The sequence below is a fragment of the Vitis riparia genome, chromosome 18 (assembly GCF_004353265.1).
Source record: "Vitis riparia cultivar Riparia Gloire de Montpellier isolate 1030 chromosome 18, EGFV_Vit.rip_1.0, whole genome shotgun sequence".
Classification (NCBI taxonomy): Eukaryota; Viridiplantae; Streptophyta; class Magnoliopsida; order Vitales; family Vitaceae; genus Vitis; species Vitis riparia.
The window spans coordinates 33,470,144-33,542,232 of record NC_048448.1 but is presented as its reverse complement, the minus strand read 5'-3'; the positions used below and the strand labels follow the sequence as shown (position 1 = coordinate 33,542,232).

At 31.6% G+C, this 72,089-nt stretch overlaps 4 protein-coding genes, 1 long non-coding RNA gene and 2 pseudogenes across 5 annotated transcripts in view; 4 read left to right on the top strand and 3 right to left on the bottom strand.

Annotated features, from left to right (window-relative positions):
• The window catches only part of LOC117906954 (putative 12-oxophytodienoate reductase 11), a 3,182-nt gene extending 770 nt beyond the window's left edge, over positions 1-2,412 (bottom strand). Inside the window, exons 1-5 of the mRNA XM_034820250.1 lie at positions 2,240-2,412; positions 1,168-1,308; positions 878-1,008; positions 463-639; positions 1-81 (exon numbers count right to left, since the gene is read on the bottom strand). The exon at positions 1-81 is cut by the window's left edge and continues 770 nt beyond it. Coding sequence (XP_034676141.1) covers positions 1-81; positions 463-639; positions 878-1,008; positions 1,168-1,308; positions 2,240-2,337 — 628 coding nt within the window. The 5' untranslated portion in view covers positions 2,338-2,412. The remainder of the gene's footprint in view (positions 82-462; positions 640-877; positions 1,009-1,167; positions 1,309-2,239) is intronic.
• Positions 2,413-14,645: 12,233 nt separating this feature from the next.
• Positions 14,646-24,843, top strand: LOC117906959 (putative 12-oxophytodienoate reductase 11). Its single transcript, XM_034820255.1, has 5 exons — positions 14,646-14,810; positions 23,364-23,504; positions 23,622-23,752; positions 23,903-24,079; positions 24,170-24,843. The coding sequence occupies exons 1-5, from the start codon at positions 14,737-14,739 to the stop codon at positions 24,763-24,765; spliced, it is 1,119 nt and encodes a 372-aa protein (XP_034676146.1). The 5' UTR covers positions 14,646-14,736; the 3' UTR covers positions 24,766-24,843.
• A 2,570-nt stretch (positions 24,844-27,413) lies between these two features.
• Positions 27,414-37,562, bottom strand: LOC117905750 (annotated as a pseudogene).
• Positions 37,563-38,150: 588 nt separating this feature from the next.
• On the top strand, positions 38,151-39,082 carry LOC117906961 (annotated as a pseudogene).
• A 435-nt stretch (positions 39,083-39,517) lies between these two features.
• LOC117906962 lies at positions 39,518-42,191 on the bottom strand. The gene is made up of 6 exons (XR_004649931.1): positions 42,052-42,191; positions 40,648-40,894; positions 40,404-40,510; positions 40,016-40,109; positions 39,646-39,707; positions 39,518-39,554 (listed from the first exon to the last, which is right to left on the bottom strand). It is a non-coding gene; the product is annotated as an uncharacterized LOC117906962 (long non-coding RNA).
• A 10,306-nt stretch (positions 42,192-52,497) lies between these two features.
• On the top strand, positions 52,498-54,630 carry LOC117906957 (putative 12-oxophytodienoate reductase 11). The gene is made up of 5 exons (XM_034820253.1): positions 52,498-52,662; positions 53,089-53,229; positions 53,352-53,482; positions 53,631-53,807; positions 53,901-54,630. Exons 1-5 carry the CDS (start codon positions 52,589-52,591, stop codon positions 54,494-54,496), a joined length of 1,119 nt encoding a protein of 372 aa, XP_034676144.1. The 5' UTR covers positions 52,498-52,588; the 3' UTR covers positions 54,497-54,630.
• A 6,830-nt stretch (positions 54,631-61,460) lies between these two features.
• Positions 61,461-63,557, top strand: LOC117906958 (putative 12-oxophytodienoate reductase 11). The gene is made up of 5 exons (XM_034820254.1): positions 61,461-61,575; positions 61,967-62,107; positions 62,187-62,317; positions 62,466-62,642; positions 62,736-63,557. The coding sequence occupies exons 1-5, from the start codon at positions 61,502-61,504 to the stop codon at positions 63,329-63,331; spliced, it is 1,119 nt and encodes a 372-aa protein (XP_034676145.1). The 5' UTR covers positions 61,461-61,501; the 3' UTR covers positions 63,332-63,557.
• Positions 63,558-72,089: the final 8,532 nt, after the last annotated feature.

Here is a 72,089-nt window from a genome sequence, read left to right as displayed (position 1 = left end):
CAGTTCGATCGTTGACCTGGTCTTTCATGAACTGGTCAAGTAGGTAGCCATGAGCCCCATGGATCTCAACTCCATCAAATCCTACATATTGAACAAGTAATGTTATTGTATCAAAGATATTGAAAGGCAAATCAAGTGCGGTTTAGTATTTGGGAATTACATCCACGAAATGGTTCAATAGCATCACTACAATCGTTTTGCAGAAGAAGAAGTTCAAATATTTGTTAATCATAGGCACTAAATAATTCTCAGGGCAAACAGTTCCAACAGAGGTAACAAAACTGAAGTGGCTTCATTCATGAAATCCTAAGACTAAAATCCAATAATTCAATGGTGGGATGGCTGCCATTTTCTGAACTGACCATTCATGATAATGGGTTTGTACCTTCAAATGCTATGATTTGGCTAATCAAATGTTGTTCGCCATCACCAAAATTTATTTTAATTGAAAATATCACATACCAGCTTCAATAGCATTCCTTGCAGCAAGTCTAAAATCATTTACAACTTGTGGGATTTCATCTGTTGTTAGCCGCCTTGGAGTTGAGAACTGGGCAACATCAATGCCATTGCTTCGGATTTGGGGTGTCAATGGCTTGTCTGTACAAGAGATTGGAGCTTGCCCGTTTGGCTGGAAATCTGAAAAAGTTAATAGGATGGATAAATCAGAGGAGCTAGAACCAAACAGAAAATAAACCTTATTTCTCAATAAAATCCGTTCATTCCATCATATAAGCTTGAGAAAAAAAAAAAGGAAACTAAAAGATTCCATGTCGGCTGCATCCCAACAATTCAAGAACTCTTCAATATTCATTTGCATGCTGTAAGCTAAGGAATGCCTTTCAAATCTACAGCAAATGGTAAGTTAAAAACATACCCGTGTTTGAAACCCTCCCCACATGCCAAATCTGACAAAAAAAGATACCGCCTTTAGCATGTACAGCATCTACAATAGGTTTCCATGCTTCGACTTGTTCTTTTGTCCATATGCCCGGTGTATGGGGATACCTAAAAATATGGAAAATTCCAAAAAAAAAAAAAAAACAAAAACGACAGGGCCAACATCAATATCAAAACACTGGAAAGTATGTGCTCGAGAACATTTTGTTTTTTTTTTTCATTTAGAAAATGAATGGAACTTCACAAAATGACTTCTTCTACAATTACCCTTGAGCAGTGTCGGAAACTCCCGTTGCTTCAGCTATGAGAAGACCCCCTTTGCTGGTTCTTTGAGAGTAATATAAGATAGCATGTGGTTGAGGAACATTGTTCCAAGATCTCTGCCTGGTTAATGGTGCTAGAACAACCCTGAAAAATATGGAGCACAAAACAAGATGATTAATTAGATCACTTTAATTTCGCTGGCTGGATTTCTCAGAAACTGAAAACCCAAATAAAGCATTATTGAATCTCCAAATTTAGAAGCAATGGATTCGATCCTAGTTCAAACCAAATCCCAGAATCCCAATTTCTTTTTCTGCCTAAAACCAGGCACAGAACATCAATCATACACACCCTGTATCCACTTTTAAACAACAGAGTTCTCTCAAAAAACAAAATTAAAATCAGAAATCCAGCATATGCTTTTAAAGAACAAATCATGAAAAAAAAAAAACAAGTAAGGAATTTATTCTCATCCAGAGATCTGAAGAAAGCCAACAAGCTTCAGATTTTGTAGTGGAAAGAGGGCTTATTCCCCATTTATGCCATGGAAAACACCAAATCATTCGAAACTTCCTACATTTGACCATTAGTTATAATAAAGAGACGATCACTCTGCCCAGGAGACAGAGTTCAAAAAAAAATTCCATTCTGTGTAAAATGGAAGAGACCAAGTTTGGCCATGATTGAAACCAAGCCCAGCTAGGCTTGATTGGCAGCAGATAGACTGGCGTACAAGGGAAAAAGACAACCCATATACCACTCTCAACAACTTGATTGAAGCATTCGGCCTGGAATTCAAAGGCAATGCAACAGTCTCCCACATTTCACTAATTTCTGGCTTCATAAATTCATGAACAATCTCCATGTGATACATTGAAAATAAGGGCTCAACGATAAAGTAATGAAAACTCCGAATCTTAAAAATTTTCCATTACCCATGACCGAAACGACATAAACTTCCCCTCAAATTCCATCTTTCTCGCAAAATACCCAAAATCCAGCAACACCCAACAAGCAGAAACAGAAAATATGAAAGAAAATGGGAGAAAATCAAGCGAGGAAGTAGAGATTGCACCTGTGAGAGAGCTGGAACTTGCCCAACTTGTATGGAGTGATAAGAGGGATGAGGGTTTCAGCAGAAACGCCATTTCGTCCTTGTACTTTCCCGTCCATCAGTGTTTGGTTTCTCTGTCTCTTTTCTTTTCCTAGAAAATAACCGATGAAGGAATCTATGAAACAATGAAAACATCCGCTTATGGTTGGAACCCATTTATAGAGAGAAGATCCACGGGCGTGGGTGCCCGTGCCTCCATAATTAAGGTGGGACCCTCCAAGTTTTTTCGCCAGATTTTGAGCCTCCCAATATCAGTTGCGTGTGGCCTTCTTTCAGCTTCAAAAACAAAAAAATAAAAACAAAAAAAATAAAAACCTATAGTGCTTTAATTTGCAATTTAAGTTTGAAATAAATTTTTTATATAATCTTGTTTTATTATTTTATTTTTAGATTTTTAATTAAATTTTTGTCATTATTAGATAATTTTTAAATAATATATTTATGATTAAATGATTAAAATTAGGTATCTGTTCACTGTCAGTGTTGAGATCATCCCATATGTCAGTCAATTTGACGTACACAAAATTAATTATTAATGAACTTTTTTCATCACCAATGAGGTCATCATGTTGGTGGGTGACAATAAGAAAAGAAACAATTTCATTCAACATTTCGTAAAATAATACTAAAACACAAAATCAAATTTATAGAAAAAGACAATTCCATCTCTTTAAAAAAAAAATTACTAACTTTCTTTTACGTCTGTTAAATCATTGAGAATTTATAATTTATTTTAATTTGACTTCTCTAACGGTTTGATGAATTTGGTTCGATTCATAAAATTCATAGTACAAGTATATATATATATATATATGATATATAATTTTAGAATTATAATAATTATGTTTGTAGTGTAATCGTTTGTATTATAATTTAATGTATAGTTTTAAGGTTACGATAATTATATTTGTATTGTAATTACTCGCAATTTTTTTTTTATATAAATCTTTCAATTTAGTGAGTTTTTTTCTTTTTTATTCGTGATTTTTCTCGTTTAAGATTTTTCATATAAATCTGTTTGTGTGTTTTTTTTTTAATTATCTATTTTTGTTATTGTGTAATATGCTCCATTTTAAAATCCAGTGTTTTATGAAGCTAAATTCCACATACAATATAAATATTAGCCTTAAATAATGATAATATAAATTATAAGCAAAATATTTAATAATGTAAATAAAGTCAAAGAAAAAAATTTCATACATTTTTTAAACTAACTTTTAAAATGAATTTTCAAAAAAAACATTTTATATGAAACTTATTTAAATATTTTAAATCATTTAATTATTTATTTAAAATGCAATAAAACATTTCAATAAAATTAATAATATTAATGGAAAATTTAAATTTTTTGTAAATGGAGTAAAATGAATTTAAGATAATTTTATTAGAAAGTTAGGATGTTGTGATGTGATGCATGTGACGACAAAACTAAATTGGATTAAATTTTAGTGGGACCCATTTATGAAAACCCAACAATTTTCCATTTTTAGATACATTTATATTTATAAATTTATCAAAATAATAGTAAAGATGTTTTTAATTTTTTTTTTTTTAAGGATAAACCTTTAAGGGAGACTAGTAAGAGTCTACATTGAATGCACATCAGCTATTTTCCATATACAAATAGAAAATAGTTATCATAAAATGATGGAGACCAGAAGTGTCTATATGCAGTGCACCTTACCATATACAAATAGAAAATAGTTGTATATAAAATAAGGTAAGCATTAGAAATGTCCACCACCTCTATTGCTAAAGGAATAAACACTTTCATTTACTCATTTTAAAGATGAGTATTAAATGAAAGCATTTTGTAAGCATATAAACAATCTTTTGGAATGGAAAAGAAAGTTCTCTCATTTTCTCATTCTCTCATTCTCTCATTCTATTTGTCTTTCATTCTTTCAATTCGCTTAAATATCTTATTTGATTTCTTCATCTCATTATATATTATTATCAAAGTAACATATATTTCTCTCTACTTCTATTTGCATTTATCCTTATTTTACAGCACATTATCGGGTAATTCTCTATCATAAATTTGAGGTTGTTTATATAGAATAAAATTTTATATATCTATATTACTATTGATTTATTCATTTAATTTGTGTTATATATTGTTAAAGTTATAAGCAAATTATTTGGTTTTGATTATAATAAAAAGTTATATCAATGCTATCAATTTATTGTAATTAATTCTAATAATATTGTTTTGTTATATATCTGAAGTTATTTGACAATGTCGAGTATCATAAAACTTGAATCATTTAACATTTCAGGAAAGAACTATCTATTTTAGATCATTGATGCTAAAATACATCTTAATGCAATGAATCTTGGAGTTACGATCAAAGAAGGAAATCAAGCATCCTTGCAAGATTGCGCAAAAACACTGATTTTCCTTCATCATCATCTTCACGAAGGTTTAAAAAATGAGTATATTATGGTAAATGAGTCTTTTACTCTATAGAGTAGTTTGAAGGAAAGATATGACAACCAAAAAACCGTGATTCTCCCAAAATCTTGATATGACTAAATGCACTTAAGGTTGTAAGATTTTAAAACTGTTAGTGAATATAACTTCGTATTGTTTAAAATCAGCTCTCAATTAAAGTTATGTGGAAAGAAAAAAATCATAGAAGAAGACATGTTACAAAAAACTTTTACTACATTTCATGCCTCAAATATGCTCTTACAGTAGCAATAATGAGAGCATAGATTTACAAAATACTTCGAATTAATATCATGTCTTCTTATGGCTAAACAAAATAATGAGTTTTCGATGAGAAATCACTAATCTCGTCTAATTAGATATGAACCATTCCTTGAAGTGAATGCAATATCGTCCTAAACTCTTGGACATGGATAATGATGAGGATAAGGACGTGGTTGTGGTCGTGGTCGTGGTCGTGGTCGTAGTCGTAGTCGTGGCTATGGAAGGAATCCTCGATATCATGGTTTTTATGGTAATAATTCCTCAAATTCTCAAAAAAAAAAAAAAAAAGTCTCATGACACTACCAGAAGTGTAGTAATACTGAGATAAAACAAGAAAAAATGAGAAGTGTATACAAGATAAATCTTCTAAAAACCATGAGAATAATTGTTATACATATGGTATGAAAGGACATTGGTTATGTACATGTTGTATATCCAAACATTTGGTCGACCTTTACCAAAACATCAATAAAAGCAAAAGGAAAAGAGATATAGATGAACTTTACCGATGTTATGGATTGGACCTAACCTACTATAACATTGATTTCTTTGAAGGTTTTAGTGAAAAAATTGACCATTTAATAAATAATGAGAATAAAAACATTGATTGATGTTACTTTATATATCAAAAATATATTACTATGCCTTATATTTACATTTGATTTTCTTTTATTATTTACATTATACCTTGTTTTTTTTTTTTTTTAAATATTAGATATATCCAAAATCCATGTGTTATTTGGTCTCAAGATGAATAAGGATGATGTATGTTTCTCAAACTATGCAACCATGTACACAATTCTTCAACATAAAAGATATTTTCTCAAATTGACATTGATAAAAGCTAATGTAATACCATATTTGATACTACAAACTTAGTTGAAGGTTCTGAAAGAGTAAACATAATGCTACCAAATGAAACTAGATTCTATATAAATGATGTTTTATATTCTAGTAAATCCAGAAGAAATTTGCTCAATTTTAAAGATATCTGTAGAAATGGATATCATATTTAAACTATAAATGAAGATAATATAAAATATCTTTATATTACTTCCATTATATCTTGTCAAAAACTTATAATGGAAAAACTTCTGACTTTCTCCATTGGGTTATATCATACAACTATAAAACTATAAAACCTATTGAATCATATATTGTTGTGAACGAGAAGTTCAACGACCCAAAAGCTTTTGTCCTTTGGCATGACAAGTTAGGTCACCTAGGGTCTTCAATGATGAATATCATATTTAAACTATGAATGAAGATAATGTAGAATATCTTTATGTTACTTCCATTATATATGGTCAAAAACTTATAATGGAAAAACTTCTGACTTTCTCCATTAGGTTATATCATACAACTATAAAACCTATTGAATCATATATTGTTGTGAACAAGAAGTTCAACGACCCAAAAGCTTTTATCCTTTGGCATGACAGGTTAGGTCACCTAGGGTCTTCAATGATGCGTTGAATAATTGAACATTCACCTGAGCATCCACTAAAGAACCAAAAGATTTTTTTACCTAATGAATACTCATGTGTTACGTGCTCACAAGGTAAATTGATAGTTAGACCATTTTTTACTAAAGTCATATCCAAATCACCAATCTTTTTAGAAAGAATATATGGAGGCGTATGTGGGCCTATCCATCCACCATGTGGACCATTTCGTTGTTTTATGATCTTAATAAATACATCTATTAGGTGGTCACATATTTGTCTCCTTTCTACATGTAATGTTGTCTTTGCTAGGCTCCTTACACAAATGATCAAATTATGAGCATAATTTCCAAATTATCCAATTAAGACCATGCATCTTGATAATGCTGGCAAATTTACTTCTCAAACACTTATTGATTACTACATGTCAGTAGGATAAATATTGAGTATCCTATTACTCATACCCATACCCAAAATGGTTTAGCGAAGTCCTTTATCAAACGTCTTTAATTAATAGCTCGACTATTGCTAATGAAAATCAAATTACATACTTTTGCCTAGAGACATGCATTATACATGTTGCAGCTTTAGTTCGTATTCAATCTACAACTTACTATGAATACTCCTCTTCACAACTTGTGATTGGAAAACAACTCAATATTTCTCACTTACAAATCTTTGGTTGTGCAATATATATACCAATTGTACCTACACAATGCACTAAAGTGGGTCCCCAACGAAAACTTGGGATTTATGTAGGTCTTGATTATCGATTTATCATAAGTTATCTTGAACCTTTGATAGACAATATTTTTACAGTTCGCTTTGCAAATTGTCATTTTAATGAAAGTGTTTTCTCATCATTAGAGAGAGAAAAGTTGATTCTTGAAGAACGACTATGAATTACTTAGAACACATCTATTATGTCTCATCTTGATCATTGTACAAATCAATGTGATCTAGAAGTTCAAATGATCATCTATTTGCAAAATCTTGCAAATCAATTATCAGATGCATTCATTGATATAAAGAAAGTGACAAAGTCACATATTCTAACTACAAATACTCTAGCATGGATTGATGTCCCTATAGGACAGTTAACCAATGAATCTAATATACACTTAAAGCGTGGTAGACCTATTGGTTCAAATGATGTAACTCTCTAGAAAAGGAAAATAAAAGAAAAACTTGACACTCTAGAAGAAACCATCAAAATGACTGATTAGTGTAAAATTGATAAATATATAACCCCATAAGAGGCACAAATAATACAGAAAGCCCCTAAAGAAGCATATATTGAACGAAAAGTCCCTGAAAAGGAACATATTGAACAAGTAGCCCCTAAAAAGGTATAAGTACCTGAAATTTGTGAAATCTCAATAAGTTATGTACACACGGGAGAAAAATTGGATCAAAATAATATTGTTATTAAAAATATTTTTGTTTTCCAAGTGGCCTTTGATATCGTAAGAAATGATGAAGATCACAAACCACAAAATTTGGAAGAATGTCGACATAGAAATGATTGACTAAAATGGAAAGAAGCTATGCAAGTAGAGTTAAACTCATTAACAAAATGAGAAGTTTTTTTACTTGCAATCCAAACACCTGAAGATGTAAAGCTTAATGGGTACAAATGGGTATTTATATGAAAACACAATGAGAATAATGAGATCATAAAATATAAAGGCAATTAGTAGTACAAGGTTTCTCACAAAGACCTAGTATTGACTACAAGGAAACATACTCTCCCGTCATTAACGCAATCACATTTTGTTTCTTAATTAGCTCGACATTCTTAGAATGACTGAATATGCATCTCATGGATGTTATTACAACATATTTATATGTTTTATGGATATACATGAAAACCCTTGAAGGATTTAAATTGCCTGAAGCAAATAGTATAAAACCTCATAGCATGTACTCAATCAAGTTACAACGATCTCTAAATGGATTAAAGTAATTCAGACGCATGTGGTACAATTACCTTAGTGGATACTTGCTAAAAAAAAGGTATGTGAATAACCCTACATGTCCATGCATCTTCATTAAAAAATTAGAAACCTAATTTGCAATTATTATAGTATATGTTAATGACGTAAATCTTGATAGAACTCCTGAAAAGCTCACAAGAACAACAAATCATTTGAAAAATGAATTTGAGATGAAGGATTTTGGAAAAACAAAATTTTGTCTCGGCTTGCAGATCAAGCATATTCCAAATGGAGTTTTTGTATATCAATCAACATACATTAAAAAAAAAATAATTGAAGTGTTTTTATATGGATAAAGCACATTCTTTAAGTTCTCCAATGATTGTTCAATCACTTGATGTGAAAAATGACTCATTTCGTTATTGCGAAAAATGTGAAAAATTAAGCAAAAAATATGAAAAATTACTTGGTCTTGAAGTACCATATCTTAGTGTTATTGGTGCAATTATGTATCTTGCCAATTGTACATGCCCAAACATTATTTTTTTTGTCAATTTATTAGTAAGATACAATTTCGCCATAACTCAAAGACATTGGAATGGTATCAAACATATATTGTGTTATATTCACAGAACTACTGATATAGGTCAATTTTACTCAAGGGAATCAAAACAACAATTGTCTGAATATGCAAATGCAGAATACCTTTCAAATCCACATAAAGCTAAGTTAAAACAATGTATGTGTTTAATTGCAATGGTATTGCTATTTCATGGAGATCTATCAAACAAACAATGATGATCATATCATCAAATCATTAAAAAATACTTGCAATTCATAAAATAAGTCGTGAATGTATATGACTAAGATGTATGATCTAATACATTTGAGGAATCATGTGGACTCTCCTCTATCAAAGGTAACTTGATAATATTATTTGAAGATAATGTTGCATGCATTGCATAAATAAAATGGGGTTATATTAAAGGAGATAAAACTAAACACATTTCATCAAAATTATTTTATACACATGAACTCCAGAAGAGTGGTGAAATTGATGTTCAACAAATACGCTCAAATAATAATCTAACATATTTATTCACAAAGTTATTTCCTACCTCAACATTCAATAAATTAATACACAAGATTGGAATGCGTTAACTCAAGGATATCGACATGAGATAGAGTATGCTTGTAAAATGGTGTTAGTGTATTGTAGATTTTTTCTTTTTGTCCAGGTTTTGTCCTACTGGGTTTTACTGACAAGGTTTTTAAAGAGACAATCATAACATACCAAGAACAACTTAAAGAATTATAAGAATATTGTACTTTTTTCCTTCATTAAGGTTTTCCCATAGGATTTTTTACTAGCAAGGTTTTAATGAGGCATATTCTTTTAATATGGTAACCATCCAAAGGGGAGTGTTGTAAATGCTTAATAAATATGGTGAGGTGAATGTCCACCACTTGTATTATTAAAGGAATAAACACTTTCATTTACTCATAAAGGGCTCTTTGGAATGGAAAAGAAAGCATCTCGAGAAAAATAGTCTTCTCTCATTTTCTCATTCTCTCTATTTTTCATTCTTTCAACTCTCTTAATTCTCTTATCTGATTTCTTCATCCCCATTATATATTATTATCAGAGTAATATATATTTATCTCTACTTTTATTTGAATTGCATTTATCCTTGTTTTATAACAGTAAACATGATATTTTTTGTAGCCTTACCCTCAAATAGGTGTGAAAACATTAACGATAGTGTAGCTTGTGAATAAAATAATATGTAGAGAATCAAAAAATATTGTTGGATAAAAACATAAGTATATGCTAAAATAAAGAAAGTTTAACTATTTGTAAGAAAATGTATGCATCAAGAAGAGCACAAATTGGCTTTTTGCTCTTTATTAGTTCCATAAAGTAGTCCTCACCAATTGCCTAACAAAACAAGGGCTCATCATAGTACAAAGACATTACTATTTTCGGTAGAATATTTAATTATGTACGAACTATTTTAGCTTTTTAACCCCTAAATAGAGATGGGTGAGTGTTCTTGTGAAAGATATGTGTACTCCTCTTATAGAATTAAGTGATAAAATGAGTATTCCTAGATTGCTTTCAAGGACCAAAAAAAAAAAGTTACGGTGTTTGATATGTTAACATTTGAAGTGTTGAAATGAGAAGTAAAGTGATCTATTTCTAATCGTGTAGATATTGTTTGCACTAATTGTAATGGATTTTTACTTCTTTAAAATATATTTTAATGTTATGATTACTCATTGGACCTAAAACGGATAATATCTACATAAGAGGAAGTAAGTTATAAATGGTATCAAAGTTGATTCTTAACCTTGATGTAAGCCTTCATTTGTTTGACCTTATAATTTTGTAGGGACATAATGAGAACATCATGTTTGTATGAAAAAAAAAAGGGTAATTATAATATCTCATTAGATGAATGATAATGTTTTTTTTTACATTATATATGAATGAACTCCTCTAAATCATATGGATGTATTTTAAAGTTGTAAAGGTTCATTGACCTAAAACAGTTAACATCTATATTGAAGGGAACGAGACTTTACAAATGATATCAAAGTTGATCTTTGACCCAGTGTGGGAGTTTGTTTAGCCCCATAAGAGGTATTTGTCTATCTCAATGTCTTGCAATCCTGCGAAATATAATGAAGATATTATGCTTGTATAAGTGGTAATGATATTCTACAATACAATATAAGCAATATACTTCTTTTAACCATGTAAACATGTTTCAAAGTCGTGAAGGTCCATTTTACCCAAAACAACTACATGGTTAAAAGCAAGCCATTACAAATAGTATGACAGAGGATCCTCGACCTTGAATCAAGTCTTTGCTTGTGTAACCCTATAAGGAGTAACTATCTGTTTGGCCTTGTAATCTATGGGGCATGATAGGGACGAGTCTCCATGTAGGAGTAGGGAGACTGGATTGTGATATCTCAAATTAGATGTCGGGTATATATGCATAGCCCATTGACCCATAATAGATCATATCTACATGGGAAGGAATAACAAGTTACAAATTTTCAAAGAAGTCTATCCATTGAAAAAAAAAAAGAGAAAAATCTAGGAGGCCCCAAAAACACATATCCTCAAATTTTAGAAAAACTATTGTATTAAGAAAATCATGCTTCTAGTCAAGCCTAGTTTCAAACAATTATGGTTTTTATTCTTGAGTTACAAATATGCAAATATTCATCAACATTTAAATTGGCACAAATCGCATTGTTGCCTACCAAATATAAAACAAAACTTAAAATATATCATACTAACTAAAAGACTTGCTATCAGATTATAAAATTCATATTCACCAAATTCAAAAAAAATAAATAAATAAACAAAACATAATTTGAAGCATAATTTGAAATATCTAATCCAACCTATACCCTTTTCAATTCTAATTTACCTTTATTTAGGCCTATCCAGACTTACCAGGGAGGTCTCGATTAATCAAGTAGTAATTTTGAGTTTTCAATGGAAAGCAAGTCATCATCTAAAAATATCCTATGTTAGAATAAAAAAAACAAAATTATCAATACACAAACAACAATGTATAATGCACTAACACTCCCAACTGTGTAGATATTATTCACTTTGTATCTAATAGACTCTCATAACTTTAAAACATGTCTACAATATTAAGAGGAATCCACAAACTAAGAAGAGCCTACACATATACAAAATTAAAAACTTTTTCTCTTATCTAATGTAAGATATTACAATCACTCATTGTGTAAATGTAAAATCTTTATTATAAACACATTTTAAAGTGTTGAACTCGGAGTTGACAATATTTAAATGAAAGAAAATGGGTCATTACAAAAATGAGTTTTACCATTTTTCATTTTTTAAAGCAATGAACTTTTTAACCGAGACTTATCAATAAATATCCTAAAGGAAAAAAGAAAATTAGAGGATTTTTCTTAAAGGAAAAGGAAAATACTCTTATAAGATAATAATTATGGTAAGAAGAATGGACTTTTTCTAAAATAATATCTAATTCTCTCCATTATAATAGAGGAAAATATTCTTATAAATTTGTAAAACAAGGAAAGATGAATGAGTTTTCTATATCAAGTTTTCTCAGTCAGGCTAAAAGCTATATTTTCCTAATCTAATCAATAATCAAGCTAAAATTTTTGAATATTAGATGATGTAAGAGAGGACTTTGACTTCTATATATCTCTTTCCATATGTTCGTAATATCTTTTTAATTGAGTTGATAAGATTTTTGAGGCATGGTAGAAGCCAAAGAACATTTGATGTTTACCGATCAATAATCAACCCCACAAATTTGAATATGAGTCGTTGTATGAGAGGTGCCTTTGACATTGTTAATGAAAGTATATCCACCAATCAAAAGGTCAATTTGAAAATGAGTGGTTGCATGAGAGGCGGTTGTTGATGAAACTTTATCCACCAATGGAAAGATGTCTAGGCAACCGCAATGAGAGACGTGAGATTTTGGGATGACAATGAATGATTTTTTTTTTTTTCTATATATCTATTTATAATCCACCTTGAAAAGATTATATATAGAATTAAATTTTAGTTGAATTTTTTTTCCCTATTTTAACACATGTAAAATAATATAAAAAATTTACTTCTCAAAAGAATAAGTTATAAAAAGTTATAATATTTATTTATTTATAAACTATATTTATTTTTAATGTAATTAACAATTTTGAAAAAAAAAAAAATTTATACTAATCCTACCTTATGTTTAAACTTTTTATTAAGACGAAAATGAGAATAACTTTGTACGCACGACCCAAACCCATCCATTACCATGGCTAGGTAGGTTGTGATTACTCTAAAAAGATGGAAAGATGATTGATATATTCAAGGTGTATTTCCACCCATGAGTTCTAGTTTTGGGTATATCATATATGACTTAGGTTTCTCTTAACCCCCATTCTAAACGTCTTCATCCAAAATATTCAATTTATGGGATACACATCAATATTTAAGGAATATTTTTAGTGGATTCTTAATTTTTAGATCTTATTTATTTTATTTATTAAAAAAAAAATTAATGTGTGTGCCTGCATTTCCAAGTATGAAAAAAATTCTAATAAATTTATGAAACATGAGAAAAATGAATTTGATATTTTTTTTTCCAAATAACCAACTTCTAATTTATCCTATCTATGCCAAAATAAAAAATAAAAAATTAAGATCTTAAGTTAATTGTATATCAATTTTTTATTGGTCATTACTTTTCTATACTAATATCATAAAAGAACTTAAAAGAAATAAGATGAAAAATGAAGGTTGGGTGATGCAGTGATGTAAGGGAGGAGGTCAGCCAATGAAGACTTCTGGATTGGACATGGATGCACCATGGTCAATGAAGGTGGCTGCGATACACATCACATTATTGCCTTTTCATCTTTTGTGGTCTCGTCAAATGGACCTTTACACCATAGATAAATTATTATTCAACTTTATAATGGGGCCTCGTGTTTTTCAATACTTTCTCGATCCATTATTTTTAGCCAATGTGGATTAAATTTTCCTTTTTTATTATTTTTTGCTGCAGTGTAAAAAATTATTTTTAGTCAATGTGGGTTAATTTTCTTTTATTATTTATTACTTCAATAAAAGACATTCGGATAGGAAAATAAATGAAATAATTGAAAATAATTATAATATGTTATCTAAAAATGTCATTTTTAGTGTTTTTTAGTTGTTAAATATAAATTTTTTAAATAATTTTGTTAAAAAGGTTTATGATAAAAGAAAATTGATTCTGATTTTATTTATAGTATACATTAAATTATTTCATATTTAATAAATATTAATATTATATTTAAAAATTTTTGTTTTAATTTTTAGAAGATAAAAAGGTTTCAGAAACACAAATCATTGGAAAATATGTATCAAAAATAATTTTGACGTATTCATTTTGGTATGTTAAAAAAAAAAAACCATATTTAAAGGAATGTAATAAGAAATTAATATTTATATAAAATTTTAATGGTTATTTAACAGCTCATTAGTCCTTTATTTTTAATGATTATTTAGTGGTTCATGCTGAAAATGAGAGTTGATATGACAAAGGATTTGGACAGCAGAAAAAGCATTCAACTTTGATCACCGTGGGTGTCCCACTCTTATGACTGTAGCAGCAGCCGCCGCCAAATATATAGATATAAGCGGCCCCTCTCTTCTTCTTCTTCTCTATAAATGGGCTTCAACACATTGGACTTTCAAGTCTCAACACACTTTGGATATTGTTTTTCATACTTCATTCTCTGTAGTTTGATTCTTTCGTTCATTGAGTTTTTTTGAGAAAAAAAAGAGAGAAACCGAAAGAAATGGAAGGAAAAGTACAAGGAGAGCAGCCCCTTCTCATACCATATAAGATGGGCAAGTTTCAGCTCTCTCATAGGTATGTTTCTCCACTTTCTTTCTTCATTTTCTTGCATTTTCTTTCGTAACTTCTGTTTCCACTTGTTGGGTGTTGTTAGAGTTTCTGTGTTTGTGCTTGATTCATAAAATGAGAAAGCAGACAAGAAAAGAAAGGAAAATAAAGTTTTTGAGAGTGGCTTCTGGGAAAGAAAGAGGGAGGCTGTATACTTGTATTTTGTCACGCCCCAAGACCCACTCCAAGGGCGTGACGGTCATTTCACACCTCAAACCCGAAGGCTTAAAGTATAATCTGACCCAAACAATCATATTGTAACTGGATATTACCAATTACCAAATACCTGTTCAGAGTAGCATAACAAAATCTAAAATCCTCAAATTCAATTTTCAAATAACTTCCAAATATCAAATAATCCAAATGAACATAACTGACAGTTAAAACAAAATCCAACATAAAATCCCTAGTCAAATTCTACTGATGACTATTCCTCAGCCTAGCCATCACTCCTCACCCGAACTAAGAGTACCTGAAAATTTTTCAACAATTGGGAATGAGCTCACAGCCCAATAAGGAATATTAATGCAATTCATGGATCAAATATTTTCATTTCAAATAGAAGATATCATTTTTTTTTTCTCATCAAATATCAGAGTTTCAACAATACTAATATATTCAAAATTCAATCAACCATTTTCATATCAAATTCAAACACTTTCACATAAGATTCAATCAAATCCATTCAATTTTCATTACTCTGGTTATCAAATATCAAATGCCCAGTTAGATGGGACTTTTCAAATGGGTGGCTAGCCTCAAATTGTTCCTGGTGGACGGAACCAAACACTACTAGTACTAGTAACCTCTAACCAAACCCCTAGAGGCTGGGGTTCAAATCAATTACATTCCCACCATGAAATGTAAAGGTCAACTATTATATCCCATTGACAGGGCCGAATAGTCAACTATTATATCCCGTTGACAAGGGCCAAATAAACCAGAGTGATGTTTTTGTTCAAGTATTCAAATTTACACAATATAATATCTCCATATTTTGTGTCATAAATAAAACAAAATATTCCAACATAACATTTAGTGCAAAACAGTTTGATCCATGCATGGTAACAAAATATCATTTTCTTTTCCACAATTCAAAATAACATATAAAATAATTTAATTTTATAAATATTGCATTAACTTCCCTTACCTCAAAATATGCAAAGACCTTGAAGGAAAAATAACCCTGAAAAGTCTACTCCTCACCTAACACAATAAAAAGATCACTATTACTATTTACCTCAAAATATAAATCTGATAATCCTAAAATTTCTAAATGTTAAGATTAATATTTTTTTTATTAACAAAGTAATAATTTAATTACTCTATTCCTTATTTAATTATAATTAATAAATTCCCAATTTGTTTCTAATAACACATTTCTAATTTAATTAAATTACAATTTTATTTCATTACAAAATTCTATATATATATATATATATATTGCTAAATCTCTCATTCTGTTTATTACAAAAAAAGAAAACCATTATTACTATTATCTTATTTATTAATCTAAAACTAAATATTATTATTATTATTATTATTATTATTATTATTATTAATTAAACAATTCAAAAGCAAACTCTCGGGTACACCAAAAGAAAAGCAAAACAAGGTTTGTTTTTTTTTTTTTTTTTTTTTTTTTCATTGCCATCATCATGATAATGAATCATTATATATATAAATATATATATATAAGCCTCCCTCCATCCATCCGGGCACACGCCCATTTTTTTTTTTTTTTTTTCCCTTCCATCCCATACTGTGCACACGCGTTTTTCCCTTTTTTTTTTTTTTTTTTTTAAATTAACCCTAACCTAAAATCGAAACTTTCCAAGGAATTATTATTATTATTTTCATCTAATAAAATTTAAGATCTCCTAAATTCCAACCATAAAATCAAAATCTTAAATTTTTATTATTTTGATATTAAAACGAATTTAAAAAAATAATCTAACCCTAATCTAGATTTGGGGTTTTCCAAAAAATATAACTAATGTGTTTGAAATTAATCAATGAATCTAAAATATTAAACTAGGGGTTAGATTCTTACCTATAGAGATCTGTTCTTCAACCCTGAAATCTGACTCCAACCTACGTTCTCTGGAATTCTGCGAACAGGAACTCTATTCAGAAAAGAATGGAAAGAATAAAATTTCTAATTTATACCTAGGGTATTTATTCGTAAAATTACCCTTTTACCCCTCTTCCTTTTTATTAAATTAATTAATTAATTAATTTAATATCATTATTAAGAATTCCTAAATTACCCTTTAAAAGAAAACTTGGGCGTTACATCCTCCCCTCCTTAACAAAAGTTTAGTCCTCTAAACTTGACATACCTGAGTCTTGAAATAATTGAGGATGTTTTTCTCTCATCTCTTCTTCTAACTCCCAAGTAGCTTCACGAACACTATGGTTGCTCCATTGAACCTTTACCAATTTGACAACAGCATGACGTAGTACTTTATCCATTACATCTACAATCTGAACGGGCACTTCTTCATATGTCAAGTCCTCAGAAATTTGAATAGGCTCCAACTCCACAACATGAGAGGGATCATAATTATACTTCCTCAAGGTTGAAACATGGAAAACATTATGAATCTTAGATAAACTTGGGGGCAAGGCTACTTTATATGCCAAAGTGCCTACTCTTTCTAATATTTCAAACGGACCCACAAAACGAGGACTAAGTTTTCCTTTTCTCCCAAATCTCATCACAGACTTCATAGGTGAAACTTTCAAGAACACATGATCACCCACCTCAAACTCCAAATCTCGCCTACGATTATCAGCATAACTCTTATGTCTACTTTGAGCTGCTTTTAATCTTTCTTTAATCAAAGCAACTTTTTCAACAGTCAACTGCACAAGTTCAGGCCCCAAAAGTTTCCTTTCTCCAACATCATTCCAACAGATAGGAGATCGACATTTTCTACCATACAATGCTTCAAAAGGTGCCATCCCAATGCTAGCTTGAAAACTATTGTTATAGGCAAACTCTACTAAAGGTAAATGATCATCCCAATTACCTTGCAGGTCCAAAATACAAGCTCTCAACAAGTCTTCCAAAACCTGAATTACCCTTTCTGATTGACCATCAGTTTGAGGATGGAAAGCAGTACTAAAACTCAACTTAGTGCCCAAAGCTTTTTGTAGACTATGCCAGAATCTAGAAGTGAAACGAGGATCTCTGTCAGACACTATAGAAACTGGTACTCCATGCATTCTCACAATCTCCTTTACATAAAGAGAAGCTAAACGATCTAAAGAAAAGTTGACTTTCATAGGCAAAAAGTGAGCAGACTTTGTCAACCGATCAACAATCACCCAAATAGCATTATTACCCCCTGAGGTTCTTGGCAATCCTATCACAAAATCCATGGTAATATGCTCCCACTTCCACTCAGGAATAGCAAGTGGCTGCAAAGACCCTGCTGGTCGCTGATGCTCAGCCTTCACCTGTTGACACACTAAACACTGAGCCACAAATTGTGCAATATCACGCTTCATACCTGACCACCAATAGTTTTGCCTCAAATCCTTGTACATCTTTGTCCCTCCTGGGTGGATTGCAAACTTGGAACAATGAGCTTCCTCTAAAAGCTCCCTCCTTAAGTCTTCATCATTTGGGACACAAAGTCTAGTCCCAAATCTCAAGATCTCATCATCTGACAAAACAAAATCAGGTTTACTGCCCCTCTTAACTTCCTCCATAACTTGCACTAATTGGGAATCATTCTTTTGTAGGGTCTTAATTCTCCCAACTAAGTCTGGTTGTACTCTGAAATTTGCTACAAGTGCTCCTAAGCCCATAACTCGAAAGTGGACTTGTAAACTCCTCAACTCTTCCAATAATTGCCTTTGACAACCTCTAATAGCTGCTAAGGAACCAACTGACTTCCTACTCAAGGCATCAGCTACAACATTCGCCTTCCCAGGATGATACTGAATAATGCAATCATAATCTTTAAGTAGTTCAATCCACCTCCTCTGTCTCATGTTCAATTCCTTTTGGGAAAATAGATACTTCAAACTCTTATGATCTGTGAATATCTCACAAGTTTCACCAAAAAGAAAATGTCTCCAAATCTTAAGTGCAAAAACCACAGCAGCTAACTCCAAATCATGAGTAGGGTAGTTCCTTTCATAAGGCTTCAACTGTCTAGAAGCATAAGCTACAACTCTCCCATGTTGCATAAGAACACAACCTAAACCCTGATGAGAGGCATCACTATACACCACAAATCCTCCTGAACCTGAAGGGATAGTCAAAATAGGAGCTGACACTAATCTATTCTTCAACTCTTGGAAGCTACATTCACAATCATCAGACCACTCAAACTTAACTCCCTTCTGTGTCAACTTAGTTAAAGGTAGGGCAATCTTAGAGAACCCTTCTATAAACCGCCTATAGTAACCAGCAAGTCCCAAGAAACTTCGAATCTCAGTCACAGTACTAGGTCTTCTCCAATTAGCTACAGCATCTACCTTTCCAGGGTCAACTGAGATGCCATCATTGCTTACCACATGCCCAAGGAAAGAAATCCGGTCTAACCAAAACTCACACTTCTTCAGTTTAGCATACAACTGCTTATCTCTGAGGGTCTGTAATACAATACTCAAATGGCCCTCATGCTCCTCTTTACTTCTTGAGTATACCAAAATGTCATCTATAAAAACCACCACAAACTGATCTAGATAGGGCTTGAATACCCTATTCATTAAGTCCATAAAAGCAGCAGGTGCATTAGTCAAACCAAAAGGCATAACTAAAAACTCATAATGCCCGTATCTAGTTCGAAAAGCAGTCTTGGGTACATCTTCACTTCTAACCCTTAACTGATGATAACCAGATCGAAGATCAATCTTAGAGAACATACAAGCACCTTGTAGCTGATCAAACAAATCATCAATCCGAGGAAGGGGATACTTGTTCCTCACTGTCACCTTATTCAACTCCCTATAGTCAATGCAAAGTCTCATTGAGCCATCTTTCTTTTTCACAAATAGAACAGGAGCTCCCCAAGGTGAAACACTGGGCCTGATAAAACCCTTGTCTAATAACTCCTGAAGTTGAACTTTCAACTCCTTAAGCTCCACAGGTGTCATCCTGTATGGGGCCTTAGACATAGGACCTGTTCCTGGTACCAGATCGATGGTGAACTCCACCTCTCTCTCTGGTGGCAAGCCAGGCAAATCCTCTGGAAAGACATCAAGATACTCCCTTACTATGGGTATGTCTTCCAACTTCAAATCACTTTCATTACTCATCACACTAGCCAAAAATCCTTGGCAACCCTTCTTGAATAAGCTACTAGCTCGCAAGGCTGAGATCATACGCAATGGTCTGTCCACATGCTTCCCTTCAAAGCTAAACTTAGGCTGACCAGGAATACTAAACGTCACCCTTTTCTCAAAACAGTCAACAGAGGCATGGTAGGAAGCTAACCAATCCATCCCCAAAATCACATCAAAATCCTGAAGGTCAAGGAGTACTAAGTCAACTGGCATTTCCCTATAACCAATCATCACAATACAATTTCTAAGCATTCTACTGGCCACAACAGAATCTCCCACAGGAGTAGCAACAATCAAATCAAAGTCCATGCTAGCAACAGGCAAACCCAACAAACCAGCAAAAGATACTGAAACAAAAGAGTGTGTTGATCCAGGATCAATCAAGACTCTAGCAAATAAGGTGTGGATTCGGAGAGTACCTATCACCACATCAGAAGTGGCCTGAGCATCTCGATGAGTCATTGCAAACACCCGCCCTTGGGCTTTGGGTTTCTGTTTATCATTTTTATTCTTTTCCTTAGGCTTCCCAAATACAAACTCCCTACTCTCTGGACAATCCCAAACCATATGTCCCTGTTTTCCACAACCAAAGCAAGCCTTTGTCTTTCTATAGCATGGCCTACCCCCATGCTTCTTACCACAAGTAGGACAAATCCCATCTAAATTTGTCACTAAGAAGCCAAATAAGCAAATCAGAATTATAAGGAATAAAATAATCGGACTAGATGAAGTTGAAACTTAAACTAATGCGTCACTCATCTATTCCCAAAGGTAAACTAAACAAGTTCCCATCAAGATCACAACCTAAAGCTCTGATACCACTCTGTCACGCCCCAAGACCCACTCCAAGGGCGTGACGGTCATTTCACACCTCAAACCCGAAGGCTTAAAGTATAATCTGACCCAAACAATCATATTGTAACTGGATATTACCAATTACCAAATACCTGTTCAGAGTAGCATAACAAAATCTAAAATCCTCAAATTCAATTTTCAAATAACTTCCAAATATCAAATAATCCAAATGAACATAACTGACAGTTAAAACAAAATCCAACATAAAATCCCTAGTCAAATTCTACTGATGACTATTCCTCAGCCTAGCCATCACTCCTCACCCGAACTAAGAGTACCTGAAAATTTTTCAACAATTGGGAATGAGCTCACAGCCCAATAAGGAATATTAATGCAATTCATGGATCAAATATTTTCATTTCAAATAGGAGATATCATTTTTTTTTTCTCATCAAATATCAGAGTTTCAACAATACTAATATATTCAAAATTCAATCAACCATTTTCATATCAAATTCAAACACTTTCACATAAGATTCAATCAAATCCATTCAATTTTCATTACTCTGGTTATCAAATATCAAATGCCCAGTTAGGTGGGACTTTTCAAATGGGTGGCTAGCCTCAAATTGTTCCTGGTGGACGGAACCAAACACTACTAGTACTAGTAACCTCTAACCAAACCCCTAGAGGCTGGGGTTCAAATCAATTACATTCCCACCATGAAATGTAAAGGTCAACTATTATATCCCATTGACAGGGCCGAATAGTCAACTATTATATCCCGTTGACAAGGGCCAAATAAACCAGAGTGATGTTTTTGTTCAAGTATTCAAATTTACACAATATAATATCTCCATATTTTGTGTCATAAATAAAACAAAATATTCCAACATAACATTTAGTGCAAAACAGTTTGATCCATGCATGGTAACAAAATATCATTTTCTTTTCCACAATTCAAAATAACATATAAAATAATTTAATTTTATAAATATTGCATTAACTTCCCTTACCTCAAAATATGCAAAGACCTTGAAGGAAAAATAACCCTGAAAAGTCTACTCCTCACCTAACACAATAAAAAGATCACTATTACTATTTACCTCAAAATATAAATCTGATAATCCTAAAATTTCTAAATGTTAAGATTAATATTTTTTTTATTAACAAAGTAATAATTTAATTACTCTATTCCTTATTTAATTATAATTAATAAATTCCCAATTTGTTTCTAATAACACATTTCTAATTTAATTAAATTACAATTTTATTTCATTACAAAATTCTATATATATATATATATATTTTGCTAAATCTCTCATTCTGTTTATTACAAAAAAAAGAAAACCATTATTACTATTATCTTATTTATTAATCTAAAACTAAATATTATTATTATTATTATTATTATTATTATTATTATTAATTAAACAATTCAAAAGCAAACTCTCGGGTACACCAAAAGAAAAGCAAAACAAGGTTTGTTTTTTTTTTTTTTTTTTTTTTCATTGCCATCATCATGATAATGAATCATTATATATATAAATATATATATATAAGCCTCCCTCCATCCATCCGGGCACACGCCCATTTTTTTTTTTTTTTTTTTCCCTTCCATCCCATACTGTGCACACGCGTTTTTCCCTTTTTTTTTTTTTTTTTTTTTTAAATTAACCCTAACCTAAAATCGAAACTTTCCAAGGAATTATTATTATTATTTTCATCTAATAAAATTTAAGATCTCCTAAATTCCAACCATAAAATCAAAATCTTAAATTTTTATTATTTTGATATTAAAACGAATTTAAAAAAATAATCTAACCCTAATCTAGATTTGGGGTTTTCCAAAAAATATAACTAATGTGTTTGAAATTAATCAATGAATCTAAAATATTAAACTAGGGGTTAGATTCTTACCTATAGAGATCTGTTCTTCAACCCTGAAATCTGACTCCAACCTACGTTCTCTGGAATTCTGCGAACAGGAACTCTATTCAGAAAAGAATGGAAAGAATAAAATTTCTAATTTATACCTAGGGTATTTATTCGTAAAATTACCCTTTTACCCCTCTTCCTTTTTATTAAATTAATTAATTAATTAATTTAATATCATTATTAAGAATTCCTAAATTACCCTTTAAAAGAAAACTTGGGCGTTACATATTTGGCTACGTTGGGGGGAAATATTCTTTGTAAATTGGGTTATGAGAAATAAAACTTTTTAAGATTTACAATATCAGTTTCCTTTCTTTTCCCTTCCTCTTCTCAACAACCAAACACAGCATGAATTCTGCCTTGAGGGTGCTCCAGTACATGTACATTGTTCCTGTAACATATTCTTTAGATGAATGTGTTAGATTTCTTCGTCTGCAAGTTCAAAACATGGCTAATTTTTCTTGCACTCTTAACATTTTGTAGGGTGGTTCTGGCTCCACTAACTAGACAGAGATCTTGGAACAATGTTCCTCAGCCCCATGCAATCTTGTATTACTCCCAGAGAGCCACTAAAGGGGGGCTTCTCATAACTGAAGCAACTGGAGTTTCCGACACTGCTCAAGGGTAATTACAGCAAACACTACTTTCTCAACTTCTTTTCGTTTTCTAAGTTTAAATAAAAAATATATGATCAAGTTGATACATATAAGATTAATTATCTGGTTTTTCCCACCTATGTAGCTATGCACATACCCCGGGTATATGGACAAAAGAGCAAGTTGAAGCCTGGAAGCCCATTGTAGATGCTGTTCATGCTAAAGGTAGTATCTTTATTTGTCAGCTTTGGCATGTGGGAAGAGTTTCAAACACAGGTATGTTCTTGAATTGTTGGGATACTATTTAGACGTGCAAGGAATTCTTTAGGTCTATTTTCTTGATGGAATTATGTGAAGGACACAACTGATTTGATACACAGATAATGTTCTCTAAATCTATCTATCCTAATATTATGATCATTACAGAATTCCAGCCAAATGGGCAAGCTCCAATATCTTCTACAGACAAGGCATTGACGCCACAAATCCGAAGCAATGGCTTTGATGTTGCTGAGTTCTTAGCTCCAAGGCGGCTAACAACAGATGAAATTCCTCAAGTTGTCAATGATTTTAGACTTGCTGCTAGAAATGCTATGGAAGCTGGTAAATTCATCCTCTGATACAAATCATGGCTTAACTTTCTAGTCAATTTCTTGGATGCACTGATGATAATATTGTTTACCCAATATATAGGTTTTGATGGAGTTGAGATCCATGGAGCTCATGGCTATCTACTTGACCAGTTCATGAAAGACCAGGTCAATGATCGAACAGACAAGTATGGTGGATCCCTAGAGAACCGTTGCAGGTTCCCATTGGAAGTAATAGAAGCGGTTGTTAATGAGATAGGAGCTGATAAGGTTGGAATAAGGCTTTCTCGATTTGGCCATCATGCCGAGGCAGGAGACTCCAACCCAACGGCTCTAGGCCTTTACATGGTTGAATCCTTAAACCAATCTGGTGTTCTCTATTGCCACATGGTTGAGCCAAGGATAAGAACAGCTGGAGAAATGTGTGAGTGTCCCCACAGCCTTGTGCCCTTGAGGAAGGCTTTCAATGGCACATTCATAGCCGCTGGGGGTTATGTGAAAGAAGACGGAAACAATGCTGTGGCTGAGGAGCGTGCAGATCTTGTTGCATTTGGACGTTGGTTCTTAGCCAATCCAGATCTTCCAAAAAGATTTGAGCTCAATGCTCCTCTCAACAAGTATAACAGGGAGACATTCTATGCACCCGAACCCATAATCGGCTACACTGATTATCCATTTCTTGAGGATATTGTTAAGTAGATGTCCAAAGGTCTGAAATTGGGTTTTGAATTGTTCTGCCATTGAGTATTATATGTATCTATAACGATCCATTTCCCAACTAAATGGATATTAAATGTTTGCTCCAAAGTCAAAGGACTCCCAGTTTTAAAATAGATTTATACTATTAAAAGGAATCCATGTATACATACAATGGAATTGGAAATTGAATTTTACGATTGAGTATTATATGTACCTATACGGATCCGAGTATTATATATATATATATATACTTTTTATTATTATTTTTTCTTGTAGGTTGACTATTGTTTATGAAAAGTACAAATCTACTTCTTGTGGCTTGATTATCAAGTGTTTTGGCTTCTAATCTACTTGATTTCACTCATAACTCACATCCAATCAAGTTAAAAGGATTTTAGAATTACTCAAGAAAAAAAAAGTATTTCATGTTGGTGTTTTCTTTTTAAAATTTGATTTGATGGAGTTTTTTTGATTTATTATTATTTTTATTTTTCTTTTGAAATTTTGTTTCATTTGATGCCTTATGACTTGTTATATTATTTGGTTTGTTATTTTTATTTTTTCTATTTGAAGGGGCTACCAAAGTATCGTATCCATAATATGAACAAAATTTTCATAATTTTTTTATTATCTTGTCTTTTTTTTTCATTTGACTTTGAAGTTTGAAATCTATACATAAAGCTACTTCTTCATTATTGATAAATGTAATTAATTCTTCATAAGGTAATAACTCATAAGGAATTCTTTCATTGTGTAAATTTCCAATTCTTTGTTTAGCTTTTTCTATCAATAGAGTTGAAAATTCTAAAATAAATTTTCTTTCCAATAATGACTTCTACAATCAGATTTTGTCATCGACTTCAACTATATAAAAACACATCATTGTATCATTTGAAATCTTGAAGAGTTGGACATATAAGATTATTGAGTATTTTTGAAGTTCTTTCTTAAAAATAAAATGAATCTCCTATGAAATATTTTGTTATTGCAAATATTAAAATATTGATAACATCTTCTTCATAAGTCTGCACAAATGTTCCTTCTTCTTTGACTACTATTTTTCTTGCATTTAACATGAATTCTCTATCATTTTGATGAAATATTTTGTTATTGCAAATATTAAAATATTGATAACATCTTCTTCATAAGTGTGCACAAATGTTCCTTCTTTGACTACTATTTTTCTTGCATTTAACATGAATTCTCTATCATTTTGATTAAGATAATGACCTCACCATTCTTTGAGTACACCATTGAATCCAATGACTAAAGTACCAAAAACATGAAAATCAAAATTATTAGTTTTGATTTTATAAGTATTAATAACTATTATTATTTCATGAAGTAAATTGATTATCTAATATTCACTCATAATATCTATATTCAATTCATAAAAACTACTACCATCGTGACTAGCAGCTAATTTATAATTGCTTTCTTCTAATTATACATCTAGAAAAGAAGGTTTTGAATAATAATTTTTTTTCTAGTTATATAATTATTAGCTATTGTATTGATTGTTGTTTGAGGTGTGAGTATTGAAACAAAAGTCGTTTTGAATTGATTTTCTAAATTATTTATTTATGAGTTCTCTTTTGTTATATTTTGAATTTGATTAACTTATTGAGTTTTATTTGAAATATTACTTTTAGTTGATATTTGATCAAGGTCATTAATATTAAGTTTGTTTAATTTAAGTCGTATTTATTTAAACAGTGTTTCATCTTGAGAGTTGTACAACATTTATAGAAATAATGAAGTGTGTCTTGTGACACAGATTAAAATATCAGTTTTTACAAATGTATTAGGATATGTCTTGTGTCGAGAAATATCAGTGGATATTTTGATAGAAAATATTGATAAGACAAAAATTAATCAAATTCTTAAAAGTATTGATAAATGTTCTAAGAAATTATTGAAAAAGTAATAATGGACATTTTTATGTTATTTTGTTATAGAAATTAATATATGTATAATATAATTATGACATTCAACAATAATGTTCAAAATTTAAAAATAAATTTTATATAAATCTATATAATTTGGATGTATTTACTAACATAAAAGAAATGATAATAAAAGTATAAATATTTTTTATTTTAAAATGTTGATAATTTTATTTATAAATTTATATTTAATTTATATTGCATTATTATGGAAAACATACTATAATTAAAATTATTTTATTTAAAACAATTTTATTCTAATTAATTTATAATATATATATATATATATTGGTAATAGTTTGGTGGTTCCGCCTCTTCCTCTTCTGCGGGTGGACCGTTTAATTCAATTAATTTTTTAAATATAAGAAGTGTCTAAATCCCACATCGATCAGAGATAGCACTTGCGTGCTTGTACAACCACACAAGCCTTTATGTGGGCTGCTGGAGATGCATTGGGCTGGCGGAAACGGCCCATTTATTAGCATTAAAATTTGGAAAGGTGGGCAGGAATTAGCATCAACATGAAACTAAATATCAACACAAGCATAATTATGGGAATTAATCCCTTTATTATCCTGCAGGATGGTCCTTAAATTCTATATTCTTTGTGGCACTCTTACAATAACGTGGAAACTATCTGAAAGAAAATAACAATTATGGAAACAATTTAGGATGCTATATCACTGAAAAATAATTCAAGTTCTAATCCTGCACCTTTGAGAATCTACTCGGTATCTTCAAGAAATGGATAATTTCTCTGTTGTACTTGTCGAGAGGAGCATTGAGCCCAAATCTCTTTGGAAGATCTGGGTTGGCCAAGAACCAACGCCCATACACAAGAAGATCTGCGCGATTCTCTGCCACAGCGTTGTTCCCATCTTCTCTGTCATACCCCCCAGCAACAAGGAATGTACCATTGAAAGCTTTTCTCATGGGCAAAAGACTATGGGGACATTCACATTTTTCTCCGAGTGTTTCCATCCTTGGTTCAACCATGTGGCAGTAGAGAAGCCCGTATTTATTCAAGGATTCAGCCATGTAAAGGCCTAGAGCTTTTGGATTCGAGTCTCCAGCTTCTCCATAAGTATCACATGGAGAAAGCTTTATTCCAACTTTGTCTGCCCCTATCTCATCAGCAACAGCTTCAACTACTTCCAAAGCAAACCGGCATCTGTTCTCTAGGGATCCACCATATTTGTCAGTTCGATCATTGACCTGGTCTTTCATGAACTGGTCAAGCAGGTAGCCATGAGCCCATGGATCTCGACTCCATCAAAACCTACATATTGAACAAGCAATGTTATTGCATGAAAGAAATTGAGGGCCAAATCAAGTGCAGTTTAGTATTAGGGAAACTACATCCACGAAATGGTTCAATACCATCACTACAATCGTTTTGCAGAACAAGAAGTTCAAATATCTGTTACTGGTAGGGACTCAATAATTTTCAAGGCAGACAGCTCCAACAGGAGTAAGAAACTGAAGTGGCTTCATTCATGAAATCCTAAGACTAAAATCCCATAATTCAATGGTGGGATGGCTGCCATTTTCTTAACTGAGCATGCATGATAATGGGCTTGCACCTTCAAATGCTATGACTTGGCTAATCAAATGTTTTTCACTGTCTTGCTGAAGAAAATAAAGAGAACAGGACTGTAGCAGAAAACAAAGCATAAAGAAGAAAACAGAGTATCAGAAAATTCTGGAACTGAAAGAGTGAAAAAGTGTTCTTCACTTCTCTTGATCTGATTTACATGTGTTTTTATATCAAAACTTCTAGAATCTAACTCTGGTTGCCAACTAACTGTAGTTACGAACTGACCGCAGTTATAGTTACATAGGTTAGCTAACTTCCTAATTAAATTTGGTTAGCTTAACACCCCCCTCAAGCACAACCTAGAGCGATAGCAAGGTTGAGCTTGGTTAGCAAATACTGAAACCTGGGAATAGACAAAGGCTTAGTGAACAAGTCAGCCACTTGTTCTACAAAAGGAACATAAGATACCACTAGTTTTTTATCTAGCACTTGCTCATGAACATAATGGACATCCACTTCAATATGCTTCGTTCGGGAATGAAATACCGGATTAGCAGCCAAGGCACCGACACCTTAATTGTCACACCATATGACAAGTGTGTTGACAAGAGAAATTCCAAGTTCTGAAAAAAGAGAATGTAGCCATGCTACTTCAGTTGATGCATGAGCGAGGGTGCGATACTCTGCTTCGGTTGAGGATCTTGCAACCTTAGACTGTTTATAGGAGCTCCATGTGAGAAGATTAGGGCCAAGAAACACACAGTAGCTAGTTGTAGAACGGTGATCATCAATTGAACTTGCCCAATCTACGTCGGTGTATACTTGAAGATGCAGAGATGAAGTCAGAGTGAAACGCAGTCCACGATGAACTGTACCCTTGAGATATTGTAATACTCTTTTACACGTTGTCCAATGGAGCTCAATAGGTTGCTGCAAGTATTGACTGAGTTTGTTTACAGCAAACGCTATGTCCGGTCTTGTGTAAGTCAAATATTAGAGAACACCAATGGTGCTTCTATAAAGTGTGGGATCAGAAAATGCAGGGCCGGAAGCTGCATAAAGTTTGAGGGTTGCACTCATGGAAATAGGAACTGGTTTAGCTGAATGCATATTAATCCTAGTGAGGAGATCAACCGTGTAATTTAACTGTGTAAGATGAAGACCAGTTGTTGTGCGAAGAGCTTCAAACCCAAGAAAATCTTTCACAAGGCCTAGATTTTTTAACGTAAACCTATTCTGAAGATCCTGAATAAGAGTTGAAGAAGTGGAGCATTGTTGCCTGTAATAAGTAGATCATCACCATAGACTAGCTACAAAAGAAAATTGCCATTATGCTTGTAGATAAACAGAGACATATCTGATTTGGAAGAAATGAACCCCCAGGTATGGAGTGCTTCCCTGAGCTTGTGGAACTAGGCACGTGGTGCCTATTTAAGACCATATAATGTTTTTTTGTAGTTTATAAACATGTTGGAGATGAGATGTGTTAACAAATACAACTGGTTGGAAAAGATAAACAGTTTCTGCAATTTCTCCATTGAGGAAGGCATTGTTGAAATCAATTTGCCAAATCTCCCAATTGTGTGTTACAGCCAATGTAAATATAACTCGAATAGTAGAAGCTTTGATCACTGGACTGAAAGTATCAGTAAATTCCACACCTGCATATTGTTGAAACCCTTTGGCCACTAGTCTAGCCTTGTAGCATTGGATGGTACCATCAAAATTATATTTGACACAAAAAATCCATTTGTTGTCTATGAGATTCATGGATGGATGAAAGGGAACCAAGGTCCAAGTATTGTTTCGAACTAAGGCTTGATATTCTTCAACCATAGCTATGTGCCAGTTGGAATTTTTCAATGCTTGACTGGCAGTGGTAGGAAGTTGGTCTGAGGGTGAAATGGAAATAGATAGGTATGTAATATGGTATGGGAGTAGTTTGGGTTTAAATGTACCCACCTTTGAATGAGTAGTCATGGGATGAAGGGAGGAAGCTGAAATAGGAGGTGAAGGTACAGAGGAGGACACTGGTTTTGATGTAGCTGGACACATGGAAGGATGCGAAGAGGTCTGTGACATGGTTTGTAAAAGAGGTATAGTGAAAGATGTGGATGAAGTGTGTGGATTAGGATTGGAATCATTCATTGGTAGAGATGAATAGGGAAATGTTTTTTCATAAAAAATAACACTTCTTGAAATATAAACTTTCCCGGAAGGATGCAAACATAGGTATCCTTTATGGGAGAGACTATATCCAATGAATGTGCATTGAGTAGACTGATATTCTAGTTTATGGTTTTTGTAAGGTCGGAGATACGGATAGCAAGCACAGCCAAAAGTCTTCAAGAATAAAAAATCAGGTGAGGATTTAAACAAGAGTTCATAGGGAGTCTTACTATGGAGAACCAGAGTTTGGTAGTCTATTGAGAAGGTAAGTTGCTATAGAGAAGGCATGCCATCAAAAAGTAAATGGCAATTGAGATTTAGCCAACAAAGTCAAGCCAATTTCTACAATGCCTCTATGCTTTCATTTCACCTTCACATTTTATTGATGAACATGAGGACAAGGATGACGGAAGAGGATGCCTTTCTTCTGCAAAAGAGATTGAAGGAGACGAAACTCTCCACCCCAGTCTGTTTGTAGCCACTTAAGTTTGGTAGGAAATTGTCGATCAACCAACGCTATGAACTACAGGATAATTGATGTTGCTTGGGACTTTTGTTGCATGGGATAAATCCAAGTATAGTTTGTAAAAACATCTACAAATGCAATGTGATATTTGTACCCATCACATGAAATTGTATGTGCAAGACCCCACACATCGGAAAAAACTAGTTCAAATGGAACTCGTGTTTTATTAATAGTAATAGGGAATGGAAACTGTTTTGCCTTGCCTAAAAGACAAGCAGTACAAAAACTGAGTTCATTTTGGAGCTTGGACTTAATGCCTAATCTGTCAAGTACTAGAGACACGGTTTTGTTGCATGGATGACCTAGTCTTTGATGCCACAAGTGTCCAACACTCGTGTTGTTGTCTTCTACACATCTTGTAGATTCAGTTTTATTTACTTGCAGGCTATATTCAATAGATGAAGTAGTTGGTTTCTTGTTGATGGTAGATGGAGTAGTAGCTAGAAAAGGTAAGAACGCATTTGTATATTCAGAGAAACCTGCAAACTGTCGGTTAGATGAGACCTTGGAGATATCCAACTGATATAGGCCTTCCTTAAGGTTGCCTTGAAGTAATATCTCTCTGAACTTCTTGTCCTTAACAAAACAACAATGAGAGTCAAACTCAAGGATAACATCATTATCTTGAGTGAATTTAGCTACACTGATTAGATTCTTAGTAAATTGAGGTACATAAAGTACATTGGTAAGATGTAATGACTTGGAAGATTTACGTGAAGGAAAAGAAGTATGACCAACACTAGATATATCTAGTGTTTGTCCATTTCCCACCACAACATTACATGTGCCAGAGTAGTGATCAAAGACATCAAGAGTATTGGAATCAGTGGTCATGTGGTGAGTAGCACCACTGTCAACGAACTATGAAGAGTTTGAGTTAAGATCCGGAGCAACAATATAGGCATGAGGAGATGAGTTTGTTGAATCATGTTGTTGGTGTGAATTCTGAATTGAATGTGATGGTACTAGTGGCCTTGTGGAACAATATTGAGGTTGACTTTGAGGCTGCATTTGAGGTTGCAGTGGAGGTGGTCGATGTTGAGGTTGTTGTGGTTGATGAAGAGATGAAAACTGTTGATTTTGTGCACGTGGTGGAGATTGGAAGTACACATCAAAATGGTGGAAGCACTTCACAGCAATGTGTTCCATTTTTCCACACATGATAAACAATTCTTGAAGTTTGTGGATTATGTACATTTCTAAGATGAAAATTTCTGTTGCTTGAGCCTTTGAACTATCAATCATTAGTGTTAGAATTTTGAACACCTCCAACTGTAATATGTGCTACTGGTGGAATATCAATAACAGAGGCTACTGAGAGTTGCTCAAGATGAATTTCATGACTTTGTAGCAGATAATGGACTTTTTGTAGAGAAATTGCCTTAGATCTAGACGTAATATTCACAACAATTGTTTCAAATTCTGGTCTTAATCCACCTAAAATGTAAAGAATTAAATCTTCATCTAGTATAAGTTTTCCTGAGGTAGAGAGCATATCTATTATGTTTCTCATTTTTAACACATAATCATTTATGCTTAGAACACCTTTCTTTAATGATTGTAGCATGAAACGTAGTTAAAGAGTTCTTGCCTTTGAATTTGAGACAAAAAGTTTTTCAAGAACACTCCATACTTTGGCTAATGTTTGACAATTAACCACATGACCATACACGAATTCAGAAATGGAAGCAAGAATCTAACTCAACAAGAATTGGTCTAAAATTATCCATTGATCATATTCTAGATTGGATGTAGGTTGAGATGAATTAATTGATGTTCATTGAGAGAATCTTGGAGGTTTTGGTAGCTTACCGATGAGAATTTGATCCAGTCGATGTGCTCTAGCTGTTGGTAATACTTGAGATCACCATATTATGTAATTGTTCCTCTCTAGCTTCACCGAGATCGGATGAAGCGTAGAAGAATTTGTCTTGTAAGAATTCAGGAAACTTCCGACGAGTTTCTTGCCGAAGATTGGAGTCCTTTTGAGGACACCTCTGGTGCAAAGAGATTGATATAATCAGTCACCATTTTAGACGTGTGTCAATGGAGCTTTGATACCATGTCTTGTTGAAGAAAAGAAAGAGGACAGGACTGTAGCATAAAATAGAGTATAAAGAAGAAAACAGAGTATCAGAAAATTCTGGAACTGAAAGAGTGAAAAAAAATGTTCTTCATTTCTCTTACACTGATTGATTTACATGTGTTTTTATATCAAAACTTCTAGAATCTAACTCTGGTTACCAACTAACTGTAGTTACTAACTGACCATGGTTATAGTTACATAGGTTAGCTAACTTCCTCACTGAATTTGGTTAGCTTAACATTCACCATCACCAAAATTTATTTTAATTGAAAATATCACATACCAGCTTCAATAGCGTTCCTTGCAGCAAGTCTAAAATCCTTTCCAACTTGAGTGATTTCATCTGTTGTTAGCCGCCGGGGAGGTGAGAACTGGTCAACATCAATTCCATTGCTTCGGATTTGGGGTGTCAATGGCTAGTCTGTACAAGAGATTGGAGCTTGCCCGTTTGGCTGGAAATCTGAAAAAGTTAATAGGATGGATAAATCAGAGGAGCTAGAAACAAACAGAAAATAAACCTTATTTCTCAATAAAATCCGTTCATGTCATCATATAAGCTTGAAAAAAAAAAAAAAGAACTAGAAGATTCCATGTCGGATGCATCCCAACAATTCACGAACTCTTCAATATTCATTTGCATGCTGTAAGCTAAGGAATGCCTTTCAAATCTACAGCAAATGGTAAGTAAAAAACACACCCGTGTTTGAAACCCTCCCCACATGCCAAATCTGAAAAAAAGAGAAACCGCCTTTAGGAAGAACAGCATCTACAATAGGTTTCCATGCTCCAACTTGTCCTTTTGTCCATATGCCTGGTGTATGTGGTTACCTAAAAATATGGAAAATTCAAAAAATAAATAAATAAATAAAAAATAAGGGCACATCAATATCAGAACACTAGAAAGTATATGTTCAAGTACATCTTGTTTATTTACATTTAGAAAAAGGGAGAATTGTGTTTTCAGTTCGACTTGATAATTAAGATAAAATTCTTCAATAACCCGTAATTGATTACAAGAACATAAGATAATAATGGACAAAAATATCATTTTGACTCATTCTTTTTTTTTTTTTTTTTTTTTTATCACTTTTCACATGCTACTACCCGTTAGATTCTCTCTTATTTAACCATTTTTTAATGTTTCATTATTTTTTTAAACTCTTTTAGAAATAATTGATGAAAAATTAACATTATTTTCTATTTTAAAATTATAAATAAACATAAATTATATTAATGATTTAAAGAATATTTTGGAAATACTTTCTAAAAAATGTTAATTTAAATAAATAAATATTATCTTTTACATTTTAGAAGTAAATAATTTAATGATTAAAATATTATTTAAAATAAATATATTCACTATTTTCTTTTCTTTTATATTAAAAAGTATTTTAAAGTTTTTTTTTATTATTATTATAAAATAAAAAGTTGAATTTTTTTTTTTAATTTTCTTCCTTCCTTATTAGGACAATGAGTCTAAGAAGAATGTAATATTTTGAATTATTACTTCTTTTTTTTTTTTTTTTTTTTGATCCCTTAACTTAAAACTTGACTTTGGAGATTAGACTCACTTAAATCACTACCTAAATGCGTTAGATAATAAACCCAAAATGTGAATTTTAACTAAATCACTAAAGAAGGTAGAGTATTTTTTCTTTATATTTTATTTTCATATATATATATATATATATATATATATATATATATATATATATATATATATATATATATATATATAAACATATTGAAATCATTCAACTAGAATATTTTCAAGGAGCTTGACCATCTTGTTCTCTTTTCTTCCACAATCAAATCTTGCCTTGTACAATGGTATTATATTAACTGTATAAGGGAAATGTACTAAGTGTACAAGGACGCACAAGGTTACATTTTGTGAAAAAATTCAATTTATTTTGAACCATTACTTTATTTTTCTTGTTACCCACCAATTGTATACCTATGTTATGCATTTTATTTAATTTTCATATAAAAATTCAAATACTTTCCTAGTAATGATATTTGGGGGAAAAAATTTGACCCCATATCATCCACCATTTTTTCAATTCAATCATTGGAAATATGGTTAAACACACTTACGTAAATACATAATTTAGGATAGATATGAAATTTGTGTCATTGTATAAGGGTATTATACTAAGTGTACAAGAGTCTCACATTAAGTGTACAAGGGTGTATAAGGTTACATTTTGTGAAAGATTTCAATTTATCCTGAATCATTCCTTTATTTTTCTTATCACACGAATTGTACACTTATGTCATGCATTTTATTTAATTCTCACATGCAAATTCCAATATTTTTCTAAATAATGATATTTGGAGAAAAAATTTTAACCTTAAGTTATCTACTATTTTTTCAACCAAACAATTGAAAACATGATTAACACACCTACATGAATACAAAACTTAATAGAGATGTGAAATTTGTGTTATTATACAAGGGTATTACACTGAAATTAATGTGTTAAGCGTACAAGGGTGTATAAGGCTCCTAATAAGTTTTATTCGAATTTTAAACAATTTAAACAACTTGAGTTTGACATTAAGACGATTATTGATTTATTTATTTAGTTTTACCAAATTATGTAATTAAGACCTTCCCTACAATAATTAACACATAAAAAATAAAATTACAATCAATTATATTTGAATTATTCATTATTCATTATAAGTAAACTAAATGAAATATATATATTTTTACTATTTTAGCTTTATAAACATAATTTTATTGTTATCAATAGAGATTAAAAAATCATATTTAAATGGAATTAAAAATAAACAAAAATATTTTTGTAACATTTTTATTTTTTTTAATCATTAATTTAAATTATGAAATTAGTTTTAAAATTAAAAATATTTTTTGTAATTATGGTTTTGAAAATTTCATGATTTTTATCTTATTACTTTAAAAAATTGCTTTAATAAGAAAATATTTATTTTAATACTTTTAAATATTTAAATCTTTATTTAAAAATATTTAGGATTATATGGGGAGCGATTAGGTAATTTTGGATTTGAGAAATTTTGAATATCTTGAAGACTTTAATTTTTTTCAATTACCCTATTTACACTTTCAAAATTATTGAAAGGTTGATAAATTATATATATATATATATATATATATATATATATATATATATATATATATATATATATATATATATATATATAACATGTAAGTGTTTACACTATTTTTGAAATAATACGAAAAATAATAAACACTTTATACCTAATTTGCAAGTTAGAAAATAATACTAATAATAATATTTTATGAGATATTTAAAAATTATTTAATATATATAAGAAATAATGTAAAACATATTTATTATTTTGTAAGTAAGAAACAAAGAAAAAATATTTGATAAGGTATTTAAAAAGCATTTATTATATATTCTATAAGTTTGAAAAAATAATAATAATATTTGATGATGTCTAATTTGCAAATTAGAATAAACAAAGAATACTAATATTTTATAAGGTGTTTAAAATTTGTTTAATATATACAAGAAATAATATAAGTTTGAAATAAATAATAATATTTATTATATATTATGTAAGTTTTCAAGGTATTTAAAAAATATTTATTATATATATTATATAAGTTTGAAAAATAATAATAATAATATTTGATGAGATATTTAAAAATTATTTATTTTAAAAATGTATTTAGTAATAATAATTTTTAACCATTTATCTTTCATATTCAATCTGATGGAGAAAAAATAATTAGAAAATGATTCAACTTGGTTTCATTGATAAATCGGTGAGAGAATGGTGAAAGAGCTAAAAAATGAATGAGAAAGGTAGGTTAGCCGATTAGTTTTTTCATTTAATAGTTAAAAGTATTTTAAGGATTTTTTTTAAAGATAATATCCTACTTCTCAATTTCTACTCTTTTATTAGGTTTTGAGTTTAAATGTGAGTGATACGAGGACTTTAGCTCAATTTCCAAGTTTAGCCGGGGTGAAAACACAATTTTCCCCTTAGAAAATGAATGGAACTTCAGAAAATGACATCTTCTGCTATTACCCTTGAGCAGTGTCGGAAACTTCTGTTGCTTCTGCTATGAGAAGACCCCCTTTGCTGGTTCTTTGAGAGTACGTAATATACGATAGCGTGTGATTGACTACTAAACCAGGCACAGCCTATATACACTTCTAAACAACAGGGTAATCGGTAATCTAAAAAAACTATGGTTTTAACAGGTCCTCCCTTTTGGACCGTTTGGCCTTTCAAAGGACTGCAGACCGCCTGAATTGGTAAACCGGATGAACCGGGTCCCTTATGTTCTTTCACTCACAAGCCCACTAAACCAGCCTGATTCAGGCCTTTTACCCCCTCTTTTAAAGGACCCAATTCAAAAGCCGAATCCTTTATGCTATTTGCAAGCCCATTCTTTAATCCATGTGCAAACATAGAGGAGTTATGTATATAAAGGTCTCCTCATTCTTATTCAAATCCGATGCGACTTGAACCCAGAACCTGAATCTCAAGGAAGGCCACAAGAACCACCATGTGCATGCATTTTCTTGTTGAATATGGTAAACAAAGTAACATATTCTTTTTTTTTTTTAATTTTTTAAAATTAAAGATTTTAATTTTATTATTGAGAGCAGAGACATTTAGTCCTTGTACTTTCCCGTCCATGTTTCTCCCTCAGTTATTGTCTCAATCATAAACAAAATTTGATTTTTCTTGTCCCTTCTTTTCGAGTAATATAAATAGAGACACCAGATAAGCATTTGTGTGTGCAGCATTTTGTGGGTGGTGCTCAGCTTGTGAGGAAAACAGTAGTGGCTTTTGCGTATAGTACTTTTGAGAAAGCCCTTGGGTTTCTCACACGCCTTTGCTCGTCTCCTTTGCTTGTCTGTTGATTTCCTTCACTATCATCTTTTAGCCTTATTCCTCCTCTCCGCTCATCTGTAGATAAAGTGCTTGGTACAGAGTTGTACAGTTTTCGGGTCCCCGCGGCGTCTGCGATATTTAAGGTATGGTGGTCCTGGAGAATGGGTGGGGTACACTTTTTGAATTTTTTTGAGGGTTACTAAATTTTATTTTGCGTTTTTCTTGATGAGCAGAGGTTGAGACATACGTTGATCCATGATGAGGACTATCTTGTCTGCCTGCAAGCAAGCGCAGACGCCCCTACTGGATATTTTAGGGCTCAGCGTGGAGATCTTCAATCCGCGATGCCGGAAGGAGAAGGTGGTGTTCGTGATAGGAGCCACCGGCACCGGAAAATCGAAGCTTTCGATTGACCTCGCGACGCGTTTTTCAGCTGAAATCATAAACTCCGTCAAAATGCAAGTCTACAAGGGCCTTCACATAGTCACGAATAAGGTGACAGAGGAGGAGTGTCGAGGCGTCCCCCACCATTTGTTGATGATAGCTGATACTATTACCAACTTCACCGCCATGGATTTCTGCCGCCACGCATCACTAGCCATCCAATCCATCACCGCTCGCAATCGCCATCTCATCATCGCCGGTGGCTCCAATTCATTCATTGAAGCTCTAGCGACTAACGTCCCTGAATTCAAATCAAGGTACGAGTGTTGCTTCCTCTGGGTTCACCGCTTTGTATCAGAGCGAGTTGATCGGATGGTGGAGGCGGGTTGGTGGAGGAAGTAAGAAGAATCTTCGACCCGGAGGCCGATTACTCATGGGGAATCAGGCGGGCAATTGGAGTTCCGGAAATGGATCAGTTTCTGAGAAGCGAAAGAATTGTTAGGAGTAAAATTGCAGTTCAGTATCTGAGAAAAGCCATTGCCAAAATCAAAGAGAACACCTGTAAACTAGCTTGTTCCCAATTAGACAAAATTCACCGGCTGCAGAACATCAGGGGATGGAAAATACATCGCCTTGACGCCACTAAAGCCTTCCTAAAACGGGGGGACGACGAAGTGGAAGAGTGGGAGAAGCACGTGGCATGGCCGAGCACGGACATCGTCGGCTGCTTCCTGACCACCAAGACTGTGTGCCCAACATTGTGGTTCCGGTTCCGGTTCCGTTCACTGTGGTGAAGTACAGGCAATGAGACGTCAACCCAGAGGAAGCAGCACTCGTACCTTGATTTGAATTCAGGGACGTCAGTCACTAGAGCTTCAATGAATGAATTGGAGCCACTGGCGATGATGGGATGGCGGTTGCGAGCGGTGATAGATTGGATGGCTAGTGATGTTGGTAATAGTATCAGCTATCGCCAACAAATGGTGGGGAACGCCGCAACACTCCTCTGTCACCTTATTCGTGACTATGTGACGGCCCTTGTAGACTTGCATTTTGTCGGAGTTTATGATTTCAGCTGGAAAACGCGTCGCGAGGTCAATCGAAAGCTTCGATTTCCCGTGCCGGTGGCTCCTATCACGAACACCACCTTCTCCTTCCGGCGCCGTGGATTGAAGATCTCCACGTTGAGCCCTGAAATATCCAGTAGGGGCGTCTGCGCTTGCTTGCAGGCAGACAAGATAGTCCTCATCATGGTGCAGCTAGCGTGTGTCTCAACCTCTGCTCATCAAGAAAAACGCAAAACAAAATTTAATAACCCTCAAAAAAATTCAAAAAGCTGTACCCCACCCATTCTCCAGGACCACCATACCTTTAATATCGCAGACGCCGCGGCGATCCGAAAACTGTACAACTCTGTACCAAGCACTTTATCTGCAGATGAGCGGAGATGGAGGAATAAAGCTAAAAGATGATAGTGAAGGAAATCAACAGACAAGCAAAGTAGACGAGCACAGGCCAATGAGAAACCCAAGGGCTTTCTCAGAAGTACTATACGCAAAAGCCACTACTGTTTTCCTCACAAGCTGAGCACCCACAGAAGGCTGTACACACAAAAGCTTATCTTGTGTCTATTTACACTACTCGAAAAGAAGGGAGCAAGAAAATGAAATTTTGTTTGTCGGCTCGTCAAGATGATTAAGACAATGACTGAGAGAAATACGGAGAGGGAGAAAAATCACCTTCGTGGATGGGGTTTCAGCAGAGACGCCATTTAGTCCTTGTACTTTCCCTTCCATCAGTGTTTGGTTTCTCACTTTCTTTACTTTTCATTTCCTACAAAATAATCGATGAAGGAATCTATCAAACAATGACAGCATCCGTGGTTGAAGAGAGAAGATCCAAGGGCGTGGGTGCCCGTGCCTCCATAATCAAGGAGGGACCCTCCAAGTTTTTGGTCTGATTTTGAGCCTCCCAAAATCAGTTGCGTGCAACATCTTTCAGCTTAAAAATAAAAAATAAAAAACCTAGAGTGCTTTAATTTGCAATGTAATTTTTTTACCCCCTAAGGGTAAGAAAAATACATAATAAATTTAAATGAAGGCAAAAAATTTAACAGAAAATTCTTACTTTCTTATTGATTGCTGATGAATGTACAAGGCTGAAGATGGAGCTTCCTTTACAAACAACTTTGCACACACCTTTTTTTCCACATACTCTTGGGCACACTTCTACCACTAATTTATAGGCAAAGCATTTACAAGTGACAGGTGAGAATACAGGTGAGAATTAATTTCAAGTGGTTGGATGGTAGGAAAAATATTTACGATGTTCAAAGATTTGGTATAAATACAAAGACTTTTAAGACATTTACTTTTTTGACTTTTGTTTATTCATCCGTTCGTTCTTCTCTTCCTTCTTGTCTCTTTCTCTTGTTCTTTTCTTGCATAATACGTGGCTTGTGGATGTTTTTACTGCTTCTGAACTTGTACTGCCACATTTAATTTTTGTAGTTGAAGACGCATTTACTGCTTCAATGTCGTCATTGCTGACATCATCCTTCCATTGTTCTAACTTATGAAGGTATATTGCAGGTTCCTTTACATCTTCTTGTGTTGTTCCTAAAAAATAAAGTTTTATTAGATTTATAAATACAGATATGCTAAAATTATTTCTGACTTCTTGAAAATAACTGTTGTTTTCTTGTTCCATGTTTCTAAAAAATTGTAGTACAGTTCCTCTAAGGGTGCTTTTACAAAATTCATAAATTTCTTGTTGGTTTTCAAAGGATACTACCACTCCTGCTGAATTTAAAGATTGCTCCCAATTTTCTATGGTTTTTCTAAGATCCTGCGCACTATCTATACCTAATATTGTTCCATATTCATATACTGGGAAGGGTGGTCTCTTTGGATAACTTTGAGGAAAGTCAATAATAGGCTTAAATACCAAAAATACCCTTCAACTAAAAGGTTTTAAAATTCAAAGTATTTAAAACACATCACTTTTTGTACATTTATAATATGTGAGCCCCACATTTATTGTAAATATTGACATTCAAATTTTAAATCAAAATTTTGGGTTTAATCCTTATTATTATTATATATAATGATAATATGATTTGTTATTTAAATTTACTATTTAAAACAAAAATACTTCTAAAAAATATTTTTAAAATAACATTTAATGTGTTTTTTTTTTGCATTTTTTTTTCATTCTAATTTTTTATTATGATAACTATCTTCTATTTATACATGGTAAATAGGTCATGTGCATTCAATGTAGACGCTTATAGTCTCCATTAAAGGCTGATTACTTAGAAAAAAAAATTGGAAAAAACATCTTTACTATGATTGTGAAATGGAAGAGACCAAGTTTGGCCATGATTGAAACCAAGCCCAGCTAGGCTTGATTGGCAGCATATAGACTGGCATACAAGGGAAAAAGACAACCCATATACCACTCTCAACAACTTGATTGAAGCATTCGGCCTGGAATTCAAAGGCAATGCAACACTCTCCCACATTTCACTAATTTCTGGCTTCATAAATTCATGAACAATCTCAATGTGAGACGCTGAAAATAAGGGCTCAACGAGAAAGAAATGAAAACTCTGAACCTTAAAAAATTTCCGTTACCCATGACCGAAACGACATAAATGTCCCCTCAAATTCCATCTTTCTCGCAAAATACCCAAAATCCAGCAACACCCAACAAGCAGAAACAGAAAATATGAAATAAAATGGGAGAAAATCAAGCGAGAAAGTAGAGATTGCACCTGTGAGAGAGCTGGAACTTGCCCAACTTGTATGGAGTGATAAGAGGGATGAGGGTTTCAGCAGAAACGCCATTTAGTCCTTGTCCTTTCCCGTCCATCAGTGTTTGGTTTCTCTGTTTCTTTTCGTTTCCTAGAAAATAATCGATCAAGTAATCTATGAAACAATGAAAACATCCGCTTATGGTTAAACCATTTATAGAGAGAAGATCCACGGGCGTGGGTGCCCGTGCCTCCATAATCAAGGTGGGACCCTCCAAGTTTTTTGGCCAGATTTTGAGCCTCCCAATATCAGTTGGACTAGAATGCTTTAATTTTCAATTTAAGTTTGAAATAATATTTATATTTAGAAAAATATCTTTTATAGATTATAATTTTTTTTATATAATCTCGTTTTATTATTTTTATTTTTAGATTTTATCTAAATTTTTAGTTAAATTTTCTCATTATTAGATCATTTTTAAATAATATATTTATTTTAAATGATTAAAATTAGGTATCTATTCATCTGCCAGTGATGAGATCATCCCATATGTCAATCAACGTACACAAAATTAATTATTAATGAACTTTTTTCATCACCAATGAGGTCATCATGTCGGTGGGTGACAAAAGTATATATGAATAAGAATAGGAAAAATCGTCGTCCTTTTATTCAACATTTCGTAAAATAATACTAAAAAACAAAATCCAATTTATAGAAAAAGATATTCCACTCTTTAAAAAAAATTACTTACTTTCATTTAGGTCTACTAAATCACGCAGAATTTATAATTTATTTTAATTTTACCGTTTTGATGACTTGAATTTTATTTAGGTGGATTCATAAAATTCATAATATGAGTATATATATAATTAATGATGTATAGTTTTAGAATTAATATGATTACGTTTCTATTATAATCATTTACATTATAATTTGATGTAACGATGATTATGTTTTTATTGTAATTACTCGTAATTTTCTTTTTTTATGTCAATCTTTCGATATAGCGGGTTTTTTCTTCTTTTTTCATGATTTTTTCTTGTTTAAGATTTTTCATATAAATCTATATATTTTTAACTTTTATTTTTTTAATTGTCTATTTTCACTATCGTGTAATATGCTCGATTTTAGAATCTGGTGTTCTACGGAGCTAAATTCGGCATGCAATATAAATATTAGTTTTAAATCAAAATTTTTAATAATGTAAATAAAGTCAAAAGAAAAAAATTTCATACATTTTTTAAACTAACTTTTAAAATGAATTTTCAAATAAAACTTTTTATATGAAACTTATTTAAATATTTTAAATTATTTAATTATTTATTTAAAATGTGATAAAACATTTCAATAAAATTAATAATATTAATGGCAAATTTAAATTTTTTGTAAATGGACTAAAATGAATTTAAGATAATTTTATTAGAAAGTTTGGTAAATATAGATTAATTTGAGTTATTTCAATTATTTGAAGTTAGTATTAATTTTTAAGATATTTTATAAATATAATATATTTATAAGACTAAACACCAAGCCAAGTACTCTACTCAAGGAATTTTCCTTCCTTTTTTTATTTATTTAAATGAAATCCATTTAGAGTCCAACCGAAAAAAATGTTGTGATGTGATGCATGTGAGGACAAAATTAAATTGGATTAAATTTAGTGGGACCCATTTATGAAAACCCAACAATTTTCCATTTTTAAATACATATATATTCATAAATTTATCAAAGTCATAGCAAAGATGGTTTTTTTTTTTAAAAAAAATATTTTTTAAAGTAATAAGCCTTTAATGGAGACTAGTAAGAGTCTACATGATCTATTTCCCATATAGAAATAGAAAATAGTTATCATAAAATGACTAGTAAGTGCACCTTACCATATACAAATAGAAAATAGTTGTATATAAAGTAAGGTAAGCATTGGAAATGTTAGGTGAACGTCCACCGCCTCTATTACTAAAGGAATAAACACTTTTCTTTACTCATTTTAAAGATGAGTATTAAATGAAAGCATTTTGTAAGCCTATAAATGGTCTTTGGAATGGAAAAGAAAGTTTTCTCTCATTTTCTCATTCTCTCATTTCTTCATTGTCTTTGTCTTTTATTCTCTCAACTTGCTTAATTATCTTCTTTGATTTCTTCATCCCCACACTATATATTATTATAAAAATAATATATATTTATCTTTACTTTTATTTGCATTGCATTTATCCTCATTATATAACATGTTATCAGCACGAATTACTCTAAATGTACTTCTCTATCTTAAACTTGAGGTTGTTTATATAGAATAAGATTTTACATGTTTATATTACTATTGATTTTGTTCATTTAATTTGTGTTATATATTGTTAAAGTTATAAGAAAATTATTTGGTTTTGATTATAATAAAAAGTTATATCAATGTTATCAATTTATTGTAATTGATTCTAATTCTAATAATATTGTTTTGTTATATATATATGAAGTTATTTAATAATGTCAAATATCACAAAACTTGAATTTGTGTAACTTGATATTTCATGAAAGAACTATCTATTTTGGATAATTGATGCTGAAATGCATCTTAATGCAATGAATCTTGAAATTACAATCAAAGAAGGAAATTAAGCATCTCTGCAAGATTATGCAAAAATACTGATTTTCCTTCATCATTATCTTCACGAAGGTTTAAAAAATGAGTATATTACGATAAATGACTTTTTTACTCTATGGAGTAATTTGAAGAAAAGATATGACCAAAGAAAAATGTAATTCTCCCAAAATCTTGATATGACTGGATACACTTAAGGTTGGAAGATTTTAAAACTGTTAGTGAATATAACTTCACATTGTTCAAAATCAGCTCTCAATTAAAGTTGTATGGAGAAAAAAAAAATCATAGAAGAAGACATGTTAGAAAAAACTTTTACTATATTTCATGCCTCGAATATGCTCTTGTAGCAAAAATATCGAGAGCATAGATTGGAAAAATACTTTGAATTAATATCATGTCTTCTTATCACTAAACAAAATAATGAGTTTTCAATGAGAAATAACTAATCTCGTTCAATTAGATATGAACCATTCCTTAAAGTGAATGCAATATCGTCTCAAACTCATGGACAAGGACAAGGACGAGGACATGGTCGTGGTTGTGGAATGAATCCCCGATATCATGGTTCTTATTGTAATAATTCCTCAATTTTTATTTTTTTATTTTATAAAAAAAGTCTCATGGCACCACCATAAGTGGAGTAATACTGAGACAAAACAAGAAAATGAGAAGTGTATACAAGATAAACCTCCTAAGAACCATGAGAATAATTGTTATACATATGATATGAAGGCACATTGGTTGCGTACATGTTGTTTACCCAAACATTTAGTCAACTTTTACCAAACATCCAGAAAAGGAAAAGGAAAAGAGATAGAGATGAACTTTAACGATGGTATGGATTGAACCTAACCTACTATGATATTGATTTCTTTAGAGGTCCTTGTGAAAAAATTAATCATTTAATAAATAATGAAAATAATAACATTGATTGATGTTACTTTATATATCAAACAATATATTATTATGTTTTATATTTACATCTGATTTTATTTTGTTATTTACATTATGCTTTGTTTTTTTTTAAAAAAAAATTAGTTATATCCAAAATTCATGTGTTATTTGGTTTCAAGATGAATGAGAATGATTTATGTCTTGCAAACTATGCAACCACATACATAATTCTTTGAGATAAAATATATTTTCTCGAATTGACATTGATAAAAGTTAATGTAAGTACCATATATGGTACTACAAACTTAGTTAAAAGAGTAAACATAATACTATCAAATGGAACTAGTATCTATATAAATTATACTTTATATTCTAGTAAATCTAGAAGAAAATTGCTCAATTTTAAAGATATTTGTAGAAATGGATATCATATTTAAACTATGAATGTAGATAATATAGAATATCTTTGTATTACTTCCATTATATCTGATCAGAAGCTTATAATGGAAAAACTCTCAACTTTCTCCTATGGGTTGTATCATACAACTATAAAGTCTATTGAATCATATGTTGTCGTGAACGAGAAGTTCAATGATCCAAAAGTTTTTGTCATTTGGCATGACAGGTTAGGTCACCTAGGGTCTTCAATGATGTGTTAAATAATTGATCACTCACATGAACAATGCACTAAAATGGGCCCCCAATGAAAACTTGGGATTTATGTAAGTTTTGATTCTCCATCTATCATAAGTTATCTTGAATCTTTGATAGATGATATTTTTACAGCTCGCTTTGCAAATTGTCATTTTAATTAGAGTGTTTTCCCGTCATTAGGGAGAGAAAAACTGATTCTTGAAGAATGACTATAAATTACTTGGAACACATCTACTATGTCTCATATTGATCCTTGTACAAATCAATGTGAACTAGAAGTTCAAAGGATCATTTATTTGCAAAATCTTGCAAATCAATTACCAGATGCATTTATTGATATAAAGAAAGTGACAAAGTCACATATTATAACTGCAAATTTAGCATGAATTAACGTCCTTGTAAGACAGTTAACAAATGAATCTAAGATATGCTTAAAGCATGGTAAACTTGTTGACTTAAAGAATGTAACTCTCTAGAAAAGGAAACCACAAGAAAAAATTGGCACTCTAGAAGAGACCATCAAAATGACTGATCAGTCTAAAATTGTTAAATATATAACCCCATAAGATGCACAAATAATGCAAAAAGCCTCTAAAGAGGCATATATTGAATAGAAAGCCCCTGAAGAGGAACACATTGAACAAGTTACCCCTAAAGAGGCACAAGTACCTGAAATTTGTGAGATCTCAGTAAGTTATGTACACACAATAGAAAAATGGGATCAAAATAATATTGTTATTAACCATTTTTTTATTTTCCAAGTGGCCTCTAATATCATAAAAAATAATGAAGATCCCAAATCACAAAATTTGGAAGAATGTCGACATAGAAATGATTGGCCAAAATGGAAAGAAGTTATACAAGCAGAATTAAACTCATTAACAAAATGATAAGTTTTTTTATTTGTAGTCCAAACACCTGAAGATGTAAAGCATGATGGGTACAAATGGGTATTTGTATGAAAACAGAATGAGAATAATGAGATCATAAGATATAAAGTGCGATTAGTAGCACAAGGTTTTTCGCAAAAACCTAATATTGACTACAAGGAAACATACTCTCCCGTCATGGACACAATCACATTTCGTTTCTTAATTAGTTTGACAATCTTAGAAGGACTGAATATGCATCTCATGGATGTTACTACATCATATTTATAAAGTTCTATGGATACACATGAAAATCTCTGCAAGATTTAAATTGCCTGAAGCAAATAGTACAAAACCTCATTGCATGTACTCAATCAAGTTACAACGATCCCTAAGTTGATTAAAACAATTTGAACGCATGCGGTACAAATGTCTTAGCTGATACTTGCTAAAAAAATAGGCATGTGAATAACCCTATATGTCCATGTATCTGCATTAAAAAAATTAGAAACAGAATTTGCAATTATTGCAATATATGTTAATGAAATAAATCTTGTTAGAACTCCTGAAAAGCTCACAAGAACAACAAATCATTTGAAACGCATTACTATCTTAATTGCCTAACAAAACAAGGGCTCATCATAATACAAAGACATTACTATCTTTGGTAGAATATTTAATTATGTATCGATTCTTTTAGCCTTTTAACCCCTAAATAGAGATGGGTGAGTGTTCTCATGAAGGATATGTATACTTCTCTTAGAGAATGAAGTGATAAAATGAGTATTCCTAGATTGCCTTCAAGGAAAAAAAAAAAAAAAGTTATGGTGTTTGATATGTTAACATTTGAAGTATGGAAAAGAGAAGTAAAGTGACCTATTTCTAATCGTGTAGATATTGTTTGTACTAACGGTAATGGATCTTTACTACTTTAAAATACGTTTTAAAGCTATGATTACTCATTGGACCTAAAACGGATGATATCTACATAAGAGGAAGTAAGGTATTATAAATGGTATCAAAGTTGATCCTTAACCTTGATGTAAGCCTTCATTTGTTTGACCCTGTAATTTTGTGGGGACATAATGAGAATATCATATTTGTATGAAAAAAAGAGGGGTAATTGTAATATCTCATATTAGATGAATGATAAAGGTTTTTACATTATATATGTATAAACTCCTCTAAATCATATGGACGTATTTTAAAGCTGTAAAGGTTCATTGGCCTAAAACGGTTAACATCTATATCGAAGAGAGCAAGACATTACAAATGATATCAAAGTTGATCATTGACCCAGTGTGGGAATTTGTTTAACCCCATAAGAGGTATTTGTCCATCTAAATGTCTTGCAATCCTGCGAGATATAATGAAGATATTATGTTTGTACAAGAGTGGTAATGATATCCTACAATACATTATAAGCAACATACTTCTCTTAACCATGTAAACAAGTTTCAAAGTCGTGAGGGTCCATTTTACCCAAAACAACTACATAGTTAAAAGCAAGTCACTACAAATAGTATGAGAGATGATCCTTGACCTTGATGTAAGTCTTTACTTATCTAACTTTATAAGGAGTAACTGTCTGTTTGGCCCCATAATCTATGGGACATGATAGGGACGAGTCTCCAAAGTGGGAAGGCCGAATTGTGATATCTCACATAAGATGTTGGGTATATATGCATAGCACATTGACCCATAATGGATCATATTTACATGGGAAGGAATGTTAAGTTACAAATTTTCAAAGTCTATCCATTGAAAAAAGAAAAATCTAGGAGGCCCCAAAAACACACATCCTCGAAATTTTGAAAAATTATTGTATTAAGAAAATCATGCTTCTAGTCAAGCCTAGTTTCAAACAATTATGGTTTTTATTCTTGAGTTACAAATGAGCAAATATTCATCAACATTTAAATTGGTACAAATCACATTGTTGCCTACCAAATATAAAACAAAACTTAAAATATATCATACTAACTAAAAGACTTGCTATTAGATTATAAAATTCATATTCACCAAATTCAAAAAAAGAAAAATAAATAAACAAAACCTAAATTGAAGCAAAATTTGAAACCGTTTTTGCAGAATTTGAAATATCTAATATAACCTATACCCTTTTCAATTCTAATTTATATCCTACGTTAGAATAAAAAGAACAAAATTATCAATACATAGACAACAATGTATAATGCACTAACACTCCCAACTGTGTAGATATTATTCACTTTGAATTTAATAGAACCTCATGACTTTAAAACATATCTACAATATTAAGAGGAATCCACAAATTAAGAAGAGCCTACATATATATAACGTCAAAAACTTTTTCTCTTATCCAATATAGGATATCACAATCACTTACTTTGTAAATGTAAAATCTTTATTATAAACGTATTTTAAAGTGTTGAGTTTAGAGTTGACAATATTTAAATGAAAGAAAATGGGTTATTACAATATTTTTTTTAAAGCAGTGAGCTTTTTAACAAAGACTTATCAATAAATATCCTAAAAGTAAAATAAAAATTTAAGGATTTTTCTTAAAGGAAAAGGAAAATACTCCAATAAGATAATAATTATGGTAAGAAGAATGGACTTTTTCTAAAATAATATCTAATTCTCTCCATTATAGTAGAGGAAAATATTCTTATAAAGTTATAAAACAAGGAAAAATGAATGAGTTTTCTATATCAGGTTTTCTCTGTCACGTTAAAAGCTATATTTTCCTAATCTAATCAATAATCAAGCTAACAAATTTGAATATTAGATGATGTAAAAGAGGACTTTGACTTCTATATATCTCTTTCCATATGTTCATAATATCTTTTAAATTGAGTTGATAAGATTTTTGAGGCATGGTGAAAGCCAAAGAACATTTGATGTTTACCTATCAATAATCAACCCCACCAATTTGAATATGAGTTGTTGTATGAGAGGTGCCTTTGACATTGTTAATGAAAGTATATCCACCAATCAAAAGGTCTATTTGAAAATGAGTGGTTGCATGAGAGGCGGTTGTTGATGAAACTTTATCCACCAATGGAAAGATGTGTAGGCAACTGTAATGAGAGACGAGTAGATATTGGGATGACAATGAATGAATTTTTTTCTATATATCTATTTATAATCCACATTGAAAAGATTATATTGAAAAGATTATATATAGAATTAAATTTTAGTTGAATTTTTTCCCCTATTTTAACATATGTAAAATAATATAAAAAAATTTACTTCTCAAAATAATAAGTTATAAAAATTTATAATATTTATTTATTTATAAAATATATTTATTTTTAATATAATTAAAAATTTTGAAAAAAAAATTATACTTATCCTACCTTATGTTTAAACTTTTTATTAAGACAAAAATGAGAATAACTTTGCATAAATAAGACACAATAAGACTAGGATGCACGGTCCCAAACCCACCCATTACCATGGCTAAGTAGGTTGTGATTACTCTAGAAAGATGATTGATATATTCGAGGTGTATTTCCACCCATGAGTTCTAGTTTTGGGTATATCATATATGACTTAGGCCTAACCGCCCATTCTAAATGTCTTCATCCAAAATATTCAATTTATGGGATAGACACCAATATTTAAGGAATATTCTTAGTGGATTCTTAAGTTTTAGAATCTTATTTATTTTATTTATTTAAAAAATTAGTGTGTGTGCCTCCATTTCCAAGTATGAAAAAAATTCTAATAAATTTATGAAACATAAGAAAAATGAATTTGATTTTTTTTTTTTTCCAAATAACCAACTTCTAATTTATCCTATCTATGCCAAAATATACAAAATTAAGATCTTAAGTTAATTGTATATCAATTTTTTATTGGTCATTACTTTTCTATACTAATATCATAAAGAACTTAAAATAAATAAGATGAAAAATGAAGGTTGGGTGATGCAGTGATAAAGGGGTAAAGATAAAAATATCGATAATTATGAATATATCGACAGTTCGATTTTACGAATATATCAGATATATTAACGGATATTTTGACATAAAATATTGATTGACTTAAAATTGATTAAAACTTATGAAAATATAAAACAAAATTTTTATAAATGAAATTAGAAGTATAATAGATATTTTAAAGTTATTTTATTAAAGAAATTAATATATATATATATATATGAGTGGACGTTGATTGTTAAATTACATCAAATAGTAGGTGTTGGGCCAAAAGGGGAGCAGCAAAATGATCCATTTTGAGCAGCAGCCCATTTTTAGATGCTTTGACTCGGTCAATGCGGACTGAAATATCCCGATATTTTAATACCAGTGTAAGGGAGGAGGTGTGGGTGCAGGTGCAGCCAATGAAGACTTCTGGATTGGACATGGATGCATCATCTTCAATGAAGGTGGCCAATGAACATATACACATCACATTATTGCTTTTTCATCCTTTGTGGTCTCATCAAATGGACCTTTACACTATGGATAAATTATTATTCAACTTCATAGTGGGGCCTCATGTTTTTCAATATTTTCTTATTTTGTTTCTATACTTTCTTCATTATTTTTAGCCAATGTAGATTAAATTTTCCTTTTTTATTATTTTTTTGCTTCAATGGAAAAAAATTAATTTTAGCCAATGTGGATTAATTTTCTTTTATTATTTATTACTTCAATAAAAGACATTCAAATAGAAAAATAAGTGAAATAACATAAAACGATTAAAATATGTTATTTAAAAATACCAAGTTTCATGTTTTTTAGTTATTAAATATATTTTTTATATTTTTATTTATTTAAATAATTTTATTAAAAAGGGTTTATGGTAAAAGAAATTTGATTCTGGTATTATTATTTTTTGCTTCAATGTAAAAAAATTATTTTTAACCAATGTAGATTAATTTTCTTTTATTATTTATTACTTATAAAAGACATTACCATAGAAAAATAAGTGAAATAACCTAAAACAATTCAAATATGGTATTTACAAATACAATTTTTCATGTTTTTTAGTTGTTAAAATTATTTCATATTTAATAAATATTAATATTATATTTAAAATTTTTTGTTTTAATTTTTAGAAGATCAAAAGGTTTATGAAACATAACTAATTGGAAAATAATCAAAATATGTATCAAAAATAATTTTGACTTATTCATTTAGGTATGATTAAAAAAAACCATATTTAAATAAATGTAATAAGAAATTAATATATTTATAAAATTTTAATGGTTATTTAACAGCTCATTAGTCCTTTATTTTTAATGATTATTTAATGGTTCATGCTGAAAATGAGAGTTGATATGACAAAGGATTTGGACAGCAGAGCAAGCATTCAACTTTGACCAGCATGGGCGTCCCACTCTTACGACTGTAGCAGCCACCGCCGCCAAAAATATAGATCTAAGCAGCCTCTCTCTTCTTCTTCTTCTTCTCTATAAATAGGCTTCAACACATTGGACTTTCAAGTCTCAGCACACTTTGGATATTGTTTTTCATACTTCATTCTCTGTACTTTGATTCTTTCGTTCATTGAGTTTTTTTTGAGAAAAAAAGAGAGAAACCGAAAGAAATGGAAGGAAAAGTGCAAGGAAAGCAGCCCCTTCTCACACCATATAAGATGGGCAAGTTTCAGCTCTCTCATAGGTATATTTCTCCACTTTCTTTCTTCATTTTCTTGCATTTTCTTTCGTATCTTCTGTTTCCACTTGTCGGGTGTTGTTAGAGTTTTGGGTTTGTGCTTGATTCATAAAATGAGAAAGCAGACAAGGAAAAAAAAGGAAAAGAAAGTTTTTGAGAGTCTGTATACTTGTATTTGGCTGCGTTGAGGGGAAATATTCTTTGTGAATTGGGTTACGAGAAATAAAACTTTTTAAGATTTAAAACATCAATTTCTTTTCTTTTGCCTTCTTTTTCTCAGCAACCAAACATAGCATGAATTCTGCCTTGAGGGTGCTCTTGTAGCACATGTGCATTGCCCCTGTAACATATTCTTTAGATGAATGTGTTAGATTTCTTCGTCTGCAAGTTCTAAACATGGCTAATTTTTCTTTCACTCTTAACATTTTGTAGGGTGGTTCTGGCTCCACTAACTAGACAGAGATCTTGGAACAATGTTCCTCAGCCCCATGCAATCTTGTATTACTCCCAGAGAGCCACTAAAGGGGGGCTTCTCATAACTGAAGCAACTGGAGTTTCCGACACTGCTCAAGGGTACGGTATTTACAGCAAACACTACTTTCTCAACTTCTGTTCGTTTTCTAAGTTTAAATAAAAAATATATGATCAAGTTGATATATATAAGATTAATTATCTGGTTTTTCCCACCTATGTAGCTATGCACATACCCCGGGTATATGGACAAAAGAGCAAGTTGAAGCCTGGAAGCCCATTGTAGATGCCGTTCATGCTAAAGGCAGTATCTTTATTTGTCAGCTTTGGCATGTGGGAAGAGTTTCAAACACAGGTATGTTCTTGAATTGTTGGGATACTACTCGGACGTACAAGGAATTCTTTAGGTCTATTTTGTTGTTGTAATTATGTGAAGGACAAAACTGATTTGCTACATAGATAATGTTTTCTAATTCTATCTATCCTATTACTGATCATTACAGAATTCCAGCCAAATGGGCAAGCTCCATTATCTTCTACAGACAAGGCATTGACGCCACAAGTCCGAAGCAATGGCTTTGATGTTGCTGAGTTCACAGCTCCTAGGCGGCTAACAACAGATGAAGTTCCTCGAGTTGTCAATGATTTTAGACTTGCTGCAAGAAATGCTATGGAAGCTGGTAAATTCATCCTCTAATACAATTAATCATGAATTAACTTTCTAGTCAATTTCTTCGATGCACTGATGATAATATTGTTTACCCAATATATAGGTTTTGATGGAGTTGAGATCCATGGAGCTCATGGCTATCTACTTGACCAGTTCATGAAAGACCAGGTCAATGATCGAACAGACAAGTATGGTGGATCCCTAGAGAACCGTTGCAGGTTCCCATTGGAAGTAGTAGAAGCGGTTGTTAATGAGATAGGAGCTGATAAGGTTGGAATAAGGATTTCTCCATTTGGCCATCATGCCGAGGCAGGAGACTCCAATCCAACAGCTCTGGGCCTTTACATGGTTGAATCCTTAAACAAATATGGTGTCCTCTATTGCCACATGGTTGAGCCAAGGATAAGAGCAGTCGGAGAAATGTGTGAGTGTTCCCACAGCCTTGTGCCCTTGAGGAAGGCTTTCAATGGCACATTCATAGCCGCTGGGGGTTATGTGAAAGAAGACGGAAACAATGCTGTGGCTGAGGAGCGTGCAGATCTTGTTGCATTTGGACGTTGGTTCTTAGCCAACCCAGATCTTCCAAAAAGATTTGCGCTCAATGCTCCTCTCAACAAGTATAACAGGGAGACATTCTACGCACCCGAACCCATAATCGGCTACACTGATTATCCATTTCTTGAGGATATTGTTGAGTAGATCTCCAAAGGTGTGAAATGGGGTCTGGAATTGTTCTGCCATTGAGTATTATATGTATCTATAACGATCCATTTCCCAACTAAATGGATATTAATTGTTTGCTCCAAAGTCAAAGGACTCACAGTTTTAAAATAGATGGAAATTGAATTGTAAGATTGAGTATTATATGCATTTTTATGGATCCGTTTCCAACTAGATGGTTATTTTATGCTCCAGACTCAAAGATCTCTAACATATTGAAAACACATTTATATATTATATATTGTGTGCTCCTAAGAAGAGTTCACACGCGCGCGCGCGCACACATATATATATATATATATATATATATATATAAAACTAGATGGATAATATTATATGCTTCAAATTCAAGGGTCTTTCACTATCATGCCCCAAGATCCCTTCCAAGGGCATGACGGTTATTTCACACTTTAAACCCGAAGGCTTACAGTGTAACCTGACCCAAACAATTATCTTGTAATCAGAAGTTACTAATTACCAAATACTTGTTCAGAGTAATGGAATAAAATCTAAAATCCTCAAAACTCAATTTCAAAACTAAAACATCCACTATCCAAAATCTATTGTCCAAATATTTGCAAACTTAAACAATTCAAGTACTAAAATAAATTTCAAAATCTTCAAAACTCAACTTTGAATTAACATAAAATTTAAAGGATCAATATCCAAATAGCTTCCAAATACCAAAAGATCCAAATGAACATAACTAACCATTAAACAAAATCTAACATAAAATCTTAAGTCAAATCCTAATGATGACATTTTTTAACCTAGCCATCACTCCTCACCCGAACTAAGGGTACCTGAAAAGTAGTCAACGAATGGGAATGAGCTCACAGCCCAATAGAAAACATTAATGTAATCCATGGATCAAATATTTCAAACTCACTTGCAAAATAGGAGATATTGTAATCAATCATTTTCATAAACCTGTATGCATTTATTTCTGATTCAAACAATTTCATATCAAATTCAGTCAAAATATTCCAATAATTTATTTACTTTGGTCATCAAACATCAAAGGGTACCCAATTAGGTGAGACTTTTCAAATAGGTGGCTAGCCTCAAATTGTTCCTTTAAGGTGGACGGAACCAAACACTACTAATATTAGTAACCTCTAATCGAAACCCCTAGAGGCTGGAGTTCAAATCAATTACATTCCCCACCAAGAAATGTAAAAGTCAACTATTATATCCCATTGACAAGGGTCAAAAGTCAAAAGTCAACTATTATATCCTGTTGACAAGGGCCAAATAAATCAGAGTCAAATATTTATTTCATTTATTCAAACTTATAACATATAATATCTCCACATTTATTTGTCAAAAACAAAATATAAAATTCTAATATACTTTTCATGCAAAACAGGTTTGATCCATGCATAAAATGGAATATAACTCAAACGTTTTCAAATACTGTATATATATATATATATATATATATATATATATATATATATATATAAAATTATTTAAAAAAAAAATTAACAACTGCATTAATTTCTCTTACCTCAAAAGAAGTCTTCAAAAACTTTGGAGAGAAAATCTTGAAAATCTACTCTTCACCTAACCAAATATAAGAGGAATAATTATTACTATTTATCTAAAATTATAGGTTTGACAATCCTAAAATTTTAGGCATTAAAATTAATATATATTTTTTTAATTATGAAAGGTAATTTAATCTATTCATATTTTAAAAATTGATAAATTTCTAATTCATATAAAACTGAATTTATTTATATATATTTTAAATTTATTTCTTGGGACACAACTTAATTAAACTATAATTTATTTCAATAATTAATTTCTATGTTATTTATTAAATTACGCTCATAATTATAATATCAAAAACACTTTACTTCCTTTTTATTTAAAACTTCTATTCTCTCATATATATATATATATATATAACATAAACTTTATTCCCAACAATACTCCATTATTGCCAACAAAATAATAGTATATATATATATATATATATATATATTTTTTTTTTTTTTCCATTCTCCAATTCCACCCGTCACACACGTCCTCCATATATATATATATATATATATATATATATATATATTTTTTAATCCTTAAACCATTCTTCAGTTCCACAGTGTGCACACGTGTCCTCTAGGTTTTTTTTTTTTCCTTAAGTCATTCTCCAATTCCACCAATGTGTACACTCATCTTACATGTTTTTTTTTTTTATAAAATTAACCCTAGTCTAAAGCGAAATATTCCAAAGAGTCATTTTTTTTTTCTAAAAACTTAAGAATTTCCAATTTCCAACAATAAATCAAAATCTTAAATTTTCACTATTTTGATATTAAAACGAATTAAAAAAAAAAAAAAAAAACTAACCCTAATTTAGATTTGGGGTTTTCAAAAAAATATATATCTAACGTGCTTGAAAGTAACTAATGAATCTAGAATAATAATCTTACCTATAGAGGTTTGTTCTTCAAACCTTGAAATCTAACCTCAACTTCACGTTCTCTGGAAACTCTCTGCGAACAAGAACACGATTTAGAAAAGAATAGGAAGAAGAGAATTTTCTATTTATACCTAGGGTATTATTCGTAAAATTACCTTTTCACCCCCCTTCCATTTTATTAAATTAATTAATTAATTAATTAATTTAATATCATTATTATGAATTTCCTAAATTATCCTTAAAAAAAACTTGGGTGTTACATCGTAACTATGTAGATATTGTCCACTTTGGACCCAAAGAGGTCATCACGGCTTTAAAATGCGTTTACTTGGTTTAAGAGGAATCTCTACATATATAGCGCAAAGAACTTTCTCCCAGATCCGATGTGGGACATCAAAAACACCCCCCATGCAGATACAATGTCCCCGTTGTGTCCCATGGGATTGCGCGGTCAAACAAACAAACACCCCTTACGGGGCTAAACAAACCCCCACACTGGGGTCGGGGATCGGCTTTGATATCATTTGTAACAACCCACACCCAATCATGTAGATATTGTCATTTGTAACGACCCGCTCCCAACCATGTAGATATTGTTCGCTTTAGGCCCAAGGGGGTCCTCACGACTTTAAAACGCGTTTACTTAGTTAAGAGGAGCCTCTACATATATAGCGCCAGGAACATTCTCCTATATCCGATGTGGGACATCACAAACACCCCCCCCCCCCCATGCAGACACAGCGTCCTCATTGTATCCCATGGGATTGTTGGGCCAAACAGACAAACACCCTTTACGGGGCCAAACAAATCCCCACACTGGGGTTGGGGATCGGCTCTGATACCATTTGTAATGACCCGCTCCCAACCATGTAGATATTATCCGCTTTAGGCCCAATTGGGTCCTCACAGTTTTAAAACACATCTACTTAGTTAAGAGGAACTTCTACATATATAGCGTCAAGAACATTCTCCTCTATCCGATGTGGGACATCACATTCACAGTTTCAAAATACATTTATGTATTGTACGCTCCAAACTCAAGAATCTCTCATGATTTTAAAACATATTTATATAATTAAGATGAGTCAATATATATATATATTTACTTTTTTTCTTGTAGGTTGACTATTGCTTATGAAAAATACAAATCTACTTCTTGTGGGTTGATTATCAAGCGTTTTGGCTTCTAATCTACTTGATTTCTCTCATGACTCATAACTCACATCCAATCAAGTTAAAAGGATTTTAGAATTACTCAAGAAAAAAAAGTATTTCATGTTGGTGTTTTCTTTTTAAAATTTGATTTGATAGAGTTTTTTTATTTATTATTATTTTTATTTTTCTTTTGAAATTTTGTTTCATTTGATGCCTTATGACTTGTTGTATTATTTGATTTGATTTTTATTTTTTCTATTTGAAGGGCTACCAAAGTATCGTATCCATAATATAAACAAAATTTTCGTAATTTTTTTTATTATCTTGTCTTTCTTTTTTCATTTGACTCTTAAGTTTGAAATCTATACATAAAGCTAGTTCTTTATTCTTGATAAATGTAATTAATTCTTCATAAGTTATTAACTCATAAGGAATTCTTTCATTGTGTAAATTTCTAATTCTTTGTTTAACTTTTTCTGTCAATAGAATTGAAAATTCTAAAATAAATCTTTCTTTGTAATAATGACTTCTACAATTCTTTAATTTTTACTCTTTCACTTGATTTGTTTCTTCATGAGTTATTTCAAGCAATCTCCAAATTTCTTTAGCCAATTTGCATTGACATATACTATTATATTCATTTCTATTCATAGCACATTGCAAAGTCAAAACAACCTTAGCATTTAATTGAAAATTTTTTCTATCAAGTTCATTCCATTTTTGCTTAGATTTTGGAACCATGACTCCATCAACAAGTTTTGTAGGAAAAGTTGGGTAATCTTCAATAACGTCTCATATGTCCAAATCAGTTGATTGTGAAAACCAAATCATTTTAGTTTTCCAATAGGGATAATCGGTTCCCACAAAAAAATAGAGGTCTATTGGTTGAAAAACTTTCAATGTAAGATGAGTTTGATGGATTAACCATTTCCTCTTAGACGATTAAGCCTTGAACAAGAAGTCTAGCTTTGATATCAATTGAGAAAATAAAAGGCTAATCTAAATAGATAAAAACACCCACGAGGGGGAGAGGGGGTTGAATTAGAGTTAAAAAAAAAAATAAAAAAATTAAACACAATAAAATTAAGCACAAAAAGCACAAATATAAATAAATAAGAATATAAAAAGTAAAACTCAGATTTATAGTGGTTCAACACTTCCGTGCCTACATCCACTCTCCTCAAGCTCTTAACCGAGTGAGGGTTTCACTTATACTTGAAGCTTTTAACCAAGCTTCTAAAATTGATTAAAACTTATGAAAATATAAAACAAAACTCTTATAAATGAAATTAGAAGTATAATATGCATTTTAAAGTTGTTTTATTAAAGAAATTAATATATATATATATATATATATATAAAAGTGTACATGGATTATTAAATACATAAAATATTATTCAATAATAATATTGTGATATTTGATTATAATATATTTAATTTTAAAATTATAATATATTTAATTTAATTGTATCAAATGATAATAATGTATAATTTTTAATATTTAATTAATATATTAATAAAATTAAAAACTTTTTACTACTTAATTAAATGAAAATTTTTATTTATTTATAAAATAATTATAATTAATTCATAGTTTAAAGAATTGTTTTAATATTTTATGTCTATGAACACTTTTAATATATATCTATGTGGTGCATAGTAATTAACAAAGGGCAAATTTACCCCAATGGTTGGTAGGTGTTGGCCCCAAAAGGGGAGTAGCAAAATGCTCCCATTTTGAGCAGCAGCCCATTTTTAGCTGCTTTGACTCGGTCAATGCGACTGAAATATCCCGATATTTTAATACCAGTGTAAGGCAGGGGGTGTGGGTGCAGGTGGAGCCAATGAAGACTTCTGGATTGGACATGGATGAACCATGGTCAATGAAGGTGGCCAATGCACATGCACATCACATTATTGCTTTTTCATCGTTTGTGGTCTCATCAAATAGACCTTTACACCATAGATAAATTATTATTCAACTTCGTAGTGGGGCCTCATGTTTTTCAATATTTTCTTATTTTGTTTCTATACTTTCTTCATTATTTTTAGCCAATGTGGATTATATTTTCCTTTTTTATTATTTTTTTGCTTCAATGTAAAAAATTTATTTTTAGACAATGTGAGTTAATTTTCTTTTATTATTTATTAGTTCAATAAAAGACATTCCTAGAAAAATAAGTGAAATAACATAAAACAATTAAAATATATTACTTAAAAATATAATTTTTCATGTTTTTTTGTTATTAAACATATTTTTCTATTTTTTATTTATTTAAATAATTTTGTTAAAAAGGGTTTATGGTAAAAGAAAATTGATTCTGGTTTTATTATTTTTTGCTTCAATGTAAAAAAATTATTTTTAGCCAATGTGGGTTAATTTTCTTTTATTATTTATTACTTCAATAAAAGACATTCCCATAGAAAAATAAGTGAAATAACCTAAAACAATTAAAATATGCTATTTAAAAATACCATTTTTCATGGTTTTTAGTTATTAAACATATTTTTCTATTTTTTATTTATTTAAATAATTTTGTTAAAAAGGGTTTATGGTAAAAGAAAATTGATTCCGGTTTTATTATTTTTTGCTTCAATGTAAAAAAATTATTTCTAGCCATTATGGGTTAATTTTCTTTTATTATTGATTACTTCAAAAAAAAACATTCCGATGGAAAAATAAGTGAAATAATCGAAAACAATTAAAATATGTTATTTAAAAATACCATATTTCATATTTTTTTAGTTGTTAAATATATTTTTCTATTTTTATTTACTTATTTAAATAATTTGTTAAAAAGGGTTTATGGTAAAAGAAAATCGATTGGTTTTATTTATATTATACATTAAATTATTTCATATTTAATAACTATTAATATTATATTTTAAAATTTTTGTTTTAATTTTTAGAAGATAAAAGGTTATGAAACTAACTAATTGGAAAATATGATCAAAATAATTTTGACATATTCATTTAGTTATGATAAAAAAAACCATAATTTAAATAAATGTGATAAGAAATTAATATTTCTGTAAAATTTTAAATGTTATTTAACAGCTCATTAATCCTTTATTTTTTAATGATTATTTAATAGTTCATGCTGAAATCAGAGTTGACATGACAAAGGATTTGCACAGCAGAAAAAGCATTCAACTTTGATCACCAGGGGTGTCCCACTCATATAACTGTAGCAGCAGCCGCCGCCAAATATACAGATATAAGCAGCCTCTCTCTTCTTCTTCTCTATAAATAGGCTTCAACACATTGGACTTTCAAGTCTCAACACACTTTGGATATTGTTTTTCATACTTCATTCTCCGTAGTTTGATTCTTTCGTTCATTGAGTTTTTGAGGAAAAAGAGAGAGAGAGAGAGAGAGAGAGAGAGAGAAACTGACAGAAATGGAAGGAAAAGTGCAAGGAGAGCAGCCCCTTTTCACACCATACAAGATGGGCACGTTTCAGCTCTCTCATAGGTACATTTCTCCACTTCCTCTCTTCATTTTCTTGCATTTTCTTTCATATCTTCTGTTTCCACTTGTTGGGGGTTGTTAGAATTTCTGGGTTTGTGCTTGATTCAGAAAATCAGAAAGCAGACAGAAAGAAAGGAAAGAAGTTTTTGAGAGTGGTTTCTGGGAAGAAAGAGGAGCTGTATACTTGTATTTGGCTGCATTGAGGGAAAATTTTTGTGAATGGGGTTATGAGAAATAAAACTTATTAAGATTTACAACATCAATTTTTGTACATGTGCTCTTGTAGCACATGTACATTGCTCCTGTAACATATTCTTTAGATGAATGTGTTAGATTTCTTCGTCTGCAAGTTCTAAACATGGCTAATTTTTCTTTCACTCTTAACATTTTGTAGGGTGGTTCTGGCTCCACTAACTAGACAGAGATCTTGGAACAATGTTCCTCAGCCCCATGCAATCTTGTATTACTCCCAGAGAGCCACTAAAGGGGGGCTTCTCATAACTGAAGCAACTGGAGTTTCCGACACTGCTCAAGGGTAATTACAGCAAATACTTTTACCTTCTTGTGTTTTGATAGATGTAAGATTAATTATTTGGTTTTCCCCACCTATGCAGCTATGCACATACCCCGGGTATATGGACAAAAGAGCAAGTTGAAGCCTGGAAGCCCATTGTAGATGCCGTTCATGCTAAAGGCAGTATCTTTATTTGTCAGCTTTGGCATGTGGGAAGAGTTTCAAACACAGGTATGTTCTTGAATTGTTGGGATACTACTCGGACGTACAAGGAATTCTTTAGGTCTATTTTGTTGTTGTAATTATGTGAAGGACAAAACTGATTTGCTACACAGATAATGTTTTCTAATTCTATCTATCCTATTACTGATCATTACAGAATTCCAGCCAAATGGGCAAGCTCCATTATCTTCTACAGACAAGGCATTGACGCCACAAGTCCGAAGCAATGGCTTTGATGTTGCTGAGTTCACAGCTCCTAGGCGGCTTACAACAGATGAAGTTCCTCGAGTTGTCAATGATTTTAGACTTGCTGCAAGAAATGCTATGGAAGCTGGTAAATTCATCCTCTAATACAATTAATCATGAATTAACTTTCTAGTCAATTTCTTCGATGCACTGATGATAATATTGTTTACCCAATATATAGGTTTTGATGGAGTTGAGATCCATGGAGCTCATGGCTATCTACTTGACCTGTTCATGAAAGACCAGGTCAATGATCGAACAGACAAGTATGGTGGATCCCTAGAGAACCGTTGCAGGTTCCCATTGGAAGTAGTAGAAGCGGTTGTTAATGAGATAGGAGCTGATAAGGTTGGAATAAGGCTTTCTCCATTTGGCCATCATGCCGAGGCAGGAGACTCCAATCCAACAGCTCTGGGCCTTTACATGGTTGAATCCTTAAACAAATATGGTGTCCTCTATTGCCACATGGTTGAGCCAAGGATAAGAGCAGCCGGAGAAACGTGTGAGTGTCCCCACAGCCTCGTGCCCTTGAGAAAGGCTTTCAATGGCACATTCATAGCCGCTGGGGGTTATGTGAAAGAAGACGGAAACAATGCTGTGGCTGAGGAGCGTGCAGATCTTGTTGCATTTGGACGTTGGTTCTTAGCCAACCCAGATCTTCCAAAAAGATTTGCGCTCAATGCTCCTCTCAACAAGTATAACAGGGAGACATTCTACGCACCCGAACCCATAATCGGCTACACTGATTATCCATCTCTTGAGGATATTGTTGAGTAGATCTCCAAAGGTCTGAAATGGGGTCTGGAATTGTTCTGCCATTGAGTATTATATGTATCTATAACGATCCATTTCCCATGTTAATTGTTTGCTCCAAAGTCGAAGGACTCACAGTTTTAAAATAGATTTATATGATTAAGAGGAATCCATGTATACATAAGATGGAATTGGAAATTGAATTGTAAGATTGAGTATTATATGCATTTGTAAGGATCCGTTTCCAACTTAGATGGTTATTTTATGCTCCAAACTCAAAGATCTCTCACATATTGAAAACACATTTATATATTATATATTGTATGCTCCAAAATCAAGGGTCTTTCACGGTTTTAAAACACATTTATATGATTAAGAAGAGTTCACATACACACACATATATATACAACTAGATGGATAATATAATATGCTTCAAATTCAAGGGTCTTTCACAGTTTTAAAATACATTTATGTATTGTACGCTCAAAACTCAAGGATCTCTCATGATTTTAAAACATATTTATATGATTAAGATGAGTTTATATATATATATTTACTTTTTTTCTTGTAGGTTGACTATTGCTTATGAAAAATACAAATCTACTTCTTGTGGGTTGATTATCAAGCGTTTTGGCTTCTAATCTACTTGATTTCTCTCATGACTCATAACTCACATCCAATCAAGTTAAAAGGATTTTAGAATTACTCAAGAAAAAAAAGTATTTCATGTTGGTGTTTTCTTTTTAAAATTTGATTTGATAGAGTTTTTTTATTTATTTTTATTTTTATTTTTCTTTTGAAATTTTGTTTCATTTGATGCCTTATGACTTGTTATATTATTTGGTTTATTATTTTTATTTTTCCTATTTGAAGGGGCTACCAAAGTATCGTATCCATAATATGAACAAAATGTTCATAATTTTTTTTATTATCTTGTCTTTCTTTTTTCATTTGACTCTTAAGTTTGAAATCTATACATAAAGCTAGTTCTTTATTATTGATAAATGTAATTAATTCTTCATAAGTCAATAACTCATAAGGAATTCTTTCATTGTGTAAATTTCCAATTCTTTTTTTAACTTTTTCTCTCAATAGAATTGAAAATCCTAAAATAAAATTTTCTTCCAATAATGACTTCTACAATCATATTGTCATGACTTCAACTAAAAACATATATTTGTATCATTTAAAATCTTGAAGAGTTGGACATATAATATTATTGAGTATTTCTAAAGTTCTTTCTTAAAAATAAAATGAATCTCCTATGAAATATTTTGTTATTGCAAATATTAAAATATTGATAACATCTTCTTCATAAGTTTGCACAAATGTTCCTTCTTCCTTGACTACTATTTTTCTTACATTTAACGTGAATTCTCTATCATTTTGATTAAGATAATTATCCCACCATTCTTTGAGTACACCAGTGAATCCTATGACTAAAGTACCAATGACATGAAAATCAAAATTATTAGTTTTGATTTTATAAGCATTAACAACTATTATTATTTCATGAAGTAAATTGATTATCTAATGTTCACTCATAATATCTATGTTCAATTCATAAAAACTACTACCATCATGGCTAGTAGCTAATTTATAATTTCTTTCTTCTAATTATACATCTAGAAAAGAAGGTTTTGAATAATATTTTTTTTTTCTAGTTATATAATTATTAGCTATTGTATTGATTGTTGTGGGAGGTGTGAGTATTGAAACAAAATTCATTTTGAATTGATTTTCTAAATTATTTATTTATGAGTTTTCTTTTGTTATATTTTGAATTTGATTAACTTATTGAGTTTTATTTGAAATATTACTTTTAGTTGATATTTGATCAAGGTCATTAATATTAAGTTTGTTTAATTTAAGTCGTATTTGAGAAAATAAAGGCTAATAAGAAAAACACCCAGGGGGGGGTGAATTGGGTTTTTCAAAAACCTTTTCAACACAACAAATTTAAGCACAATATAAGCAAATATAATGAGATAGAGTTAGAGAATTCAAACTCAGATTTTATAGTGGTTCGACACTTCCTTGCCTACGTCCACTCTCCTCAAGCTCCTAACCGAGTGAGGGTTCCACTAACTTGAAGCTTCAACCAAGCTTTTAATCTTCTTTACACTTTGATTCCGGCTCCAATGGGCTCTTACACAATCTCTTCAAGATTCAACTTACTTGAAGGCTCTAACACTCAATTTACAAGATTGATCTTCTCTCAACCTAGCTCAATAATGGCTTAAATACAAATCAAAGCTAGGATGACTCACAAGGGTGCACTAAAAGATATGCAAGTGAAGATGTAATGCACCAAGAAAGAAATGAGAGTTTTTAAGGTAAGAACAAGTGGGTAGATAATTGAATGCAAGTGTTCTCTATATCATAAATGAAGTGGAGCTCTTAATTTATAAGTTTCTAACATCGGGAGCTAAGAAAAACAAAAAGCAGCCTCAACCGATTGAGCTAGGGGTCGATCGGTTCACTAGCCGTTGAAGCATTTAATGCTTTGGCAGGTTACCGTTGCCTCGATCGGAGGTCGACTAGGAAGGAGGATACCTCAACCAAGAAAGGAAGGCTACTGGATGAGAGAGAGTGTTTTTAACAGTCCTCGACCAGATCGGACAAAGGCAACCGGTAGACCGGTTCCCTGGTCGGTTGAGCTGGTTGAGCCGGTTGGTCAATGCCTCGACCGATTCAACCTTTTGGTCCCGAAAACCTATTTTTTTCAGTTATTTTTTTTCTAACACTTAGGCAAGGTCTTTAGGTAAATTAATATGCGAATTTTGAAACGTTTTTCCTAAGGTACATTTGATAAAACTCGGGTTTTAATGAAATTGTAATTTTAAATAATAAACCAAGTTTTCAAAGATACATGAAATGATATGTAGAACCAAAGTGCACCTATGCATTCATCTTACATTTTTTCCTATGATTAAAAGTCTTCCAAAAGTCTCGATCTTGTAATCCATTAGGTCCTTTGATGAATTTTCAAATTAATACCTGAGATTCTTTATAATTCAAACCAATTAGTAACTTAATCATGGTTTGTTATCATCAAAACCTGATTAGGAGAACCCTTGGGCTAACAATCTCCTTTTTTTTTTTATGATGACAAACCTTGGTTTTCTAGGAGAAGAAAAATCTCCCCCTTAAACTAATCATGGATCAATCAATCAAAATTTATGAAGTTAAAACAAAGATAATCAAGATATGCAAATTTTCAATAGGAAACGGTGTAAGTCATGAAGTATATAACATATCATATATAAGTAAATAATACACGAAAACATATAAGCCTATCATATATATGATCCAAACAAAAGATATGACAATGATATGCATGTAAGCCTATCATATAAAACTTTGAAAACCGGGTGGTTGTTCAACATATACTTCTTCATTTATAAAGCCATTCAAAAAAGCATTTTTCACATACATTTGATATAAAACAAAGTCTTTAAAGCATGCAAAGGCAAGTAGCATCCTAATGGCTTCCAACCTAGCTACGGGGGCAAAGGTTTCTTCATAATTTATCTGTTCTTCTTGATTAAAACCTTGGGCTACCAATCTTGCTTTATTTCTAACAATTATGTCATTTTCATCCATTTTATTTCTAAAGACCCGTCTAGTTCCAATAACACTTTGATTTGAAGGTCTTGGCACTAATTCCCATACTTCACTTCTTTCAAATTGATTTAACTCTTCTTGCATAACAATCATCAATTTTTCATCAACTAAAACATCATTTATATTTTTAGGCCCAATTTAAGAGATAAAAGTAAGATTATTGCAAATATTTTTAAGAGATGATCTAGTTCTTACCACATTGGATGAATTACCTATTATTTGATCTTGTGGGTGGTTGATGACAAACTTCCAATCTTTAGGAATGTCTTGACTTGATTCACCTACACTTGTTGAGGAGGGGTAGTGCCAATGGTGATTCTTTTTTCTTGGGATCCTCTCCAATTACTTCTTGTTGCCTTTTATCTTCAATTTGAAATCTTCCCATGGAGGTCTCCAAACCTAAATCATCATCAAAATTTTCTATTTCTTGGAGAGAATTGTTAGATTCATAAAAAATAACATGGATGGACTCCTCTACAACCATGGTTCTTTTGTTGAAAACTTTAAAAGCTTTACTTGAAGTTGAGTAAACAAGGAAAATTCCAACATCCAATTTTGCATCAAATTTTCCAAGATTGTCTTTGGTGTTTAATATAAAATATTTGCACCCAAAGACTTTGAAATAGCTAATGTTGAGTTTCTTGTTTTTCCAAAACTCATAGGGAGCTTTCTTAAGAATGGACCTCAATAATATTCTATTTAAAACATACCAAGAAGTGTTAACTACTTCGGCCTAAAAATATTTTGGTAAATTGTTTTCATTTAGCATGGTTCTAGCCATTTCTTAAAGAGTTCTATTTTTCCTTTCAATTACCCCATTTTGTTTAGGAGTTCTAGGAGCCGAAAAATTGTGATTAATACCATGCGCATTGCAATATTCTTCAAAATATATATTTTCAAATTCTCTCCCATGATCATTTCTTATACAAGTAATTATAAAACTTTTTTCATTTTGAACCTTATTACAAAACTTTGAAAACTCATAAAAGGCTTCATTCTTTTGACTTAAAAACAAGACCCATGTGTATCTAGAGAAGTCATCCACAATAACATATGCATAAGATTTTCCTCCAAGACTTGGTGTCCTAGAAGGACCAAATAAATCCATATGCAACAACTCGAGAGGCCTCCATGTTGAAATGAAATTTTTGTTTTTGAAAGAATTTTTTATTTGCTTTCCCACTTGACAAGCTTCACAAACTTTGTCTTTTTGAAAATTTATTTTGGGAAGGCCTCTAACAAGTTCATCTTTGTTGAGCTGGGAAATGAGGTCCATATTAGCATGTCCCAACCTCCTATGTCACAACCAACTTTGATCATGCATGCTTGAAAAGCATCTATCATGACCATCATATTTTGAAATATTTATAGCGTAAACATTATCACATCTATGACCCATGAAGATGGTTTTATCATTTTGAATATCCTTGATGATGCAATAAGATGCTTCAAAAATCACTTTAAAACCTTTGTCACAAAGTTGACTAATGCTTAAAAGGTTATGTTTTAAACCATCTACTAAAAAACACTTTCAATAAGAGAGGATGTGTCATTACCAATGTTGCCTTGACCAATGATTCTTCCTTTTGCATTGTCTCCAAATGTAACATATCCTCTCTTTTTCTTTGTAAGGAAATCAAAATTGGATTCTTCACCGGTCATGTGTCTTGAGCATCCACTATCCAAGAACCACTAATCTTTCTTTGAACCCACAAAAAAAAAAAAAAAAAAAAAAAACACTCAAGTTGATTTAGGTACCCATATCTTTTTGGGTCCTTGAGGGTTAGTGACCTTGGATTTTTCAATCCAAACCTTTTTAGCTTTTGCATTTGAATTCTTTTGAGAACCATTTCTTAAGGGACATGTACTACTAATGTGCCCTCCTTTTCCACAAAAGTTGCAAGTAGTAGAAGGACTTACACTTGAGGATTCTTTTACAAAATAGTTTTTAAAATACTTTTGATTTTTTGAAGATTTGAATCCTAGCTCTTGTTTGTCAAAAACACATTTTTGACTAGGTAGAATCATTTCAAAATATTTTTGTTCACAAGAAAAAATTGAAAGAGAGAAGGTCAACCATTCATTTTTCTTTCTCAAAATCTCATTTTCTTTTTCAAAATGAATTTTAGAAATTTCAACAATTGAAAATTTCTCTTTTACTTCTTCAAGTTCTTTTTCAAGTTGTTAAAATTCTTTTTAAGAGAAATATTTTTCAAACTAAGTTTTTCAAAATCCTCATACAATTCTTCAAAAACATCATGCATATCTTCATCACTAAAGTTAGAGTTTACCTCATCAAGTTCATCTATTACCATGAAGCACATGTTTGCCACTTATTTCTCATTTTCTTCTTCGGAGGATTATTCACTTTCACTCCAAGTGGTCATCATTGCTTTCTTGATTCTTCTTTTGGCTTCACTTTTGTAGAGAGGACAATCATATTTAATGTGTCCCGATTTTTTGCATTTGAAGCACACCAAATCTCTTTTCTCTTCTCATTTCTCCTTGTCACCATCAGATGAAGATTCCTTTTTAGAAAGGTCTCTTCTTGAGGTGAACCTTCTTCCTCTAAACTTTCACCCCTTATGTATTTGTTGTGCTTTTTTGTGATGAGGGCTAGATCATCATCCTCTTCACTTTGTTTTTCTTCTTCAAATTCTTCTTTTTCCTTAGTTGTAACTTTGAGAGCTATGCTCTTCTTCTTTTTGTCTTCAGTTTTTTGTAGTTTCTTTGTCAAATTGATCTCATATGTCATTAATGACCCTAAGAGCTCCTCCATAGGTAGCTTGGTCAAGTCTTTTGCTTCTTAAATTGAGGTGACCTTTGTATGCCACTTTGATGGAAGTGACCTCAATATCTTCATCACCTTTTCGGATTCCTTGTAGGTCTTTCCCAATACTTCAAGACCATTGACAATGTCGGCAAACCTAGCGATCATCTCAACAATAGTCTTGTTTTCTTTCATAAAAAACAATTCATAACTATGAACAAGTAAATTTATTTTTGACTATTTCACTTGATTTGTTCCTTCATGAGTTATTTCAAGTAATCTCCAAATTTCTTTAACCGGTTTGCATTGACATATTCTATTATATTCATTTCTATCCATAGCACATTGTAAAGTAAAAACGACCTTAGCATTTAATTGAAAATTTCTTCTATCAAGCTCATTCCATTCAGTCTTGGGTTTTGGAACCATGACTCCATCAACTAGTTTTGTAGAAAAAGCTGGGTCATCTTCAATGACATCCCATACGTCTAAATCGGTTGATTGCAAATACCAAGTCATTCTAGTTTTCCAATAGGGATAGTCGGTTCTAGTAAAAAATGGAGCTCTATGTTTAGTAAAATTTTCAGTGTGAGATGAGTTTGATGGAATAGTCATTTCCTCTTAGACGATTAAGTCTTAAATAAGAGGTCTTGCTTTGATACCAATTAAGAAAATAAAAGCTAATTAGAAAAACACCCAAGAGGGGGGTGAATTAGGTTTTTCAAAAACTTTTTCAACACAACAAATTTAAGCACAATATAAGCAAATATAATGAGATAGAGTTAGAGAATTCAAACTCAGATTTTATAGTGGTTCGACACTTCCTTGCCTACGTCCACTCTCTTCAAGCTCCTAACCGAGTGAGGGTTCCACTAACTTGAAGCTTCAACCAAGCTTCTAATCTTTTTTACACTTGGATTCCGGCTCCAATGAGTTCTTACACAATCTCTTCAAGATTCAACTTACTTGAAGGCTCTAACACTCAATTTACAAAAATGATCTTCTCTCAACCTATCTCAATAATGGCTCAAATATAAATCAAAGCTAGGATGACTCATAAGGGTGCACTAAAAGATATGCAAGTGAAGATTTAATGCACTAAGAAAGAAATGAGAGCTTTTAAGGCAAGAACAAGTGGGTAGACAATTGAATGCAAGTGTTCTCTATATCATAAATGAAGTGGGGCTCTCGATTTATAGGTTTCTAACCTCAAGAGTCAAGAAAAACAAAAAGCAGCCTCAACCAATCGAGCTGGGGGTCGACCAGTTCACTAATCGTTGGAGCATTTAATGCTTTGGCAGGTTACCGTTGCCTCGATTGGACCTTGACTAGAGGTCGACCGGGAAGGAGACTACCTCAACCGGGAAGGGAAGGCTACTGGATGAGAGAGAGTGTTTTTAACAGTCCTCGATTGGACCGGACAAGGGCAACCAGTCGACCGGTTCCCTAGCTGGCTGGCCCTGAAAACCTATCTTTTTCAATTCTTTTCTTTTCTAATACTTAGGCAAGGTGTTTAGGTAAATTAATATGCCAAATTTGAAACGTTTTGCCTAAGGTACATTTGATAAAACTCGCGTTTTAATGAAATTGTAATTTTAAATCATAAACCAAGTTTTCAAAAATGCATGAAATGATATGTAAAACCTAAGTGCACCCATGCATTCATCTTACATTTGTTTTCTATGATCAACAGTCTTCCAAATGTCTTATCTTGTATCCATTAGGTCCTTTGATGAATTTCCGAATTAATACCTGAGATTCTTTACCATTTAAACCAATTAGTAACTTAACCATGGTTTGTTATCATCAAAACCTGATTAGGAGAACCCTTGGGCTAACAGTATTTATTTTAACATTGTTTCATCTTAAGAGTTGTACAACATTTATAGAAATAATGAAGTGTAGCTTGTGACAATGATGAAAATATCAGTTTTTACGGATATATTGGTAACTTAATTTTATGGATGTATTAGGATATGTCAATAAATATCGATGGATATTTTGATACAAAATATCGATAAGACGAAAATTAATCAAATTCTTAAAAGTGTTGAGAAAGGTTCCAAGAAATTATTGAAAAAGTAATAATAGACATTTTTGATGTTATTTTGTTATAAAAATTAATATATGTAAGATATAATTATGACATTCAACAATTATGTTCAAAATTTAAAAATAAATTTTATATAAATCTATATAATTTGGATGTATTTACACACATTAAAGAAATGATAATAAAAGTATAAATATTTTTTATTTTAAAATATTGATAATTTTATTTATAAATTTATATTGCATTATTATAGAAAATATACAATAATTAAAATTATATTATTTAAAACAATTTTATTCTAATTAATTTGTAATATATATACACACAAATTT

Coding starts and splice junctions, on each gene's coding strand:
- LOC117906959 (XM_034820255.1), top strand. CDS start 14,737: ATGGAAGGAAAAGTACAAGGAGAGCAGCCCCTTCTCATACCATATAAG. Junction 23,753..23,902: donor GGGAAGAGTTTCAAACACAG/GTATGTTCTTGA, acceptor TGATCATTACAG/AATTCCAGCCAAATGGGCAA. Junction 24,080..24,169: donor TAGAAATGCTATGGAAGCTG/GTAAATTCATCC, acceptor CCCAATATATAG/GTTTTGATGGAGTTGAGATC.
- LOC117906957 (XM_034820253.1), top strand. CDS start 52,589: ATGGAAGGAAAAGTGCAAGGAAAGCAGCCCCTTCTCACACCATATAAG. Junction 53,230..53,351: donor GTTTCCGACACTGCTCAAGG/GTACGGTATTTA, acceptor CCACCTATGTAG/CTATGCACATACCCCGGGTA. Junction 53,808..53,900: donor AAGAAATGCTATGGAAGCTG/GTAAATTCATCC, acceptor CCCAATATATAG/GTTTTGATGGAGTTGAGATC.
- LOC117906958 (XM_034820254.1), top strand. CDS start 61,502: ATGGAAGGAAAAGTGCAAGGAGAGCAGCCCCTTTTCACACCATACAAG. Junction 61,576..61,966: donor ACGTTTCAGCTCTCTCATAG/GTACATTTCTCC, acceptor AACATTTTGTAG/GGTGGTTCTGGCTCCACTAA. Junction 62,643..62,735: donor AAGAAATGCTATGGAAGCTG/GTAAATTCATCC, acceptor CCCAATATATAG/GTTTTGATGGAGTTGAGATC.